This window comes from Sebastes umbrosus, chromosome 24 (genome assembly GCF_015220745.1).
Source record: "Sebastes umbrosus isolate fSebUmb1 chromosome 24, fSebUmb1.pri, whole genome shotgun sequence".
NCBI classification, from domain to species: Eukaryota; Metazoa; Chordata; class Actinopteri; order Perciformes; family Sebastidae; genus Sebastes; species Sebastes umbrosus.
In genome coordinates this window covers 12,635,262-12,707,350 of record NC_051292.1, presented here as the reverse complement: position 1 = coordinate 12,707,350, position 72,089 = coordinate 12,635,262, and the positions used below count along the sequence as shown (strand labels likewise).

Genomic DNA, 72,089 nt, shown 5'->3' with positions numbered 1-72,089 from the left:
AGCGGCGAAGGTCACATACCGAGGAGGTCGGGGTGGTCGAAAAATACCGGACTTTCACCCAGGAGACCGGCGTTAGTGTCCCGTGTGACACCAGAAGTCAACGTTAATGTATTCATCACGTGACTTCTGTACTTAAAGGCAGGGTTGACGATGTTATCCAGTAGACACTATTTGTTATATTGGTTGAAATGGTCTTTACACCCCGACAGCGATCCATTACTAATGAGCCCTGAGAAAGGACTGGAAAAGAGCAGTCAGCTGTAGCTGCTGTTATCCTGTAAAAACATCTACCAATCACTGCCTCGCGGTCCGCTTGGAAAGAACCAATCAGATGCCTCCCTGCTCATACTCTACCCTTGGCTACCCTTAACCCTAACCCTAACCCCCAACCTTAAACCGACCCTATCTTTAAGTAACGCCACTTCCGGTGTTACTTAACCTAACTACGTAGTTTTGTTGCCTAAACCTAAGCAAGTTGTTTCCTGTGAAGATGGATGTTTATTTTGAAAAGACTGTATGCATGTAACAAGCGGAAATTGACATGTGTTGCTGGACATTTGTAGGAAAAGGAACAAAAAAGGAGAACTTTTTCGTAAGATATTGTCTGAACCTTTGTATAAGGATACGTTGCACATAGATGCCCCTAGATAAAACATTATAAAGTGCCCTTCCAGTGGAGAAAACAAGATGCAGTGCCATAAAGGCTGCCCTACATACTAGAAAACTTTCTGCACGCCGGTGCCCTTTGTATTTTTTCACCCCTGCCCCTCAGACAGTCTGAGTCCGCCACTGCACCATGGGCTCCTGATGGAGCGAAAATAATGAACCATTAAAGTCAGGGGGAAACCATATCATTGTTGTCGGTGCACATTTCTGTGTTTGCATGTGATTAATTTGAATAAGAGGGTCTGTTCTTTCATCGTTCTTGGGAGGATAGTTTCCCCAAGTTAAAAAAAAAAAGAACATGCTGCTTTAACTTCAAGCAGAACTAAATATGTACCACCTTGGGAATTTAAGACTCATTTCCTACTGAGATGCTTGATAAATATGAGTGCATTGATCATCTTCACACCACACCTGTGAGTCATTATCTCTTTCACTGTAGGATGTATGGTGTGTTATTGAGCTGCTTTCCTCGGCTGTGTGTTTAAAAAAGCAAAGCAGGAGGAGAGAAAAGGAGTCGGGAGGGAGAGAAAGAGAGGCAGCGGTAATTCCTTCACAGCATCCAGCCTCTCTGCCACGGATGACCCCCCGAGTATTGGTCCTGGCAGCCAGCTACAATTATCATTCAGCAGGAGTGAAGGACTCTGTTTGATATCTGCCAAGGTAATTTAGTGGGAAAGATTGAACAGAGCTTTTCCTTTTTTCCCCTTAGATTGTGACTGACCCCTCTGCATATGGAGTGCGGATGCCTCCAGGAGGAGCAGCAGCATCCCACTTTGTCCTGGCTACACAATACATTCAAAAGAAGAGAGAAAAAATCTCTGACAACTATTTACCCGACTGTTACTTTGGCATGAAAACAACAACACCTTTTTTTGGCAGTGTCGTCGTGATATAACGGTTTGCTATGTGCTGCTTCCGTTAAAGGTTTTTATAAACAGAGACATATCATTTGGGTTTGGGGAAATAATTTCCTGGGCGCATCTCTATCATGCTAATCATCCGCCGCCTGTGATCAGCACCCATAGTGCTACTGTTGCACCTTCTACTGATGCACATTAATCATTTCCGCATCACTCGCTCTGACCGCCGCTGCCTCTGAAAATGACAGTGGAGAGCCCCACATTGCAGAGATGCAACTAAATTCTCCTTCAACGTCTGTTGCACCTAAATGATATTTCATGAGCTATGAATAATTCAGTCGCAATTATGCCTTTTTTAAAGAAGTTGTGTAGAAATCAAGCACGTCCTCTGTAAACAAATCGGAGAGACTTTGCATCACAGGAGCATTAGCAAGTTAGCGAGTCCACGCTATTCTTTTGACAGTATTTTGTAAAAAAAAAAAAAGCCTAATCTTTGCACAAAAGCTTGTGGTCCTTTAAAGATTATAGCATCCTCTGCTCAAGAATTAACTATGAAGTTTTAGACATGTTTAAAAGATTTGGGCTGAAATGCTGCAAATTAACTAATTCACACCCCGGGCTTTTATGAATATTGTGGATGAAATCTCTTTTATCTTCCTCAGTTTCCACAATGAAGAAAAATAACTGTGTCTACGTTCGGTGGCTTATTAAAACAAAACAAAAAATTGCTTTTGCACACTGTGAAAGGGTGTTGTGAATGGACTGGTGTGTAAAGTGAGAAGTGCTGACCAGAAGAACTCTTTAGGCTTGCTGGGAAAAAAAGAAAAAAAAAACCCAAGGAGAGCCGGCGATAACAAGGTCAGCCATCATGCCAGGGGCAGCGCGCTGTGAAAGAGGCCTAATATTGTGTTTGCCGCACTCAGTACGGCTAAATCACTTCAGAGCGAGCCGGAATTGGTTGTCAGTGCCACTTTTTTTACCCAGTAATGTCATTATTTAGTGGTATTATTAGATAACATTAACCAGTGGGCTGTAACCCGGCACAGCAGCGAGACCCCGGGGCTGGAGGTAAACTAGATCTCTCTAACAGGAGTTCACACACACCAGCGTTATCTCTACATGTCGAGACATATTCAAACTTAATTTATTTATTTTGTATCGGCAGCTAAAGATAGTAAAGGAATCTCTGGACACTCAAAGTATGACAAAATACTATGAAATAAGTCAAATATATTGAGCAAAATGACAATTAGGGTTGCAGCTGTATACCGGTTGCACAGCATGGTAAATGAAATTTGATGGTTGCATGTAAATTTGCTCATCTATTCTACGGTATTGAAAAAAAAACCTGATATCACCAATCTCCATCATCCTCCGCCAAAAAATAAATTAAAAACAGCAGCGTGAGATTCCTTTGGATCAGGGTAAGGCCCACCAGGCCTAAGCATCAGGGATATTTGTTTCTTTTAAATGTATTTTTAAGATGTTTTGAAACTAAAATGTGTAATACTACTACCGTAGATCGTGTGCATAACGAGAGAGAGAGAGAGAGAGAGACGGCGTGTGTGCAACATTACAGCTGAACGTAGCAGTGCAGTTTATTGCTACAACTCCTCAGACCGGAGCCAAGTTCCTGTGTCTTGCTTGCCACCTGCTGGTTAAAGTGAAGGGGGTTAGCTCCAAAGTTAGCGACAACCTTTAACCTTGTTGTAATGCACAGTATGTTCCAAACTCGTATATATGTTCACCAGAATATGTCTACATGCACAATAGTGTTCAGATGAACTGTTTGTGTGGGACAAAGACTTATTTAAAGGTCCCATATCGTGCTCATTTTCAGGTTCATACTTGTATTTGTGTTTCTTGTAGAACATGTTTACATGCTTTAATGTTTAAAAAAAACTTTATTTTCCTCATAATGACAGCTTGGATATACCTGTATTCACCCTCTCCGACTGAAACGCTCCGTTTTAGTGCATTTCAATGGAATTGATACAGAATTGCGTTGCTAGGCAACAGCTTGGGTCCATGTTTACTTCCTGTCAGCTTATTCCATTCACATACACTGCAATGGGAAATAAACCGGGACCCATTTGGAATGTTTACGTTTTAAACCGTGAAATGGTCTAAATATTGTAGATTTGTGACATCACAAATGGACAGAAATCCCGACGGCTTGTTTTAAATGCACAATTTCTGAATACAAGCTGTGTGTGTTTATCCGTGGATTAAGCGTTTCGATACTTTCACACTATTTAAATAGAACTTAAACCTGCTTTATAATATAAAAGCCATGAAAATGTAACTTTTTACAATATGAGACCTTTTAAAGTTGCATTTAGTGCTCTCATTTGCGTGAAATCGAGGTACTTTATTTCACTTTGATTCTGTGCGTAGAAACATTATTGATGAATCTGTTTAGCTCTTACATAAATCATTAAAGAAATATAAGTGAGTTTATCATTCTGACATGTTGCTGTATCTACTGTTACATGGACTCTATATGTACATACATCATATACTGTACATGCAGGGGATCTGACATCCATCCAAACACCTCTTCCTGCCTGGGCTGTGCCAACGTGTTTAAGAGCAACAGTCGACATGCATAATCAGATAATGCCGCATGCATAATCATCCATTTATACATATCAAGAGAGGTGTCTGTTGCTGCGGGATCATTGCAAAGCGTCAGGCTAATTCTCTGTGGCAAACGGGGTGAAGATTTATGTACACACTCGCCTACTCTTATGGTGTGACAAGGAGAGGGATGACCCAATGCATATCTGCTTCACTTTTAGTGCTTGATAGATGGAGCCGTCCGAACATGACGGTACCCAGCTTAATCCTCGGCAAAGTCTCTGTGAACTTTATATACCTTCTCTATTGACAGTGGTGACTTATTGGAAATGTCGATAATGTCTCCGTCCCCTCTTGAGCGCCCGGTGCTGCTCAGCAGAGGTTCACAATGACCTTTGGCTGTTGCTCGATCAGGTGCGGAAGATTTACGAGGCTGGGGATGTCATTCACATTCTCAAGATTTATAGATATATGTCACATCTGTGGCTCATTTGTTTCTTTTAAAGGCGGGTAGTATTAGCTGTAATTGCATTCAATAAAGCGATAACTTAGATCATGTCTAAAGATCATCCAGTAAAATGATATTGATATGCTTTCTGCTGGGCTGTCCCCGGGGTAATACACATGTCAGACTCATTGCTCACATTTCACGCTGCGTACAGAGCATGAGCCTCTCGCCTTACTCCTACACAAGTCCCTCCAAAATATGATATCACACGTGTGCTGGAATTACCTTTGCCCTTCAATTGACCCTTTTAAAAATAGATCTACATGTCGTTCCAATGGGGCAACAAACACAAGCAGTCAAACAGGTTGTAAACAGTGTCCATTGTAGAAATCCACCACAGTTTACAGACTGACCTTGTGGTTCAACTTTGAACTAACTTTTCTATAGCCTACATCATTCAGAGCATTAATATACTCTAGCAGCAAACAACTATCGTCTACGTAAAGAAGATTAGATATAGATTATTGTCTATATAGAGTAGTAATGTCTACCTGAGTCTATGACATCCGCTTTAATATATCACCATCAACTAATATCAACATTTAATGGGCAGATTACCTTTAAATTTACTGAGCACATACACTGATCAGCCATCACATTAAGACCACTGACAGGTGAAGTAAATAACATTGATTATCTCGTTACCATGGCACCTGGCGGTGGGGGGGATATATTAGACAGCAAGTGAACATTTTGAACTTTGTGTTGGAAGCAGGAAAAAATGGGCCAGCGTAAGAATGTGAGTGACTTTGACGAGGGCCAAATAGTGCTAACTAGACGACCGGGTCAGAGCATCTCCAGAACTGCAGCTCTTGTGGGATGTTCCCGGTCTGCAGTGGTCAGGACCTACCAGATGTGCTCCAAGGAAGGTGAACCGGCGACAGGGTCAGACCTACCTCATTGATGCACATGAGGGAGCGAAGGCTGGCCCGTGTTGTCCGATCCAATAGAAGAGCTACTGGAGCTGAGATTGCTGAAAAAGTTAACGCTGGTTTCGATAGAAAGGTGTCAGAACATACAGTGCATCTCGGTTTGTTGCATATGAGGCTGCGTAGCCGCAGACCGGTCAGGGTGCCCGGGCTGACCCGCGTCCACCACCAAAAAGCGCCGACAATGGGCATCAGAACTGGACCACAGAGCGATGGAAGAAGGTGGCCCGGTCTGATGAATTCTTTTACATCATGTTGACGGCAACGAGTTGGTGTCGACTCGGCCTCCAAATTCTCCAGATCTCAATCCAATGGAGCATCTGTGGGATGTGCCGGACGAACAAGTCCAATCCACGGAGGCCCCACCTCACAATTTATACAGAACTTAAAGGATCTGCTACTGACGGCTTGGTGCCAGATACTACAGCAGACCTTCAGAGATCTAGTGGAGTCCATGCTTCAACGGGTCAGGGTTGTTTTGGTGGCAAAAAGGGGGACCTACTCAATATTAGGCAGGTGGTCATAATGTTATGGCTGATCAGAGTACATGCTCCTAGTGGATGAGCCTTGTACATTTTGGAAAGAAGTAAAACTGACATCCCTGCTCTCCAGGAGATGAACCCTTTTAATTTGGATGACCTTCACTCCACCTTCAGGACAAACTGTATTCTAGCTCAACTACTGGTGAAACTCTAAGAATAGCAAAACGGTCAGGTGGGTGACATGAGCATTACGAATACTGCAACCTATATATTGAAATTTTGGTGGATATGTTCCCCTTCATTTGAAGGAGAGTGGCCCATCTGCCCCTTTCACCTGAGCAGTGATGTTCTCACAATGGTATTTAAAAAGAAAAACCATGCATTGCACAGCTGGTCCACGTGCTAAGCAGTGCTTAGCGAACTCCGTTACATCCGGTGCCGCCGCCTTCCCCAACTGTTTAATTAGAACAGCAGATGTGATGTGATCCCCCGTGGACTGACAGCTATCAGCCTATGGGAGCGTATGCTGACCGCTGTCTGCTCAGGCCCATCTAGATTAGAATTTCATTTCTCTGGAGCTCATCACCTCAGGCGTAGTTTAAGATAGGAGCTTTCACACATATTAAAGGCTGACAGAAAACAGGAAATTACTAAATAAGACCTTGAATTATGTTAATTAAAGTGATTGTCCTCCATTCGTCCTCGTTTAAAACTTTTGTAAAGGCAGTAAAGTGAATCTTGGAACTATTAAATCAAATATTACGTAATGATTCTGTACATCAAGTAGAGGTGTAGATAGGTTGTTGTAATTTACTTCATCCTTACAAAATCATGCCTCTGTTAAACAATCGGAGCCAGAGAATGGCACTTAAATTTCTGCAAGACAAACATACCTTCAGTGGCAACGTTATTACCTTTTTTTTGTGGTGTAAATCGAATGCAGCTTAGCCTGAGTGATGGACCGCGGCAAGACAAATCTTCGTCCTTTGAAAAGTGCTGACTTTAAGGTAAAAAATGGTAATAGATTCTCAAAGTGAGGGGGACCATTACTGGGGCAGCATGCAAATGATGGGTGAAGAAATAATCTACAAGGTGTTATTGAGCCCTTGGTTTTAAGGAGGAAGAGAAGGCCTCTCCCCCCATTCCCCTGTCGGAGCACCGTAATGTGCGGCTTGTAATTAGATATTGATTTGCTTTGTCGACGAGTATTTCAAACCCGTGTCCTCCTCCCGGAGAGAAGGGGATGCATAAAAGTCTGAATGCATCTTGTTAGGACCAAAATGTAATATCTTCATACAGGTGTGAGATTGCTACAGCGCCGAGAGAATAATTACTTATCTCTAATGGAAATAAAGAGCAACTGGTAATTTTGTCGCAGTGAAGTAATAATTTCAGTGTCCTTGGGAGATACATTCAAATGCATTCAATGCTGTTGTTGGACATATTTCCTAACATTTTAAAACTAAATGTCTTCACCCTTCAGGCTCTGGTTCCTTCAAGAATAGATTTATAATTCATAACCAATCATTGGTAGATTAAAAGTAGATTGGATGGATTGCATTAAAAATATGACACATTGTGCTGGATGACTGGGTATGACAGGTGTAATTCTAATTACTTTGATTGCTTGATGATGTACACGAGTGTTTCCAAAACTTTTTTTTTCTTCTGGGGACCCACTTTTTAAAAGTGACAAACCATCGTGACCCAATTCCCAATCGGAATTATGTATAAATCGTGAGAAGAGCAAATTTAAATGATAGTCCCTGACCATTTTACTACCATTTCCGCATCACCTTATCTTGAATAGCTAAATCAGCCATTCCTGCAGAATGGGGCAATGTTGCTTAAAGGTACTATATGTAACATTCAGAAAATCCTTGTTAATAGTGACACTCGTGGCCGTTAAGTGAACTGCAGTTGGCATCCTGTTAATTGTGTACGCACTCTGTAGGCGTGAGCGATTATCCCGGGCATCGGCCAAAACAGTGACCGTCACCGTTACTATCTGTAATGTCCAATCTCCATGATGCCAACTAGCTCACCATTTGCAAACTACTTCATCAGCTAACATTAGTCCTTCACATAGAAATCAGTTTTTACGTAAAATTTCAATCTGTTCACACAGTGACAATATAAATAAATGAATACATGTAAATTGTTACATATAGTAACTTTAAATATGAGGGATTACCTCTGTAGACAGGTGAATTAGGTAGTTGGAAAATCCCCGTATATGGATGTATTTCTGCGGATGGAAATGTCAGTCGGTCCATCAATTTTTTAATGAAATCTCAACAAATACTGTTTGGATTGTCTTGGAAGTAGTGAACAGACATTTGTAGTCCCCAGAGAATGAATCCCAAAGACTTTGGAGATCTCCTGACTTTTCATTTAGAGCCACCGTGAGGCTGACATATTTGTTTTTTAGTGAAATTACTGGATCAAATATAATATATAATATAATTAAAGTTAAAAACAAGATAAATCTACTAGATGGATTGGCACAAACTTTGGTACGCCCATTAATGTTTTTTTAGACATTACATCCTGATGACTTTGGTGATCCCCTAATATTACATTGAGCTCCACCAGCATGTTGATGGTTCCGAGCGATAGCTATTGAACGGATTCCCATTAAATTTGCTTGTACCCAGTGGGAAATATGCTTTTGACACCATTTACTATATGCACCACCTTGACTCTACAGAGGGTAAATTGTCTTTCTAATAAAGGAGTGGAAAGTCCCGTTTGGAAAAGGGGTGGAGAGATCCAAAGCCTCTGAGTACATAGAAGACGTTCTTGGGAGTTCACATGATACAGGATAAAGCTCTTTGCCAGCACAGCAGAGACCTGGGATTCAGTTACTGGTAGCAATAATTGGTCATACGTTCCAATAAAACACAATTGGTTGTGTTCGTGGGTTAGGAGCTGGCGGGGGTCAACTGGTCCAAGGTCTATTGTTTGGGGATCAGGGGCTTTATGGAGGTCAAGGGTAAAAGTGCTCATCTACCATTGTAGAGACTTGAGTTCAGTCACTTGCATTGATGCTTCCGAAGCACGTAGCGCATCAAACACAGTTGACAGTGTTGGTGAAAGGGAAGACGGTGAGAGATCACGTCCTTGTCGCTGCCGTAGTAATTGGTCGGGGTTCTTGTGTAGATGGGATGTAATTCACACAACATCCTTGTAGTTTGATCTCTTCCCAGACACTGCAACACCATCAGAGGAGACGCATGGCTGTCTACACCCTCTGCAGGCCAGCAGTAGGACAAAAACTGCATTTGAAATTGGGAGAACAAGAGAATACATAACTGCATATCTTCCTTGTAAATATATATCAGTTTTCCTTTTTATTTCTTCCTTTAGTGCTACATCTTGTTCTATTTTATTGTCTGCTGTATTGTTTTATTGTATTTGAGCAATCGTATTTGCAATCCTAAATTAAACAATTTATTGTGAAATTACAATAAAGCTGAATTAAATTAACCTACTTGGATATGCAGTATATCAATGTATACGAGCGTATTTTTGCAGGGTATATACAACACATAAAAACAGCTTAGCAATGGAAGATTTGTCTGATTCTTTGATGGTTTCATGCTAAAATAAACCCCAAAAAAGTGTTTTAAAATGACAATATGTTTAAACAGACACATAATTACAATACAATTTCAACAGTATACCATGAGACTGGCTGTGTTTGTTGGCGCTCCTTTAAATAAAAGGTTTTGTGTCACAGTAAATGTACTCAAGATGTGTTTTGAACAGGCTTTTGTTGAGGCTGTGCTTGGGGTTAGGGTAAGTGTTACTAAATCAATTGAAATCATAAACTGCAGGATCTGAGCAGTAGTTTCTTTCCCTCATTGTGTATTGGAGTTTGATGTTGTTATTCAATGTGAATAAGAGATAATTAACGTGAAAAAAAAACAAATGTCTGAAAGAGATGAATCATTCTAAACGGCACTATTATCTGCTTTGTCCCCGCTGATCTGTGTGAACAAGTTTTGCAGATAAAGTTTTGGGGGATAAATAATCCGACGCCAATATGAAAGAGATGAATATTAAATCTCGGGCTGATCTGGCAGCTCGTGATCAGGCCCCCTCCCCCTCGTCACACTGCAGTCAGTGCTTGGCTGCTTGTGCTCGTCTGTCAGTTAGTTTGATTGGTCTCTACCTTCTTAAACTGATGTATCTGTCCTAGGAAACGAAACAGACGGCCAGGCTTTACCTGGGTGATTTAGGCAGGCGTTGACTCAGCAACCTGTCCATTCTAATGACTCTCGGCTATAGTGAATGGCTTAAACTAAAGGATTAGAGCCTGACTTCTCTCCATCTTAGCAAATCCAATACACTTCTTTTCAAAATAGCATAGGTAATATGATATTAGAAGTATTTGCTATCTAAGATCTGAGTATGATATTAGCATCTCAGTGTGTAGCTCAAGATGTTTTAAAGGTCCCATATCGTGCTCATTTTCAGGTTCATACTTCCTTGTTTGTGTTTCTACTAGAACATGTTACATGCTGTTATGTTAAAAAAAAACTTAATTTTCCTCAAACTGTCGGCCTGAATATGCCTGTATTTACCCTCTGTCTGAAACGCTCCGTTTTAGCACATCTCGATGGAATTGCAACAGAATTGCGTTGCTAGGCAACAGCTTGGGTCCATGTGTACTTCCTGTCAGCTGATGACATTCACATACACTGCAACCAGGAATAAACTGGGACACATTTAGAATGTTTGTTTAAATCTGCGTAAAGGGTCTAAATATTGTGTATTTGTGACATCACAAATGGACAGAAATCCTGAGAGCTTGTTTCAAATGCAGAGTTTCTGAATACGGGCTGTATGTATTTCCCTGTGGATTGAGCGTTTCTATACTTTCACAGTATTTTTTGTGAAATAAACAGATGCAGATCATAGCCATGCACCTCTAGAAGATGTAGAGAAGTGTATGTAGCACAAGGTAACATCTAGCTGGGCCCAAGCTAGATGGGATGAGATGTTAGCCAAAAAGAAATTTAATTAAGCTTCTAAACACTCAGAAACCCAATTCACTCAGCAGCTTTTAAATGAATATTATTGGATGATAAACTGCTCTGCATGGCTAGCTCAGGCTACCTTGTCCGACCTGCAAATAGTCCTTCGCCTCACTAGAATGAGTTAAAAAAAAAATGCCGTAGGCTACAGTAAATTTATTAAAAGGAGTTAAGCAAATGTGAACCACTTCCTGTGGCTGGTGCATTAGAGGTACTAATCTTCTTGCAGGTCCTTTCTGGTTGCTTGAGGTACTTTGAAGTATTACTTCCACCAAACCATCTATTCTTGTTCACCACCATGTTCTTCTTCTTGTGTCTAACCTTGCTTTTTGTAGCAACTCTCTCATCCTTCCCCACAGCACATCTTGTACTTCAGATCCTTCATCCCTCTTCTCCCTCCCTCCTTCATCTTCTCTGTCCCCCCCCCCCCCCCCCCCCCCCCCCCTCCACAAGCCAGGCTTTTACTTCTCTGTCACCCCTCCGCTCCGTCTGCATCAATACTAAGCCCTTTACGTGATCCTTGTTCTGGTTCAATAATGCTGTGTGCTCTTTGGGGCTGAGGCCCCTCCAGAGTCGCTTCTTGGCAAATAAGATATCGAGGGGACAAATTAAAACGGCACTGTGATTGTCTGTTGCAGTGGGTTCGGGAGGCAGTGATGTACTGCAGGGGGGAGGCTGTGAGACGGCGGCCATACGTGGAGGAAAAAGATCCACATGGAGAGATCTGCTTCCTGCTGCAAATGCCATTTAAGTGCATCATCAATTCCCCCTCATACTCTTAATACTGGACTATAAAGATACATCTTTATCAGCTAAATCATTGAGCTGTGCCATAACAGAAAAGGGCATCCCATCCCTGCCTCACTTGAGTTGTATATCGTATTTAACGGCCTAAATTACACACTGGAGTCTCAACGCAGGAAGTCAAATACGGTTGGGCAATTAACCAAAACTGGCGTTATGAACCTCTAACTGACCCGTGTTAGTACAGCACATTCTCATCCCAATTCGTGACATACCGTCGCTTTGTCATGCCCCTTGGCGTCACGCCCCTTGGCGGGCTTCATGCCCCTTGGCGGGCGTCATGCCCCTTGGCGGGCGTCATGCCTCTTGGCGGTCGTCATGCCCCTTGGCGTTGGCGGCGTCACGCCCCTTGACATTGGCGGCGTCACGCCCCTTGGCGTCATCACGCCCCATGGCGTCATCATGCCCCTTGGCCTTGGCGTCACGCCCCTGGGCTTTAGTGACGTCACTTCCCTCGGCGTTGGCGGCGTCACGACCCTTGGCGTCATCACGCCCCTTGGCCTTGGAGTCACGCCACTGGGCCTTAGTGGCGTCACTTCCCTTGGCGTTGGCGTCGACACGCCCCTTGGCGGCGTCACGGCCCTTGGCGTCATCACGCCCTTGGCGTCACGCCCCTGGGCCTAGGTGGCCCCGGGAAGCACCTTCGCCCCGATCCTTTCCAAGCCGACCTAGAGCCAGTCGCGGCACACCGCCTCGTATGCAGGACTCCCCAGCCTGCCGTGTTTCGCTCACACCCTCCAGCTGGCTGTTAACGAGGGTCTTTTGGCACAGAGAAGTACTCGTGTCGGTACTCGGTTTCGGCGAGTACTTGTACTTGTACTCGGTCTGAAAAAAGTGGTATCGGTGCATCCCGATTTATTAAAAGATAATTTTTTGGGTTAAAATAAGTATTAGTTACTTTGGTTTCACACGGGACACGAACACCAGTCTCCTGGTTGAAAGTTGCGGGCTTACGCAAACTTAATTAAACACATTTTTTGATACGTCAAATACAAACGTAATCCGGGAGAAAGTAAGTTCCTTCAAAACATAATTGACAATGCAGTTCGACGAGTCACACTATACTCTTTCTTTCTGTTTTTAACACTAGTTCTGTTTTCATTCACTGTATTAGTTCTTTCTCAGTTTTCCACTTGACTTCCTGCAGATTTTTCCAGAAAAATGTATAAACTGTATGTTTTAATTTAAATAGACCATCAAAGACATTTATTTGACAAGCACAAGCTTACAGGATTTCTGGGTAATGAAGTCTTCCAAATCCTAATTGTTAATTTTTTAAGGGTGCTGCCAATATGCAGAGTTATCCTCGCACAGTTTTAAATTAAAACGGCTTTACTTTGGCTCACACTGTCTCCATATTTCTCTGCTAATGGTGCTCAAGCTGTGTGGACTGGAGTGCAAGATGTTAATCACAAGCTGTGACAGGATGGTGTGCATCCCACAACACAAAGGTCACCTTTAACTTCTCTCGGGAGGATGTGGATTTGGAACAAATTCAAACCTGCTCGAGTCCTGCACATCATTTGAGTTATAGCCTCAGACTCGCATGTTAATTTCACGTCACATGTATGAAGAAGACGAAGATGAATGACTTTATTAATCCCCGGGGGGAAATTAAATTTTTTCACTCCATGTTAATTCACACACACACACACACACACACATGCAGTCTAGGGACCTGATGGGGCAGCCCATGGTCAGCTACCAGTCCACACTCGTAATTGGTCCATGCGGGACTTGAACCGGCCACCCTCCGTTTCCCAAGCCAAGTCCCCACAGACTGAGCTTCAACCGCCCACTCATTACAAGTTACCCACATTACTTTAAGGGATATCAGCAGGAAAGGAGACATTTGTGCAACATAGCATGTCACAATGGCAGAACTCAACTCAATAATTCAATCAGAATAAGTAGTAGTAGAAGTGCTATGGAGCAATATTTTTATGACTATCTCATGAATATCTCATTTTGTTTGTTTTTTTGTGCACGTGGGCGACACAATAATGCTGATCTAAAGGTGGCAGTGAAGAAACACGGATCTTTATCTGCTGCTATCTTGTTCTACTACTTCTGTAAAAGAGTTTCTATTTCAGTCAAACATCAAACATCTGTTTCAATAAAGTTACACTATTGTCTTAGGAGGGATGACCGGAGGCAGCGTTGGTGGCTGGGCCGGGCACTTCGACGACGTTTTTGCTCAGACTCCGGGTCACCATCATCACGGCGGAAGTGATCCCACCGCTGCTGGCGTCGAATCTAGGGAGTTGACCGGTATTGGCCAGGCAGTACGGAGGTTGCAGAACACCCTGTTCTGCGTGGCGTTCCACACCGGCAGTGAGGCACGATGGACGCTGGCGAGGTTCTTGAAGCTCGCTAGCTCATCTCCATCCGTGGAGATGAGCAGTCAGCGGGAAACTTGCCGATTGCTGAAGAGGAAAGGATGCCTGAACGCGAGAACGTAACCTTATATAGTGAGGGGTCTGCATGTATTCGGATCAGCACAACCTGATTGGCTGGCTACGTTTATGCAAAATCCAGTGGGCGAATGCATGCGTGTGATTGGAGGACAGTATTACCTCTAGTGCCCAGTAGAGGGCAGAGCCTGTGAGTTCTTTGGCTGCTAAATGCTCCACTATGTTCACCAGCTTGTCTCTAACTGTGTCGGTTTAAGGTGCTAAATGCAAGATCGGGAACATTTCTATTGATGCTTCCGCAACATGCAGCGTTATCAGCTGTAACTTCCGTATGAACGCAGTGCAGAGCGCCAGCCACGAGCTAGCCAGTGGGAAAGTGACTTCATTCTCTGCTCAGGTATACATTACTCCTCTATATCTTTACATAGTTGCTATATTAATGCTCTGAACATCATATAGACACCTTTTTAAATTCAAACATTGAGCTGAAAGAGTTCCAGAGCTGAGGGGAGCCGCAAATTGTGTCATTACCTTTCACATTACTCATGATTGATGATTGATTTGTGCGGCTTTATTAGTCCAGCAGTGTTGTTGAAAGTTAAAAGTCCATATCCTGGCATATTGTGCTATCAGCTGCATCTCCTGTTTTCCTCCCATCTATAGCGAAACAGCAGCAGAGAAAGGCTGCTGTTACAAGGACGACAAGTTTGGCATTTACCGCCGCTCTCGAGACGTGTTTATCAATACGCCACTTGTCCCCCAAAAATCATTGTGTCGTCCCACGTGATGTTCACATCTGCGTAAATTATGGATGTCTGGGCAGCAGGACCGGCCTCATTTGAGAGGCCTCAGAGATACTTTAAAACTGATGATGGCTCAATTTGGTGGCCCGGCCCAGGTCAAGACACACAGCTCAATATGTCAATAACGGTCCTGAACAGCATATGCATAGAAAACACACACACACACACACACTCCACAGCATGCATACCTTTCTATGCATCTACAGACTGATATTAGTGCAGTTGTTGGATATATAATATCATCAATTACAAAAGCATGCACTGCTGATATTTGTGTAAAAGTCCCTTTTAAAGAGACCAACTTTTAAGTCACATAAGACGGGTACACAAATGTGAGTAATATACCTGCAAGATCACATAATCTGAACCCGATACTGAACAGATATGCAGCTTACTCTGTAATACAATCCAACAGCCGCAGATGCTACAACAGAGCTGAATCACTGCCTCTCTGACACACTCTCAACAAACACAGGACGGTCAAAGCCTCACAAAGGACATGTTTGTGGATTGTATTATACAATTGTGGCCTGCGAGGTCACATTTCAAATGCGCTCGCCCACCTGTCGAGCTCAGAACGCCGATTAAGGAAAGTGACGCACTAGACAAAGTAAGGGTTTATGAGAAGACTACAACACCGGGGATGCTTCAGTAGCTGCGGTGGATTTTTCACCCAGCAAATCTTTTGATTCCTGTAGGTCCCATTTTAAGTATTCCTTTTGATGACTTATTTTTTTTTATCTTCCTTCATTACATTCCCTCTCATATAAGCTTTTTAAATCTCCAGTGGGCACGTAATTATCCGTGAATCCACGGGGGGAAATAGCCTCAGTGCAATATGGGCATCTTAAGTGTTGTGAATATTTGTCTCATCCATTTTCTAATTCAAAGAGTCAGAGGCCCCTTTGGAATTCCCACCTCTCATCTCTTATGCTTTTACATGCTCTTTGCACAGGTTTTTTTTTTCTATTTTCTGCTATTTAGTTTACAGCCGGCTGTGTTGCTGGCTATGTTTTTTTCTACGGAGGATGAGAGGAGGGAAATCAGAGGGGACTGTCACAACAGATCTCAAAGTGCAGAAATGAAGATTAATGATTTTTTAACCCCGGCGGTGTCTGACTTCAGGGTTGAAACAGTAAAAAAATGTCTTTCAAAGTACAAAGAGCTCCAGAGAGATTTTGTCCAAATTCACTCAGGCGGCCGTTTGCAAATATTTGGTTTTAAGTTTGGAGATAATGTATCCGGCGTTCACCTGCGGGAGATTAATTTTGCAACATGATTAATTATGTAAACAGTGTTATCAGTGAGAGATGCTGGATCGCTACAGTCGGACATTTGGATTCCGTCAGCATCACTTTGTTTACCCTCATTACTGAAGAGCCGGCGTCCAGCAACAACGCTGCTGATGGGATGAGCTGCACGGGCAGCACAGCAGGCGTCCTCATACATACATACATATACTCCTCATTTTGCCATTACACACGAGTTACAATCATGATATGAAAGAGAAAACCTATCCTGAGTGAATGAGAATGAACCAGCGTCACCTGAGAGAAGGATATGTCCAGTTGAGATAAGAAAAAAAAACACTTTGACCACATAGCAGCGTGATGGACCTTTCATACACTCCACGTCGGGTGCGGCATCGCCCTGAAGGGGTTTATTTCACAACAATGACCTGCTAGCTGTACATTATCCTGCTTATTACACGGCTACTTACTGAAGAAATCAATAATTTGACACAAAAACGGTCCTCCAGAGTCCAACATCAGAGCTGCGCCCATAGCAACGGTCTGTTATACATAGCAACGGTCTGTTATACATAGCAACGGTCTGTTATACGTAGCAACGGTCTGCTATAGGTAGAAAAGCGTGAAAGTTGTCGTCAGTCAAACTCCGGTGCGGACCGAACCTGTTCAGCATTATTTATGACAGATGAGGTTCAGTTACATTCTGGACTAATAATGCTCATAATTAGTTATTTGTTGGTGAGCTGTCGGTGCCACTAGAGAACATAAATAATTACATCAGGTTCAGTGAAGTCAGCATGACCTGCTGTCAGTCAGCAGAATTACATTTCCCTCTGTGGGTCCGTGTAGTGATGATGATGCAGGATGATGCCCCACACTCACCATCATCTCTATATATATAACATTACGGTAAAACATTCTAAAGTAAGACTTTGTTCAGGTTTAGGCTGTTTTAACTTTAGATAGTAAGTCTCAAGACAAGTTTCAAGTCTTGTAAAGTCAAGTCTTAAGTCCTAAAATGCCCCTGCTCTTGCATGATGCAAACTCAACTCTGATATCTTCAGACAGCCTGATGAGTGATCAGAAGCACAATGATTCATCCGTCCACTCAGTCACTGTTCAACTGAGGGAAGAGGCCACGCAACCGTGACAACCGCAATAACCATCATCACACGGTTCATATCTAACACACCCTGCCACTCATCTGCGGCGATCATTTGTCAGATGTCAGCAGCGCAGCAGTCGGAGCTTCACGGGACGGGAAGCGCTCTGCGCTGCACCGATGACTGCGGCGCCGCGGGCGACACTACGCGGCATTAATAACACGTCAACTCAACAAGCAAATGCTGATAATGAGTGAGTTGTTTTAAAATGACTTACTGCCAAGTCTGCTACTGTCAACACGTTCTCTCTCCCGACTTGTCCAATACAGCAGCCCCCATGTCAGTTTATTGTTACATGTCTTTTCAAAATAAACTTCTCGGTTAAAGTAGTTTTTAGGTTTACTTACGCAACGAAGCTACTTGGTTAGGTTTATGAAAGGAAATGGTTTGGGTTGAATTAACTGCATTTGTTATGTAACTGGCATTAGTAAAGTATAAAAGTTATGTAAAAAAAAGTTACTTCTAATAAATCAATGTTGACTTCACACGGGACACCGACAGCGGTATTCCTGGGTGAAAGCCCTGTGTTTGTTTGACCCGTCCATCCTCCATGCAGATTGTCTGACTCTTAATACTACGTCAGTTGCTCTGACTGTCTAATAATGATGCAGATGGGTTTATATTGGAGTCAGTTGATACAGATGCTAAAGGGTGCCTCTTTGCATCTGTATCAGACACCAAATGGTGGTTGACAAGTTGGAAGTGAGAACGGGTTGTTATCCCAGCAAACATGTGACGTCAGGAAGACGTTCAGATCATGTCTGTATAACGTCCGTCAGTCCAGACCCCACTTTCGTACGTCTGGTGGACGTGCAAGTTGGGTTCAATATTTGAACGTCTGGTTAGGGGCCATTGCAGATGCAGGTTTCTTCTCAATATATTTAGCTCTATATGTACCAAATTTGGCACTTTTATCACAAAATGAACAATACGTTTGCTATGCAGCCCCACTAGCAGGTTGTGTTGTCTGCAGCTTGAGGAAATAGTGCATTTCTCAGGGACTATTTTCAACAGCGGATTAATCCACATTTGGCAAAGAAGTATAAGAAGAACGAAGTATAAATTAACAAAGTATAATAAGAAAATAAACTACAACTACTACTATACTTGTTAGGATACATTCAGTGATGCTTTTGGTCTCCTAAATGTCTTGACTTTTTTTATGAAATAGCAGATATTTCTAACGCTATTGACCATCTTTTCTACTAAAAATTCAGAGTTTGTCTGTGAGCCGCCTAAAATTGTTTTTGGAGAACGGTCAGGACTTTTACTCCTGGATTCCTCGAGGCGCCAAAATAACTTCTCTCTGAGCAATTCCCAACAGACTTAGAGGCTGTCTAAACAACTTTATCCTCCACTATGATCAAAACAAGTTGGAAACAGACACATCAGTACTTTCTTCTTCTCTTCCACTTGATGTTAAAGTCCCCATTTTTAATTTCTAACCTCTCTAAAACGGTACGACACCAGCACAAGCCACCACAAAGGAGACATTAGCTGCTTGGTCTCGTCACAATAAAAGATGAGAAATGCTGCTACATCTTGGTCTTCAACGTCTCTTATTACTGTATGTGTTCTGTTCTTTTTATAATTATATCATTTGCAAAACAAAACCTGATGAATAGCTGGTCCCTTAATCTCCTACACACTCAATAAATTAATTAATTCCTTTAAAAGAAAATCTATTTCTTGTGTGACTTATTTGTCAGAGCTATTTCAAGCCTGCATTTTTATTTATTCAACAAAATCATTTCAACTGCAGATTATGCTGTGCCTTCTTTGTGAAACAATTATAGTAATATAACTCTTAATACCTCTTTAAGTGTGTCTGAAAATATTCCATTAGGTACACAGTAATTGCCCTAAAATCCGAGATGTCTTTGGTTTTTTTTCTGATTGCTGTATAATGGTGCTACTTGTTAAGGTTTTTATAAAATATGATAATGCATTGAAATAGCTGAGGATCATAACACCATTAAAATACAGTGCTTTTGTTTTTCCTTTCATGCCACAATAAGTTGATCTGAATAGATGTCAGTCTTTTCAAGTGGCAGATAACGTGTTCGGAAAAGAAAAGAGAAGAGAGACATAAAGCTGGAGGCAGTGTATGATTGTTGGATATCACTCTCTACCAAGCAATTGTAAATGTGTTGTGAACTAAAGTGTGCTGCGGATCATTGGTCGGAGGCAGTGGCAGTAATGGGGTCCTGGGTGCTGGGCTCAGTTGTTTGTGTTGGTTCAGGGGGCTCACTGGACCTCCTAGTGGCCGTAGCCAAAAATGCATGTATAGATTTAAAGGGATAGTTTGGGTGTTTCTCAGTGGGGTTGTATGAGGTACTTATCCGTAGTAGGTGTAGTACTTACAGTAGATGATGGTCGGCACGCCCCCAGCATAGAGAAACAGACAAGAGCACCAAAACCGGAGCAAAGCAATACAGTGCTGTGGACGGGGGACGGCAGAAAAACACATTTTAGCCACCTAAAAGAAAGGCTTACCTAAAAAAATCAATATCCATTTTGTGTGTAATTAAGTGTATGCTTTATTTCGAACCTATTTTGAACCTAAAGGAAACCAAAATAGAACTCATTAATTGACCTTACTTGCTGAAAACATTAAAAACAGCACGCCTGCTCCTCGTGATTCTGATCATTGAAAGTGTATGCAATATCGGTATACAAAAATATACCTGGCCCAGTATCCAGGTAGTTAACGAGTGCCTCGGTTCTAAATCACAAAAGCCTCAACAAGGATTAACATGTATTAACATAACAACGAGAGACCATGGATGTATTTAGAGAACTGGATACAGCGTTGGAGGCGGGGTCCTGTTCAATCCTATGAAAGTTGCTCATTGGCGCATGAAGCCTAAATGGCTCGACTGCCGTCTGGAAAAGTAACCGGATCTTGGGCAAATGGGACATGGAACATGTTGGGTCACGGGGTCCCAACGTCACGCTGTCGTTGCGGCTTGCACTCCAGCCTCGGTCTGGGTCTCATTCACATGAACGGAGGAAGGGAAATAACTCTGGATTCAGCTTTTAGTGCGTTTTACAACTTTAAAAACGTAATTTTTTAAATACGGGTTATTAGAGTGTTCATACTTGGGAGTTGATTCACCTCAAAAAAAAGTAGTCCGCTGAGTTACAGACGTCTCTTTCCCAATGTAAGTCTATGGGGAACAGTATTTTCGGGCCCAATGGCATCATGTGACGAACGCGGAAGTTGCAGTACCGCTGTTTGACCACTACGAAAGTTAGGATCGACGATCGGCACCTTTTCTGGGGGCTTGCGAGAGACTCGTTCTTTCCCACTCTTCGTACTACTTCGTATCACCATCGAGTCCTGGTGAACCGTAACTTTCATTTTTTAGATGAAACAGGAAGAAGTAATAGCAATCTAGTATGTAGTTTATCTCCATGCTGACATGTCGGTGTGGGCTGACAGGTCCAAACAAAATGAGTCAGTTCAGTATCAGGAAAAGAAACAGAAAACTGCAGGGTTCTTTTTTTTTGGCAATGGAGGAATAAAAGAAGAGAAGAAGAAGTATAAGTTTGTATCTGTGTGAAGCCTGATGATAAATCAGGATGTGCTACTTTCCTCTCCTCTCTTTCCCTCCCCTCTGCTTTGCAGAGCATCAAAGTGATGCTGATGATGAAAGGTTGGAAGCAGTGAATCATCACCGTCGAGTATGTGAAGCATTCACTGTAAACCTTGATCTCTGTGTGCGGCCCACCTCCACCGGCAGAGACAACACATCCAAACAGCTGAAGGACCTTAAGGATAAACTTAGAATATGACTTGTGTCTATTGTTGAATCCCATGAGGTTTTCACAGGCTAGAATATCGGATCGCAAGGTCAAAGGAACTCTTCAGTCAACCTTTATTTCCCATGGTTTGAATCAAATATTAATACTGTTTTGTTTGATCTTATTCACAAGACTACATTGTTGTCAATGGTTTCACAATACTCCACTGGTCTATGGCTGTAACGCACCTACAAACACAGCAATGTGCCAGCAAAGGCAGGGAGGAAGAAGACTGCAACAGTAGCAAGTGAACATGGATGTAAATTTCAACTTCTTAAAAAAATGAGTTATGCGGAATGAAATACACTCAACATGTTAGACTTCAAGGATGCACACATTGAGTCTCATGCAAGAACATTCTCATATTGTTATCCCAAAACGCTCTTACTTACTTACTACGCAAGTTACAGAGCACAGAAACTGCCATCAGTGGCCGGGCATCACTGGAGCTGCACTAGACTGGTTTTCCTCATATTTATCCAATAGGATTTTTTTTTGAACAGTTGGGGAATTTACCTCTAAAACTGCACAGACCAATCATGGTATTCCTCAAGGATCAATCCTGGGACCTGTTCTTTTTTACCCTTTAATTTACATGTTGCATAGGACACATAGTCCGTCGTCACAACATCTCTTTCCATAGCTACGCAGATGATACACAGCTTTACCTGTCATTTAATTTTATAAAATTAAAAAAATATTTGTTGTGTAGAATATTTTCTAAACAATTAGAAAGTATTAATAGCACAGCTGCCAACGATGTGTACATTACGTTTGCATAAAATACTTTTTCTAATTCTGATGTACTTTACTCGGCGCACACATCTATGTGAACGTTGGCAATGGGCGTACATTAAGATGTAATTCCTAGTTTTAAAGTCTGATAGTGAAGTCTGCTGATTCAGTTGTATGATGTCTGTGTGTTCAGATTTGACTGCGTTATGACTCCTGGGTGCCAGTTTTGATGCAAATTGTGTCAATCAGGTGAACGGTCAACTTAGTGGGAAAACAAAATATTTCTGCTGCAGAGTGCAGTACATGTTCATATCTGTATCTTGTGTATTTCCCCTCGACAACTTGTTGTTGGAAACCTTTTCGCATTTCACAGCTCACATCTGACTCACACTGATTCCCACTCTCTAGACTGTGACCCTGTAATAACTCACACTTTCAATTTCAAGTCACTGAGTCTTAAACGAAGTTAGGTCATGTGAAAAATGCAGAAGATGTAACAATCACTGTCTGCACATTAGATTCCAGCTCTGGACAAAAGGGGCCTCTGATGGCAATAATGGATTCATTTTGTGCTGCAGCGAGTTGAGGATTGGAGACTGTGCTTTGTCGTCTATTGGAGCAATCACCTGAATGGCGACATCATTCAGTTCTGCGGCCTCCGTGAGCTCCGTTGTTTGCTGGATAGTTCACTGAATTGAGCCCATCAGACGGAGGGGCGGCAGGAGAGAGGGCAAACACCATCAGGACTAAAGCAGGCTGCTGTCATTTACTGTTAGCTCCACAATACCCAGCACAGAGCTGATGTTAAACTGTGTAACACTTAGGACACACACTGCTCGCATGCATGCCATCACTCCCTTTTAATAGCCTCAACCATGCACATTTATTCTATCTATTTGTCACTACACTGATAACTCTTCTTAGTCCAGTGTATTTCAGATTTTACTCAGCCTGGTAAAAAAATGTTTCTCTCCAGACAGCAAAGATTGACCCCACGTTGGCGGTTCCATCTAAATGTTTCAACACTCTTCCCTGGACCTGGCTTTGTTAGCCTCCTCCCATCCTGGATTGAACACAGGTCTGACATTATGTCAGTGTCCTCCACTAGTTCGGTCTTTGTCAGCACTAGTTGGACATTTGATCACACTAGTTGGCCATTTTTTCTTACTAGTTCAAGAAAAACTCTTACTGTCAAAATGTTTGGTTGATATTTTCATATATAATGTGTCATTTTTTGATATAAATGTCACAGAAATGGTGTAATAACAGTTTCATAATTGAGCATTAATATTTCCCAAAACAGCGTCCTGATTGTGAGCATGTCTGCAGCTCTGATTGACTCTGATCGTGATTATAAAATAGGACGGATTTAACAAAGATTTGCACATTTATAGCACAACTAATTAAACGCAATCAAAACCGTTTTTCTCATTAGGCTGCTCTGAGTCGTAAACATTTGGCAAAATTTTGAGGCTGTCCCAGATACCATCTTTCAAAAGCTCTGCCAGAGTCTCCTCTCCCTTCAGCACGGGGAGGTCAGAGGACACACACTGGGCTCAGAGCAGCAGCCTGGAGGGACTCGGAGGATTGGTGATTGACACGGCCACACGGTGGACGTCTGCTGACAGCAGACTGTCTCCACATACCGGGGACGCATTTGGCACACTTGGACTGTAAGTGTATTATCATCCTCTTTAAGACATAAGCAGCAGATAAACTTTACTTCACAAGTGACCAACACATACTTGAGTTTTAGAGACAGTGCTTAGCAGTTGACTTGCACCATGCCACACATGCTGCTATGCAGAAAGTATATGTTTGCCTACACTGACATCACCTAATGAGTTATTACTGTATTCTGATCAGTTTGAGCTTGATTCATTCACTAAAAGACTACTACACCATCTGACTGTCCAACCACCAGAATCCACATCCGAGTTGCCTTCACTTATTACCGTGTGCTCACAGCATTTCAGCTTTACAAGCAGTATAGTGGGCAATTAGCGTTTGCTTATTGTCCAGGATTGTTTCCTCTCGGGCGACAAACAAGCTGCCCTTCCTTCTATAGGTGGAGGAATGCAGCTTCTGAGGAAGACTGCAGCTGAAAAAACTGCTTTCATTGGAGAAGACTTGGCAACACTGAGCTGGGGTTTATATGTTGGATCATTTTAAAAATCTATCCTACTCTCGCTGGTGTCTCCAATGTCACCGACCCCAGCTTTAAGGTAAAACAAAATACTTATACACAGATAATTATCAGAGAGAAAGATGCTCTTTGTAGAAAAGACATAAACAAAACACTTTATTTGAGTTTAAAGGTTCATTACTGGAGGCAGTAGTTAGAATTTGATAAAGCAGCAATTTGTTTTTGTTTTCTTTTTTTTATGTACGGAAAGCATGGTAAACATCTAAACATTTATAATTTGCTAGACGCTTCTATAAATGAAGAAAAATAACATTTATATACTTGTGTTTTTTCGCTGATGAACCTCTGACTTCATTGTGTCTCTAAAGTTCCAAACAAAAAGCCTCAACAAGTACCATTAAATGCAAAGATGATTTGAGTTTTGCATTTGCAACATAAAGCAAAGACAAAGAAAGCGACTGTAGACAGAACAAGTATATATAAACATATCCTCGAGCTCACAGGAAGGACGGCTGTCCACAGGTAGACAACTATGACTTAGACCTACAGAGGCCCAATTAAAGCCTCACTGAACCCAACATGGCAGCAGGAGGTAGCCTATAATTAAATTCCTGAGAGTTTGAAGGATTTACTCAGACTTCCTGTGAGTTAAGTGTTAGAGGTTCAGTTCTCATCAGTAGTATGTTTCTGCCAGACAGTGCACTCAAACGCTTGCGATTCTGGAGACACTTTTGGAGTTCTGTGGGTTTTCATTTGTCATTGTCATGAATGAAGAAAAAACGGTGCTGCAGAGCTTTGGCAAAGAAAGGTTTCTTAGTTAGTGGACGTGGAAGGCGTTTTCTCTGGTCTAAGATCAGACATGTGAGTAAGAATGATTAACAACATGACTAACAGTTTGAAACACGTCTTTGCTCCCATGAGGACAAATAGATTATTAATTATTCATCAGACAATTATTTCCAGTCTGTCGGAGCACAGAATGGTTTCACCGTGGAGGAAGTGTTTTCTGGGTCCACTAAAGAAACATACACACACAAAGAAAATCCCGGTAAAATACCTGTGATGCCAAACTAAAGACTTAGACCCCCCCGTATTAAGCCAGTTGAGCTCTGAGAGCAGAGGTACTCTTTTTTTATTAAAGGTCAACATGTGAATTTTACTTAAACTCAGATTTACTTAAGACCAGATCAATGACGGCTAAACCCACCAACACACTGATCCAGGTGGTGACGGGTCAGGCAGCTTTGGCATGAAAAGACAGGTTTAGTTCTGGAGAGAATGAATGTTTTTCTCTCTATTATTTGAATTCTCTTCTCTTAAACTTACCTTTCTTTTTTGCAAACTTTGAGAACAACATCTTGTATGTAAGGCTGGTTTAAATGTGTCGCTCTGGCTGCTGTCCGTGGTGCTGATCTGCGGCTGGTTTAAATGTGGCGCTCCGGCTGCTGTCCGTGGTGCTGATCTGAGGCTGGATTCAATCGGGACAAGTAGCAACACTTTTGCCTTTACACTGAGATGTTCCTAAGTGTTGTTCCTCGAGTAGTCTAAAAGTAAGAATACACTCAGAAAACAGTCAACATTTAGTTCAATTTATTAATCAATTTATCCCTTTTCACACAGCACTAAAGCTGAAAACACACTACCGCCACCACGCAGCAGCTAGCACCAATAGGAAGTGTTGTGCTGCTGCACCTCTACAGTTTTTTTTACAGTGTTATTACTACTTTTACCACTTCTTCCACCACTGCATTAGCTTGAAAATCATGTGTGGACACCCACTACTTAAACTTGATTTCTCACCTAAAGATCTCCAGAGCTGTGGCTCACCAGGCAATATCTTTTTTTGCCTTTGTGGGTCGTATAGGTCGGGATATTTCTCAACAACTAGTCTCTCCTCATCCTGTCATCGACACACACGAGAGAGAGAGCGACGAGAGAGGGAGCCGGGATGTAGCAAGTAGGGAGAAAAAATGTGTTTTTACAGTGGTGGCAGTGGCTGCTGTTTTGACGTGCATTGTTCTGCGATCTCCAGGATGCCTCAAGATGTTGTCCTCTGAAATAGTTAACTCCACTTTTTACCCCAATACTTCCTTCTGATCTGCCCCTAAACAGCTATTTGTATTGAAGGTGTTATTCAGGGCAACTTAATGAGAGGCATCCAGTGACAACAATCCTAATTTCTTTTATAATACACTATATTGAATAACATTAGGATATAAACATCTACTTCCCAGCCCTCTGCAGCAGTTTTATTGCTGAGCAGATAGTTGACAGGGGACAGAAAGAGCCCAAAATCCAAACTACTGCAAGCATGACTGAGATTTCTAATGCTAATTTTATGGTAATGAAATTCCCCACAAGCTGACTATGTGAACTAGTGAGGTAGTCGGCTCCACTGCTTCTCGAACTAGCAGCTTTTCACAATAAATGCAAAACCAAACTGAAGCCCTGTGTGCAGAATAAATAGCAGCCGAATTGCAGTTAACAGGGAATACTTAGTCCCTCTGCTCCTCATCTATCATGCAAAATGTGCTGACCGTTCGCTTCTTAGATACAGGGTCTTCTGCACAGTCCTCCATTCATCCCTCCCTCCATCCTCGGGGAAATAAACTGACGATAAAAAAAAAATCAGGTTGAGCTTGGGAAGTGGCCAGGCCCATCCAAAGACTCATAAATAAATGACTGGCCCCGTAAACTCTCACCATTTTGACTGAGCAGGACACACTGTCTGTGGTCTCCGCATCACTATCTGCGGCCGGTATTATGTTTCACACCGGTAGCGAGCTGCTATTACCTCTGTGTCGTGCCACTTTGCTTTGTTTGAAGTGTAATGTGCTCCCCTGAGGATGACTCGATTGTGACTCCACGGAAATCTGCTCTAATGACTCACTGAGACCACGTGAGCGGAGGTAAACGGCCATGAAATGGTGGCATTAAAGCTGGGAGGTGAGAGTGAGCTGAGGTCATCATGAGAGGAAGACAATTTGGCTAGAACACACATGCCATGCACATTTTCACAGATCTTATCTTATCTTAAACACACCGAATGGTCAGTTTGTACAGATGAAGCTACAGTAGAGTGGAGGTGTTCATTACATCAGGCCATATACCAACCATAACGCTCTGTCAACCCTACAGTTTGCTCATCAACATGATGATTGGTGACTTCTCATCGCATACTTCTCTCTCTTGTGGGGTGCCACAGGGTTCTATTCTAGGACCTATCCTCTTTTCATTATATACGCTGCCTCTAGGGTCACTTATAGCCAAGCACAATCTGTCTTTTCGTTGTTATGCAGATGATTTACAACTCTATCTACCCATGAAGCCTAATGGAAGTGATGCACTGAACTCTCTGTTGAACTGTATTAGTGACATAAAGCAGTGGCTGTCACAACATTTCCTTTATTTAAATGAAGGTAAAACTGAATGTTTGGTTCTTCGTGCATGACTAATGTTGCAGTCCCAAGCTTTTTGTGCTCTGGCTTCCTATTTCAAACCAACTGTAAAAAGTGACATTTGACGGCTGTTTGAAGTTTGATAAACAGATGTTGTTCAAATTATCTTTTTCCAACTTCGTCTTCTTGCTAAAGTAAAGCCTTTCCTCAATTGGAACGATCTTGAGAAGGCAATTCACGCCTTTATTAGCTAGATACTTGATTGTTGTACCGCACTGTATGTTGGTCTCAACCAGTCTTCACTCGCTCGCCTCCAACTTGTGCAAAATGCCGCTGCTGGATTTTTAACTAACACTTCCAAACACTAACACATTAGCCGCCGTACTCGCTCCATTGGCTTCCAGTTGGCTTTAGAATCAATTTTAAGCTCTTGATGTTTGTTTTTAAAGCCATTAAAGGCCTCGCCCCGCTTTATTTGTCAGAGATTTTAACTCTCCGAGGGCATAACTGGGCTTTGCAGTCATCTGGTCAAGTCCCGAGGTCGAGGTATAAGCTGTGGGGGTGATCGTGCTTTTGCTGTCGCTGCTCCTAAACTATGGAACAAGTTAACCCCCGATATACGCACTGACCTAGTACTTTTTAAATCTAAGCTCAAGACTTTTTTATTTATATTGGCTTTTAATACCTAGTAGCGCTGTGACATTTTCCCTATGCTTTTTATGTACCTTTTTATGATTTATTGGTTATGTGTTTTTTTTTCTTGATGTTAATGCAAAGCACTTTGGGTACCTTTTGGTTGTTATAAAGGGCTATACAAATAATGTTGATTGATTGATTGATTGAGTGTGTAGCTCTTTTTAGCTATGCTAGCAGTGTGTTTTAAGGGATGGCACTGGTTGGATTATCATGTTCCCCTCAGGCTGAACTTTAATAACTTTGGTAATCCTCCGACTCTTCATCTAGCGATTAATAAATAATAGCTAGAGTTCTGTCAGTTAAATGCTATAATACCAGTTATCTTTTTAAGCCCTGTCTGCAGGTGGAGGACGATGTCCTTCAGTACGCCGCCTGCTCCGTGTCCTTAACCCGCCCCGCTGTAAAACGTTAATCATGCTTTTACTGCCTTCACATTAAAACCGAGCTGGAGAATACACACAGATGAGGAGACGCCTTATTCCTGGTGCAAAGACAAAGGGCACATTGCCTGCTGTCATTCTCCCAGCACAACCATAAAGATTTTCATTATGGAAATGAACTTATTATGGGATTCTGCTTGTGTTGTGTTGAGAGAAGGGCAGGAAAATAGAGTTATTATGACTTGGTTGTCATACTGGTAACCCAAGGTAAGGCAGAGGATTGTTGTGAACCCCTTATAGTGAAAAAAGCTGGAGCTCCCTGCACCTCCTCCACATGTCTCCAGGTGATATTATGCTGCAGTCGGAGGGCAGATGTCAGAGATAAGAATTGTGTCTGATAGCGGTGATACTGCCCATGATTGCCACCTTACCATGAGCCCATTAGTGCTCTGGCATGCCTGTCGGTATTTGGCTGTATCTGCTTGTTTACAGCAGTGAGCACTGATTGCCAGAACAGGTGCTGCAACGCTTTCTGCTGGCTCGTGGCCATCGGAAGCAACAGAAAATGTGCTGAGAAGTGTGTGAGTTTGGGCTGAGCAGATGTCCCCTCATTCCTGAGCACAGTCGCTGGATCTTTGTGTGGTGGAACTGTCCCAGAAAATATACACAAATGTATTTATGTTCCTTTCATTCGAACGGTTTTCTAACAATCGTGCATGATTCAAAGCCCGGTCTCTGGGAGTCGGTGGAGAGAGGAGAGGCGGCGTGTGATGTATTTTAAGTATTCACCAAAAACATGATTACATCATTATTCTATACAAACATAGATAAATATATTCCCTCAGCCCCATGTTCCCTTAACTTTATGTTCCCTCAACACTATGTTTCCTCAACCCTATATTCCCTTAGCTTTATGTTCCCTCAACCCTATGTTCCCTCAACCCTTTGTTTCCTCAACCCTACAGTATGTTCCCTTAGCTTTGTTCCCTCCACACTATGTTTCCTCAACCCTATATTCACTTAGCGTTATGTTCCCTCAACCCTATGTTTCCTCAACCCTATATTCCCTTAGCTTTATGTTCCCTCCACACTATGTTTCCTCAACCCTATATTCACTTAGCGTTATGTTCCCTCAACCCTATGTTTCCCTCAACACTATATTCCCTTAGCTTTATGTTCCCACAACCCTATGTTTCCTCAACCCTATATTCCCTTAGCTTTATGTTCCCACAACCCTATGTTTCCTCAACCCTATATTCCCTTAGCTTTATGTTCCCTCAACCTTATGTTTCCTCAACCCTATATTCCCTAAGCTTTATGCTCCCTCAGCCCTATTTTCCCTCAGCCAAATGTTCCCTCAGCCTAATGTTCCCTCAACCCTATGTTCCCTCAGCCCTATGCTCCCTAAACCTCAGCCCTATGTTCCCTCAGAATAATGTTCCCTCAACCCTATGTTCCCTAAACCTCAGCCCTATGTTCACTCAGCCTAATGTTCCCTCAGCCCTATGTTCCCTCAGCCCTATGTTCCCTCAGGCATTTGTTCCCTCAACCCAATGTTCCCTTATGTTTTCGCCTCTGTCCGCCTTTCTTGTTATTGGATGTTGTTAAAGCAATATTTCAAAAAGTTATAGACAGATTTTAACACGGGCTTAGGGAACATACGGAAACTGAATTCCTTCTCAGTCAGTCCCGTAATCCTTTGTCGTTTTTTTATCAGTCTTTCATTGAGAGGCTCCTTTGTTTTTCCTTTATCTGTTGGTTTCACAGCCTCTCAGTTAAAGACAGAGACAGTCTCAACAGTACTGTTAAAATCTGTTCTAAGATTATTGGTGTGAAACAGAGAGACCTGAATTCCTTTTGTAACCAGCAGGTCCTCCGTAAAGGCTGAATGTATTTTAGCATCTTCTGGTCATGTGCTTTCTAGTCAATCTCTTAGCTGTTGGGACGTTGTTACGGTTTACCGGTTTGTAAAACTAACCGCTATTCTAAATCATTTATCCCCTCTGCAATCAGATTATTAAATGCTCCTTACGGACTTTTATCCTTTTAACATCACAGATCCTTTTATCCTTTATTAGACTGATCCTCTCTATTGTTCTTATTCAGTCTGTTTATTTATTAGTTAGTCTAATTTACATCAGTAATCGCTTTAGGTCCTGTTTGATATTTTTAGCTTACATATATTGTTGTTGTTATGTGTCACTGTGTTTTATCTCTGTTTTTATGTACGAGCTGCTCCAAACCAATTGCCCCTAGAGGGATTAATAAAGTTGTTTGAATTGAATTGAATAGGGCCTAATTCGGGATGGACAAAATGTTACGATCAGTGTAGTTTTGGACCCAAACGCAGACACAGACGATGGCGGAAGTTGAACAAAAAGGCTTTATGGCCAAAAATCATGAATGGTGGCAGAATGAATGGATGATCAGGCTGGAATGAGCAAGGTAGGTAGGCAAGCAAGCGGACATCCTAGGCACAGGACAACACAAGGCTAGAAAAAAACACGAACGAGATCAAAACTATGAACAAGATTCAACAAGATTTCACAGTCAAACATATTGCACATTTGTTTGTGACTTGCCAATCACCGTCCCTGCAATATGAACAATCTTGGAGAGTTTGTTTTTTGCTCTTTGCACTCCATTGTTGTTCTATGTTGTTACGTTAAATGTTAAAATGGTTTTAACCAGGCTCCTATCTGCCATTTCAATTATGTTCTAACGCCAAAGCTCCTCAGCTTCCTGATGAACAACAATCACTCTTAAAATGCTCATTAAAAGCTAGGGTCTGATCAATAATTGTGCCCAAATACTTCTACTTTTTCTTTTGTTTTCGCCATATTCATTTCCAGTTGGATTACCTGACGCCAGTACCTGAAGTACAGTGGCCTGTATGTATGGCATCGTCTTTCAGGAGAAGACCGACAAGGGGATATGATCATGTTTGAACAGCTTGCAGTCATTTCATTTGTGTAAATGGAAAACAGCGGTGGTGACAGCACACAGCCTTGTGGTGCCCCAGTGTTTAAAACCAGCTCATCTGAGTAGACCTTGTTCATTAAAAACTCTCAGAGGGGGGGTCGGTAAGAGAGCTTCTAATTCAATGAAAGAGACCACCGTTCACGTTCATCTTAAAACTCATTCTAAAGAGTGTCGATTTGCATCGTGTGGCAGGCATTTTGTTGGCAGGACTTATGTGGCTTTACTCCACTTCGTCCATTTGACCTGTCGCCTGTTTTTCTGATTGTTTTTAGCCTCATTTCAATAGTTTTGGAACACACCTTTTTAAAACCGTAGTGTGGATACTGTGAGCCGTGTATTTGCGTCAGCAACGGAGGGCCTCATTAGCTGGTATTCCGAAGATCCTCCACACTCTTTCAGTTTCAGCACATACTGTTGACAATTACCAGAAATACACAACACAAGCACACATTGTGTTTACAAAGAGCGTGAAATATATGTGATAATTCTCCCCTGTATTGAATATATTCATGATGCACTAGTCCTGGTTTTTCCTTCTCTTCTCGCATCTCCAGCTTGGCCTCTCGGGCTCGCGTAAAACGGCAACAGTGAGTTTATTTATGGGCCTGAATATTAAGCATGAGGTCTCTCTTTTTCCTGTGAGCCGGTGTGCTCAGCATTTCACTGACAGATTTACACCGCGAAAGGCGTAAAGATGGCTGCGTGTGAGGTGAGAACTGTATTTCAAACCCCTGCGGAGGAGGATGCTGACACAAACTACGACACAGAGCTAATGTTCTGATCTAACACCCCAATCTGAAAGACAACGTTGTCATTACAGTTACATATAGCTGTGTATTTTGTGCTTAAACAGCTGATTATTGTGGGGTGCGCTGGTAGCGTAGAGGTATAAGATGCTGATTGCAACATCCCTGGTTCAAGTCTCCATTTCAGTCTCTCGTCTCATTTCTTGTCACATCCCTTCTGTCTACTTATTAGGAAACTGTAAACGTATGTCTTTGACAATGACCTCATGACAAAGGTTCATTCAACGCATTCTCACTCCCAACTTGTCATATACCGCCGCTTGGTCAGCGCCCCCTTGGCTTCAGAGACCGACACACTGCAGGGCACCCCTCTTGCGTTACTTTTGGACGGACCGGCGTGTCGATATACGCTTGTTACATGCATAGTGTCCTTTCAAAACAAGGCAAAAGTGAGCATGGCTCACATACCCCCGTTTAACCCCTACTAAAGTAGAAGCCAAAGGTTTTGCCCTTTTGGAAAAATTAAAAAAATGTTGGCCACCCTGGACTTCTAACCCCCAAAAGGCACAACAAGACCACACTGTCAAACATCATACCAAATTTGAAGTTCCTAAGTTAAATAGTTTCCGAGTTGTGCTCCGGAAATGAAAGTGTGACACGCGGACGGACGGACGGAAGCACGGACACACAAAGCGCTATATACCCGTTGTCGCGGGGATATAAGAAACTACCACGGTCGTGGCTGACGTTAACTTCACCGACTGGCGACTCCACCGACCGTCGAATAACGCCGTCGGGGGGGTTACATCGGAGTTAGCCGGTTTGTCACATACTGTTGTTAAGGGCGCCGACCAAACAGCGGTATTTGACGAGTTGGGAGCGAGACCTGGTCGGTTCATTTAGTAGATGTTCTGGTGCTTTTGATCACAACCGAAGGATCTTCCTCAGCAGATGGGAGTTGTGTGGATGATTTCCAATTTTTTTCGGAGAGAGCACTTTAAGGCCCTCTCTTCCACGTAAACACCGTAACCATGGTGACGTTAAGGGGTTTGAACAAACAACTGATGCTGTTGTTTTTTTCTGTTGAGAACATTGTTGACTCACCTCCTCCCCCATCAGCCCATTGTGTATTTAGTATCAGGTTGATAAATCAGCTTCTTTCACAATAGAGCAAATATTTATTATCCCATCAACGTGACATTCTCTTCACATATATGCAGCACCGATGACAGCACTACTGTGTGTACCTGCCCTGCATGCACATAACTCCAGAATCACATCTAATGCATATTCATGATTTAATACATGAATCTGATTATTCCTGGCGAGTGGGGAGAGAGGTTATATCTGTGTGTCAGCACATTATTTTACCCCTCACAGAGAAACATGTCCCCAGTTAACATGATGCCACTGCAAGGTCACATGCAAGAGCAACGCCCCCCATTAATTACAAGGCCCGTGCATTAACACACACTAAATAGATTGTAACTTGGAGCAGCCCAGTGTTTACAGAAACAGCTCCGCTCCCTGTGTAGGTCATATTTTAAAGATGCTATTAATCTTCTTTTTAATTATGGATATAATGCCATTGTATAAAGCCCGGATTAGATGCACAGATTGATCTTTTTCTTTCCTCCGGTATATATCTGCTGGCAGTGTGTGGGCTTGTATAATTATGAGGAAGCAGAGGAGGAGGAGGAGGTGAATGTGTAAACAGGCACACATCCCGAAGCTGCTTCACACAAGGCTGATGTCTTCATCGGAGCTGATGGACGAGGCTGCGTGAGTCTGGAAGCAGAAAGCCTCAAACACACGTCCAACTCACTTCAGTTAATCACTCATTTTTCTATAGATAATATGTTTTTACATAGTGTAGGTGGCTTACAGCAACACCTTTGAATATAATAATAAACCAAGGGTGTATGTTTGCATATGGATGTATAATATTATAATATAGTGGTAGTAGTAAAATCCGTAGAAAAATAGATAATGTCCTGACAGAAAATTGCCAACCTTTACATTCTGGAGGGAAAACAGACGCTAACGCTACAATTTGTACCCACCTATCGGTTTCTGCGGACAACCTGAGGCTAAAACTGGGGCTTACTCTACCTGACGTCCACGGAAATCTAAATTATAAACATTGGTAAAACAGAAATTACAATACCAAACTTGTTTTAGTCTCAAAATGAGTCAGCAAAATATTAACGTTACCAGATACGGTAACGTTAACGGTTGACAACAGCTGAACTAAACAACAAAACAGCTTTCCAACTAAGAGGATACTGAGCTGACGTTAAGACATTCACATAAATCATTCTGGTTGGACATTAATTGTTGATTTTTTTTACCACAGAAGTGAGAGAAAGGTTTTTCTCCACATTCAAACTAAACTTTTCAGTGTGTGATGGTCTCTGCCTCTTCCAACTTTCGCGCTAGCGGAGGTTCTTGTTCCCACAATGCAAAGTGTATTTAAAAATAAGGGAAAAACTCGATACAGAAAATTCCTTCCATATTTTTACAGACTTTTTTTAGAGTGTATATTATATATACTACAATATTTTGGGAGGACAGAATTGTCCCTACCAATATTTTGGCGAACCAGTTCGTATTATCTTTTGGAGTAAAGTCATGGTGAGATTTATGCCGGATCAGTGTTTTTCTGTTTTCTGTTTAAATGATTTATAGCACGCTATAATATAGATATAAGCAGATATTTGTACATTAAAGAGTTTAATGTACAGTATTTGCCTACTTAATGAAGACATCTTAGTATTTTATCAATAAGGTTGTAAATGTTAGAGCAAACCTCTTACTTTACCCAAATCCATCTATCTTTAATCCGTTTGTCCAGTGTCCATAAATGATATTGCAGCCTTGTTAGCACAAATGAAACCCTCCTCGAGCCCACTAGATGTCTGTTTTTAAAGGATTTTAACGTCATCCATCCTTTCATAGTCTATATTTTAAACAACTCTTTTGTCAGAGTGTGTCCCCAGTTATTTTAAGCAGGCAATTGTTCAACCTTTGTTGAAGAAACCAGACCTGAACCAATCCCTGCCAGAAAAACAACAGGCCTATTTCTAAACTCCCTTTCTTTTCCAAAATTACATAAAAGATACTGGAACTGCTTGTTTGATGGATTTCATTCTGGTTTCCATAATACTCCACTGAAACAGCTCTCCTTGAGGTCTCAAATTATATTTTAAAGGCTGCAGTTCAGTTTTGGTTTTATTGGACCTTCGTTCAGCTTCTGATACTGTCGACTATTATGGGTTTCCACAGGAAGAGTTATCAAGATAAGATAAGCGTTTGTTGTTAATAAATAAGCAGGTTATTATGGAATTTTTGCCAACATTCTGAAAATAAGAAAACATGTGACTTCTTATTTTGCACAAGTTGTGTTCATTTTGTGAATGGTAGTGTAGGAATGAAGGCGATGCCCTTCCTTTAAATACACGCTAGTTATTTCTAACTAAGTTATTCCTAACATGACTGAGATACCTGACAAAAAAACAGGCTCACAGAGAACAACAGCTTGTTGCCATGGAGACTGAAGAGCACGCGCTGTCAAACCTTTGAACTGTAATGTGTGCACAGTTTTATTGTTCATTTCAAGGTTTCTGTCAAGTATCATTTGTTTTTGTGGAGAACTCCTAACATGTCGACATTATTATTTCGACTGTCAGTCAACAGAGAGACGGACTGAAATCTGAATGAGCAGCAGTCACTGTGAGACAGCTCTGTATACTGCTATTTATAGATAGCATCAGGAGTTTATTCCACCACTGCTGCTTGGGTTTTACACTGAATTGTATTTGTAAAAAGGTTATTTGCGTTATGAAATGAATTTGTCATTCATGGATTATAACAAATACATAGACAACTTTTTCAAGGTAGAACAAATTCCTAATGCATAATTCGTTCAAATGAATTCCACAGAAACTCATAGAGCGTAATGCATACACAACTACTTTTCCAATGAGGAAAAGATCTACTTGGTTAGGTTTAGGAAAAGATTGTGGTTTGGGTTAAAATAGCACTGGATGTGGCGTAACTTAAGTACGGAAGTTACGTAACAAAAAGTACTTAATTAAGTTGGAAATTATCGTAAATGAATCTGGAAGTATGTAACTTAAGTGACAAATAAATGAACATTGACTTGTGGTTTCACACGGAACATGTACAGCAGTATCCTGGGTGAAAGTGTGGTGTTTTTCAACCCACCCATCCACCTCGACATCCTCCCTATGTGCTGTTTGTCGCTCTTTATACTTCCCAATTACGTGGATTACATACAAATTGACGTTGTGGGATATATACGAATTACAGTGCATTCTTTTTTAGTAGGATATAAAGCTACGAACGGCATATGAGACCGCCTGCTCAACATGATATCCACAGATCCTGTGCGGATCCTCTGCCAGCCTCTCCAGCTCCATCGAAACTTCCTGACTCGCAGCTCTTTTCTCTCAATAAAGCAACAAAAGAGTGGAAGTGATGATAATTAGCGACCTCCAGCTCTCGCCCCAGAGATGAATGCATACATTAATTGTTTTAAATGTGCTGATAATGATCTTTGTAAACTGCAATGCAGCAGAATGGAACTGTGTGACCAAGGGAGGGGGGTGGGGGGGGTGTTAAGAGGGTTTCAGCACAAACTGTTCCAGGGTCAGGTCCTACATTATAGATGCAGGTGCCTCACGGCTTTGATGTGCTTCTCGGCTAAGATTAGAAAAGTCCGACGTAGAGCGCAGAGCGTAGTCGTTTATCTTTTCACTACACAGAAACACTGTGAGTGAGTTAAACGTTAACAACAGGATTTATCACAGCTTGGCTAGATTTGATGCCCTCGGTTGAGTCCATTTTAGCAGGTTTTGAAGTGCAGGAATCAGAGGCGCTGTTGAGCACAACAAGTGTTGAGTGGCTCTTTAAACTGGTCTTAAAATGACAAGAACACATTGAACTGATTTGAGTTCTGATGTGGTTCTTTGTGGTCTGAAAGTGAGCAGACAATCTGCAGGATTTTACGATAGCAGATATGTGATTTTAAAAGAAACTACTTGTAAATGTATCTGATTGTTGAACTGTTCAGGAAGCTTTCAGATGAATTTGTCCATGTAAATGCACCTATACCATTGTACAATATTGTTAACATTCTTTGTGTAAAGAACATCTAATATAACACAAAGCTGTTTAAAGGCTAAATCTGCAGCGTGTCTACCTATCTCCAACCAAAACCGACCATCTCCGTACCTGTACTCTGTGTAATGACAATACAGATGAATCTAATCTAATCTAATTAGTTGATTTGTGAGAGCTAATTACTCATTTCTGTGCATGAGTTAGAAAACAATTACACAGCCAGGCTCCACACAAACGATGTTTAAAGGTTTAACTCTTACCGTAGCCTTTATACGCAGATGTGTTTACATTGTTGTCAGTAAAGGACACACGGATATCCAGAAAGGCGTACTTATTGCACATTAGACGCCTTGCACATTATCAAGGCATTTATACGCCTTTTCATGCGAGCGGGCTCGGGGAGCCCAGCCACTTGTATAAACATTCTCATTCTTTTGGTCACTAACCAAAGCTCCATCTTCACTATGATGGTCTGGTACAGGGGTCAGCAACCTTTACTATCAAAAGAGCCATTTTAGGCAAAAAAAATAATAATAATCTGTCTTGAGCTGCAAAACATTTGAGCATTGTGATGAAGTTAATAAGTTGATAGTCTAAGTATATAGTATATACTGTAAGTCTAATGCAGTGAGGGCCAAAGTGCAAATGTACTACAGATTATTAGGGCCACATTGAGGGAAAAAACATCTGAGAATTCCAGAATAAAGTCGTAATATTACGAGAATAAAGTCAGATTATTACGAGAAAAATGTTGTATCATTACTAGAATAAAGTTGTAATATTACGAGAATAAAGTCGTAACTTTAGGAGAAAAAAAGCCGTAATATTGCGGGAATAAAGTCGTAACTTTACGAGAAAAAAAGTCTTAATATTACGAGAATAAAGTCATAATTTAAGGAGAAAAAAGTCGTAATATTATGAGAATAAATTCATAACTTTCTAAGATCTCAGATTAATTTTTTTCCCTCAATGTGGCCATAATACATCCTCCTACCATAGACCTACAACAATGATAAATAAAAATGAAAATGTAAACAAAAAACAGTTATTCATTTCCATTTTTAAAAATCCACAGGGGGCCACTGTAGAGGGGCTACAAAGCCACCTGTGGCTCCGGAGCCGCAGGTTGCAGACCCCTTTGTCTGGTATAACGCTGTCTGATACAACGCTGGTGAACATAGCGGAGCATTTAGCAGCTGAAGAGCCAGATTATTCCCTCAGGGGTTGGTGGAGACCAAACACAGAGCTAAAAGAGAGAGAACACTAGACCTACATTCATAAGGTGACACAAAAACACGACTCCAGATGAAAGAGCGCGTTGCTGGATGTGGAAATAAGCAGGTCATCATATCAGTTTAAAATGTGATATGTCAGTGTTGTGTTCACAACTTGCAGCAACAAGCAAGTTTGGTTGATTTCAAAATTGTGGCCTGCACACACGGAGCCCCGAGCTGCAGCCTTCGACAAACCTTTAGCATCGTCTGTGCCAGGTTGCAACATACCCTCACACTACAGCGTGACATCACAGGTGTCAAAGTTACCACATTCACTCCGGCATGACAGATCTGTGTAACAACACAACGTTCAACCTGACACCTTTGTATATCGCAGTCGTCTTCAGCTCGACACATGACAACGAGGAAGGTCTCGCTTTCGAAATATTGAAGCAGGGAGGGACTTCATCTGCACCAAGTCTCGAACGACGAGGCGTCACACGATGTCATCCTCGTCTCCGTCTTGACACATCAATCGTCAGCCGGCGGTGCTAAATACTCCCGAGTAGGAGTCAGCCGTCGTCTCCGGTCCTTGACGAGGCTCCGGGTAAGCGTCCTCCCAGCATGCATCAAGGGGCCAATGAATAGCAATCTGGCCTTGCCCCGTTTTCTACGCTTTGTGAGTCTGTTGTGCATAATGCATTGCAGCAGCAGGACAGGGGTAATTACCACAATCAGAGGAGAGGATCATCAATCTCAGGTGAACCGCGGGGAGTAAATGAAGCAGAGAGGAGGAGAAGAAGGAGAGAGAGATGAGTCTCTGCATGTGAAGAGAGACAGAGGGAGCGGGAAAGGGAGGGGGGTGAGCTCGCTTGTTGGTTCCCCCAAAACTCCAAGGTTTCATGTCAGAAAATTGCCATCAGCATAATTAATCACAGTGAGAAAATCTATTTATCTACCCTCTTTCTTTCTCCTTCTTTCCATCCTTTTGTTCTCACACAACCTGTTTTTCCATTTTCTTCAGACTCGATTCTTCACTCATTTCCAATCTGAGCTGTCATCGCCTTTTATTCTTTTCTTTTAATCCTATTATATATTGTGTCTTTCTGTGAATGTGCATGTGTGCGAGTTGTCTGTATGTATGCATATAGATGTGTGCCAGGACGAGGAGAACCATCGGGCAGGTGATTGATCTCCTGTTTACTGAGTTAAGGAGGTTAGTTATTGTATGTTGTCAGGTTAGATTGGTTGAGCTTCGATTTGTTTTGGTTTTGTTTTGTTGGCCTCGTCACACCCTGAATGTTAATCCCAATCTGTGAATAAAACTAAAAAACGTTTCACATTCAGTGATCTGTCTCTGTGTCCGCTTGGAAAATGGGTGTTTAATTCATGTTGTGTCTCGGTCACCCTGAGACGGGGAATAACAACCCTATTCCCTGAAGGATGGATGATCTAAAACTGGACATGATATGATTGTTAGTTTGTTGTTTTGGAGTTAACTGAATAATCAAATGCGAGAGTGACAGTTACAGATAAAGTGTGTAGTAGATTTGTTTCTGTAAACTCTTCTGCTAATCTCAGTTAAAAGATGGTAATACAGCTGAAGTAGTGAAATAGTTGACATTGAGGACGGTATTTTTTAATTTCTGGTTGTTAATTAATAGTCAGATCTGTGGCGGGCGCTGTCCGTGGTGCTGAAGTGATGTTGATGTCGTCGCCGTTTGGCAGAGTGGATTACTGCCGTGGTTTAACTCTAGTATCTCTGTGGTAGTAAAGGACAGTAACACCGGGCTGGGTGTGGTGATCCCGATGTGGGTGTTTTTCATGAATATTGTGCAGAATCTGTTCAGCTGTAGACTGCAGCAGTGACTGGCAGACATACGGTATCTCTCTCCCAATACCTGGAGAAACTCTGGACAGGACTGCCAGGCCGTATCATAAAATATTATACTTTACTGAGAAAAAATACAATGAAAGCACTGTTGAGTAGCAACAGAAGAACATACTTTATTATTATACGATACGATATAATGTTGGGTATGCCACAAGGTGTAAATACAACACAACAGAATAATATGATAATATTTTAAAGGTCCCTTATTGTGCTCATTTTCAGGGTCATACTTGTATTTTGTGTTTCTACTAGAACATGTTTACATGCTGTAATGCTCTAAAAAAACTTTATTTTCTTCGTACTGTCTGCCTGAATATACCTGTATTCACCCTCTGTCTGAAACGCTCCGTTTTAGCGAGTTTCAATTGAATTGCAACGGAATCGCATTGCTAGGCAACAGCTTGGGTCCATGTTTACTTCCTGTCAGCTGATGTTATTCACATACACTGCAACAGGAAATAAACTGGAACACATTTAGAATGTTTAAAAACATGTAATGGTCTAAATATTGTATATTTGTGACATCACAAATGGACAGAAATCTGAACGGCTTGTTTCAAATGCCCAGTTTCTAGTTTATATATCACTTAAACCTGCTTTATAATATAAAAGACATGAAATTTCACTTTTTACACTATGGGACCTTTAAAGTAATGTGGTATTTGAGGTAATTTACATCGACAATTAATTCATCAATCAATAAATACATCTGTTAAAATACCATCTGTGTGTTTCTTTAACCCTGTTACCAATCTGTATAAATACGTGCATTCAATAAACCATTTCTGCATTGTAATTATAGTTATAATTATATCTACTATAATTAACATCCAGTAATAGCGAGCCGTCATTACAAAGACAAACAAAGACAGACTCAAGTGTTGGCTGAGACTGAGGTCATCACGGCAGTCGGTATTGTACAGCCGGATGACTGCTGGTTTGAAGCGCTCCCTTCGAACGCCTCGGAAGGATGAGACTGTTGCTGAAGGAGCTTCTTAACCCCTTCATCTCCTCATAGAGAGGATGAGGTTCTCCAGTACGTTCTTCATCTTAGACCTCATCCTCCCCTCAGCCACCTCCTCCATGCCGCCTCCCCAACACACAACTGCAAAAAAAAAAAAAAACTGCAGTATCTACAGGCAAAGCGTCCCTCATGACAAACTGTATCAATAAGTATTATTCATCAGAGACACCTCTATCAGCTCACAAACACATGATCCCAGATTAAGTGTTCCAGTGATCACAGAGCCTGACGCACGTTGTCAGTATTCATTAAACAGCTCTAAACATAACGGAGTTGTCTTATATCAAACGAGCCGCTTCTTCCTCAGCCGTTTCTATGCAACACTATCCACTAGACGCTAATACTGTCGGTAGTTAAGCACTGTTAGCTATAACAGGGATGTTTCATTCTTGTGATATTCAACTTTTGTGATTTGTGCAGTTTAAGGCACAAAAAACAACATGCTGATTTCCTCATTTTTGATGTGTTATCTATACGCCCACATCGTCTCGTGATGATGTCGTATTGAAACCTGCAGAGTCAACAGCCTGTTGGACAGTTTCCTTAAAGTTCAAAGCTGGTGGCGCCCTGTGAGACTACTACCTCCTGTAGCTCCCTGTGCCTAAAGACCGCCCTGTCTGACACAGCCGGAGATCAAACATATGCATGGGAGGTGACGGAGACAGCGTTCATCTTTCTGAGGGAGTAAATGATGTGTGTGTGTGTGTGTGTGTGTGTGTGCAGTCCTCTTCGGCCTGCGGACACATAACTCTTGTGGCCATCCGCTTGAACAAATTTGCTGACGAAGCAGCCGGGAAGTTACCGAGCTCCTGATGTCTCCCCCCCCACCCCTCCACCTCCACCTCCACCTCTGAACACACAAAACCTTCATCAGCCGGCTCTTCAAAGATTCTGCTATTGCAGGTTCTGATCAGATCATCCTGAAAAACAAATAATTTAAAAATAGTATTTTTTTGTATCCCCTCTGAGGAGCAAGCAGATATTGAGAGGCTAAAAGGGTCTGTTTTTCTGGACTCTGCCTCCCAAATACTATAAAATGAGCATCCGTGGGGAGTGTAGGGAGTTGTCCGCTGGAATAGAGGCTGAAAAAAAAAGAGAGAAAAGGCAGAAACCATCACCCAAAGCCTAATGCACCAGCAGCACCCCAGGGAGCTGCAGGCAGGTTTATATGGGCCACTTACTCTATTATGGTGAGCAGGGAAGGGAGGAGAGAAAGTGAAGGAAATAAGAGAAAAGTGGGTAAGAGGGGAGTAACAGGCATGGAGGGGAGAGGGGAAAAGAGGGAAAGCAGAGAACAGAAATGAGAAAGAGAGGATATAAAACAAGACAGGAAAAGAAAATAAGAATGTCTGCTGTAATGTTTGATTGAATTAATACAAACCCCTCATTTTATTCTATGCAGCTGTCTACAGCGGCTCTGTTCACCGTGTGACACTTCCAACACGTTCTCATACCGACTCGTCACACGCCGCCGCTTTGTCACGCTCCTCGGCGTCAACTTTATTTTCGGCATCAAAAACTTTATGTTTGAGAAAAATGTGCTCCGGGCCGATGGGCGGTGCTTGGTGTTTCCTCAACAAACGTTCTCATTTTACAGCTAAACAGCACACTACGAGATGATTCTGAGAACATCTGAGGAGAGAAATAGACATTAACGTAACAGAATATTGATTCATATTTGATCAGCGCTGCCTAGTTTGATCGTTTCGTCGGAGTTTGCGAGTTATTGATAGCTGCTCAGAGACGGCAGACTCCAGATCGGCTCTTACTGCTTGTTTTCTTCCGGTCTGTGAAATCTTGCAGATGCCATTAAGCGCACCGGAAGACACAGAGGCACATGATTTGTTTTCAGATTACCTGTCTCATGCACTACTAGGATACACTAGGATATAGTGTCTTATTTTTTGTAAGCATATTTGCTCCATTTCTACTAACTGCAGCTTTAAGTCACGCCACTTCCAGAGTTATTTTAAGCCAAACCGCAATCTTTTCCGAAACCTATAAGTCGTTTTGTTGCTTAATCCTAACCAAGTCGATGTTTTCCTGAACCTATCTAAATAGTTTTGTTGCCTAAACCCAAGGAAGTTATTTCCTGTGAAGATGGACATTTATTTTGAAAAGACTATGCATGTAGCGAGCTGAGATTGATATGTGTTGCTGGACATTTATAGGAATGATAAAGGAGGAATAACTTTACAGTCAGATATCATACAAACCAATATGTTGACACGGGATACAAACAGCGGTCTCCTGGATGAAAGCCCTATGTTTGTTGGAGCCATCCACCTCCCCCATGTGTGTCTTTTCGCTCTTTTAAACGATGTCACCACACTTTCTCTGAGCGTTTAATATTGTTGCGGATGGGTTTTCATTATACTCAATTGAAAGTCGCTAAAGGTGCCTTGTGACAAAGCCTTGGTATGTTTCGCCCCAGAAGAAAGGGGGATGAAACCAGGAAGGGAGAGAAGAAGAGGGGATCAGAAGAAATAAGGGTGGAAAGGAAAGAAAAGGGGAGAAATGAGAAGGGGGGAGGATGTTAAAAACTAGCAGAGGGAGAGAAAAGAAGGGAAAATGGAACAGCAGACAAACACAAAATATCATGGTTGATATATCTTCATATAAAAGCAATGCTGAGGAAACACCATTCTGTCTTGTTTTTACACACACACACACACACATCTCTATCAGCTGCATGTCGGTTACATAAACCCATCGGGAAGCTATTTTTTCTTTCTCCCAGTAATGTATAATTGTGCACCGGTGCTCCTATTTCAAGTGTTCTTCTATTTGTCATAATGAGGAATTCATAATGGCTGCACACCTGCTCGGCCTTGAATTATGAGACAGAGGCTGCTGTCAACATATTTCATAAAGTCCTTCATCCACACAGTCTACAGTCTACGGCCGACAATTTTTTATATTTTTATCATCTGGCCTCAATCAATATTTAGAAAGATCAAAGCCCAGACTGGAGCACAGAAAAGTGGACATTATAGGCAACTAGTTATAGAGAGAGGTAGGAGCTGTAGTGTAATGCACACCTCACCAGAACCTGTTCTCTCTAGTTATTACACTGTAGAGTTCAACCAATTACTTAATCAACTTTAATTAACAAACCAAATGAAAATTTAAAGAAGTACTTGAATAAAATCATAGCTTTACGAGAAAAAAAGTCGTCATATTGTGACGGCCCCTCTGTGTTTGGATCTTGTACTGTGTTTGCTTTCTCTCATCAGGGCTGCAGACCTGATGAAGGTTAATCAGCAGCATTAGACACACCTGGGCCCGGTGTGCTACCTGCATATAAGCCAGAGCATGCAGTAGTCTGAGGCTGGCAGACCTTCTTGCACATTTTACCTTTGTTACATGGTTTTGGTTCTTTGTCTTTGTTTTTACAGCACAACATCCACGCAGGACATTTTCACACATCCACTCCCTACACTACTGACTCCACAGATTCCTCACATACATTCCTTTTGACTTTTTACATAGTTTTTGGTTGATAAATCACTTTATTTATCCAGTATACCCGTATGACTTTTTCTCGTAAAGTTATGGCTTTATTGCTGTAATATTACGACTTTTTTTCTCGTAAAGTTATGACTTTATTCCTGTAATATTACGACTTTTTTTCTTGTAAAGTTATGGCTTTATTCCCGTAATATTACGACTTTTTTTCTCGTAAAGTTACGACTTTATTCCCGTAATATTACGACTTTTTTCCTCGTAAAGTTATGACTTTATTCTCATAATTTTACGAGCCCTGGTCCCTGATGTGAAAGCACCCGAACTGGCCGAGGAGTCACTTAGCAGTTACTGTACCATCACAAAGAGTCCACGTTTTCAGGAAATGACGGAGTCAATGGAAGTTCATTTTTCGGTGCATAATAAATGAATATATTGTAATTTTACTTGTTTATTGTTTTACTTCTTAATTTTATATTATGTCTGAGGAAAATGTTGATATTCCCAACAGCCTCATCTTTCTCCTCTGTCATTATGCCTTTTGCATTTCCTGCATTATGTCACCCATTCGCTAGCTTGCTAAATTGTCAGCCTCCGTGGCTTCTAGACGCCGACAGTAACGTTAATACCGTTGCTTAGCAGCCATGTTCTTCACGACTTAACCACTTGAACGCCACACATATCGCGACTTCCCATCTCGTAAACACGGTAAATACATCCCAATTTGAAGGCACCATTGGATATTTCCAGGCTTTTATTAAGCCTTAAGTCTTCTCTGCTTATTCACACTTTAAGATAGACATGTCATTCAAACCCTATAATGTTCCACATATTTTATACATTATTGGTATAATTCAACTTTTTAATGAAATTCATATAAATTAAATCCATTCCCACTTTTCCTACTCCGACTACTTCCTCGCATTTAAACCAACAATTGAGTGTAGTTCAGCATTCAGACTATAATTTCTTCAGAGATTGCCTTCTCTAGTTTGGAATGAAATGACCAAAGCCATACAGACAAATTGGGATATTTTTTTTAACAACATGATGAGCAGATTTATTCCTGCAGAGTTGTTTCTGCCACCTACCAAATAATTTTTTTCGCTGCTTCTGCTCCACTGTTGGTCTCGCAGATGATGTCCAATAACAATTTAATCTGCTTTGCTTCTGTGCTCGATGGAATGCTCTGTTCCGTTATACACCAAATGCATTCTGATTGGCCTGCCGATATCTCCTGAACATATTGAATAGCAGACAAGAGTGCAGGGCTAGATAGCTGTAAATGGGTTTCTGTGTTATGCAGCCAACAGGCTGGCTAAAGATGGCAGCTGTCACCTTTATTTATTGGGTTTATTCTAAACACGGCATTATTTCTCAGACACTGGAAGCTAGCTGGGGCCATAAAGCTAAATGCTCTCTCATTAATCAATAAATCAGACATTAAGAACTCTGCCTAAATGTTGACTTTAGTTTATTGATTTGTGTATAAAAGTCCCTCAACTGTGAAGAAAGAAAATGGCCTTTGACTCCAGTTAAAATCTGTCACTGTTACATCTGTCCTCTGAGCATTTCAAGGGGATCTTTCATTTTATATTAATTGAAATGTCTGAGGAGTGTTCCTCTAAGGGACCGTGAATGTTTAAGCACAAAAGGGATTTCTGGCACAACCTCAGCTTGACTGTTTATACAAAATAAAACAGCAATCCATCCAAAATTTGTTAAAGGTCCCATATCATGCTAATTTTCAGGTTCATACTTGTATTTTGTGTTTCTACTAGAACATGTTTACATGCTGTAATGTTTAAAAAAAAAACTTTATTTTCCTCGTACTGTCTGCCTGAATATGCTTGTATTTACCCTGTGTCTGAAACGCTCCATTTAAGCGCATTTCAACTGAACTGCAATGGAATTGCGTTGCTAGGCAACAGCTTGGGTCCATGTTTACTTCCTGTCAGCTGATGTCATTCACATACACCGCAACAGGAAATAAACTGGGACACATTTAGAATGTTTAAAACTGTGAAATGGTCTATATATATATATATTGTACATTTGTACAAAATTTCTACAATACTCGTTTTAGCATATTTAGGGAAATTATTTTTCATTTTGTCAAAATGACAGACATCCTGACAGCTTGTTTTCAAAGGCACAGTTTCTAAATACGGGCTGTGTGTATTTCTCCATGGATTGAGCGTTTCGATACTTTCACAGTATTTATATAGCACTTAAACCTGCTTTATAATATACAAGACAAGAAAATCTCACTTTTTACAAAATGGGACCTTTAAGATTTATAGTCTGGACAAAAGTGGTGGATTGACCAAGTCAACTACCGACATTGCCGTCCTTTGACGGAAAACATATATATACATATATATATGCCTTTCTGCAGGTGAGTTAAATAAAGAACTACTTGGTAATGTGCAGATCATTTTGCAGGTTGTACATTGAGTTTAAGAAACAGTACCTTGATTTTCCGGTGTTAATTATTCCATCCTGTCTCCACTGAAATGGATTGTTTTGAAGATAAAAAAAGGAAGAAAAAAAAATGTTTCTTTCATATCTTATCCGGCTTTGTAGGAGAAAGAACGAGCAAAAAAAAAAAACAGCGCAACAGAGAGCAATGAGGGAGAGAGGAAGCCGAGCAATGAATAATAATCAAAAGGAACATGAGACGGCGCAGGAGCCTGAGTGACCTCTGCTTCACTTTCAGACATATTTTAGATATACGTGGGCACAAACTAATTAGTGCTGATCAGAACTGCACGTCTTAGAAGAGTTTTTCGAGGACTGCAATCACTGCAGGGGCAACTTTCGCACGGCTCCCAGCGGAGCATCCATTTGGATAAAGGTGCCTTGCAACCAGAATAGCGTCAGAGTTATTGGCCTCTCACTGTGTTTTGTGGCTCTCTGATGAGCCAGCACTTTGAAAAGTTGTGTCTGTAATAGATGATGGAAGGCGTCAGGACACCTATATGTGTAGGAGGTTAACCCACAGACAGTGTAGAAAAGTATAGTGGCTGTGGAAGTCCACTGACATCTATCTTCCTTTTGTAGGAAGATTATATTCAATAGGGATTTTAGGCCACTAAGCATCACTGCGATAAGGCCTGTTTAAACCTTTTCAGCCTCAGGCCTAAGTGAGATACTTATTAGACATTCAGCTTTTCAGTTTGGCCTTGGGCTTAAAGATTCAAGGAATGAATTATATCCCTGTTGCCTAGGGACTCATGGAAACATACTTTCTTATGGTTTTCCAAAAATAGACTGCTGACCCATTTTAGGACCCAACCAGCGAGTTTGGGACTGGCTGATTGAAAGTGACTGCTGTACATGGTGACTTGTCTGTTCCATTCCCGCCCGTCTGCGGCACCCACTGTACCACCTTGTCGCCCACGGGGACCCTCCGTACTCTCCAGCTCTCTCTTGTTGTCCTCGTCTTGCCCAGTAGCTACCGCCGGACGGAGACGGCGGCTCTATTTCAGGCCGGGCACATGCACAAGTGAGTGAGCGAGGTTAAGACCAGTGATTGTGACAACGGGGGTGGGGAGGGGGGAGCTAGGCAAACAAAAGCTGACTGGTGCAGCTGACGGAGATGTGCCTTGAAGGGAAGCACATGCCGCCGCTTGAGGCGAAGTGCTGAGTGCTTCTGCCTTTGAAAACCACAACAGCAGCAACAGCACAGTGCAGGCAGACCCAGTTTGAGTGGAGCTGCTGTCTGAGATATATCTATCTCTGATGGGGACTGAGCCAGGCCAGCTGGAGTAGAGAAGCTAAAATGTAGTTTGGTTTGAGAGCCAGTCATTCCACCGAAATACTCCTAATGGAGCAAATCAAATCTAGGCTTGATAAAGGAGTAGTTATTTTTATCTCCATTTTGTCTCCATATTTATCTAACACGATGCAGTTAAAGTTAATGATGTACTGTTTGGCATACATCCGACCGGCACATACGGGTACTTTGCTAAAAAGTCAAGGCCACGCCCTTTTTTGGGGGCTAGAAAACCGAAGATCCCATCGACTTCAATTCACGTGTGTTTGGATTGTAATTCTGACAAGTTTGTATGCATTAAACAAATGTTTGTTTCATACACACGTCTAATAATTATATTGTGCCTGAACCTGAGCATTGGCGATGGCGATACCTTAATAAATGAAGGTTGATCGCTGTCAGCGAGTTTCTTTCCACCAAAAGGGAGCGCAACCTCAGAGATGCCGCTATGTTGGTCGGGGTCAATAGCTTGGAGCCATAAAGCCCCTCTATTGGATCTTTTTTAGGACGAACAAATCGGAGATCAGCGTCTTTGGATTTATTGTTGGTGCAACCAACTACACAGTAACTCTTCAGCATAGCGTTATTCCTATCAGCGGTTTGTTTAAAGTAGAAGTTTGGAGACAACTTCTTCTGTTTACTCTGTTACCGTCTACGAGGGACACGGGATTGGTTTCCCCCAAAAGGGGGCGTGGTCATGAAAGCCTACTCTGGATGACGTATTGCCGGTGTGATGTACAGCCTTAGTCGAGGTAGTGCAACATGTTCTCATCCCAACTCGTCGTATACTGACGCTCTGTCAGACCCCTCGGCGTAATGAAACACGCGTAATGTTGTGAAGTAAACAGAAACACGTAGATTCAGACAATTAAACCACTATAGTTAGGTTTAGGAAAAAAACATGTTTGGGCTTAATGGAAGCCCAAACAATGGAAAGCTTGGTGCGTCGGTATCTAACGCCGACAGCCGTGACAAAGCGTCGCTATTTGATGCCCTGAGAACGGGCTGGGTAGTGACCACGTGGGTTTAATCACGGAGTATCAGTAGTCCATTTAGGGTTTATTACTTTTAAAGTAAAAGCTGCTTCCTCTCTCGCCACCTGGGTGTCACCCAGCATTAAACGCCTGCACAGAAATCCTGCCAGCCTCCTCAGCGATGGCCTCATTTGTCTTCTGTAATTATACTAATGTCTCAAAATGAATATGGCAATAATTTATTGATGATGAATGCTAAAAGTAGCTGCTCAAAAATGACCTTGACTTATTGAATTCGCAGGAGTCTTGGCAGGAGATCTGAGCTGCGGTCCAGGAAGGTTGAGACTGACATCAATGACAGGAGAGCCTCCTCTGGGCTAACGGGCTCGGGAAATGATCCATCTCTTTTTACGGCATGTGAAGGAAAGCAATATGCAAATCTCTCAGCACTAATGGGCGCTATGGCCGCATTACTTAGGCTTTAATTATCACATTTCTCCAACTCCCTGGTTGTCTGTGCCCCGGCCATCCAAACACCGGGCAAGTGGCAATTCTCACTTATTTGTGCCCCCCCCTCTATACCCGAACCACCCAGCGGACCATGAAATGAGTTCATTTCACCACAGTGAGATGCAAATGACTGGTGCTACAATAATATCACACCCTGTCATAATCAGTTATGCATTCTGAAAAGGGAGGAAACGCGTTGTTCTGTTACTTTCTCCGTGTTGTCTTCCGTTTTTCAAAGACTCCCGATACAAACGCCTGAAAAGGTTGTGCGGCGTAAACACACATTGTACTCGGTTCTTCCTCGCTGACTTTACAAGGATTTCCATTTTGCTGTTATGGAGCTCTTGTGTAACGGCGCTCGTTCCACTCATTTCCTCTTTTCTAAGCCGTTCCATATGATGAGCTCCTCATTTCGTCTGCGTAAAAACCTCAATGACCCTCCTATCAGGCAGCCCATCGTTTTAAAGGCGGCCAGTGATCATTGGGCCAATTAATCTAGAGATAATGCTTACATGTTTCCATATGCCAGAATGATCTATTCACTGCCAGACTGTTGGATGACCTGAGGACCTGAGTGGTACACGCCACATCTCACATCTGGTCTGAGACGCTACGGCATCTGGTGACGTGGTAGCTGCAGGATTTAAAATCTAATAAATGTTATAAATTCCTGGATATGTGACAGTATCCTTTTACAGAGTGCATTTGTATATTACCTTCACAGCACTGAAAAGCACTTTAATGTAATATCAGTCTTAGGCAAACAGTAAGAGACAAAACTCGTAAGATACCTTGAATTAAAGCTGCGAACAGCAATGAACGTTGAAATGATTTTGATGAAATTTCAAGTTGATCTGATTAAATCTGTAGGAGGAGTTTGTTAAAGTACGCGGCCTATAAAATGCAAAAAATGGCTGACTTCCTGTTGAGTTTTGGGCATACCTCCAATAGGCTTCTTTGTGCGTCTCCACAAGTTACATCTGTCCGCCAAATTTCATACATGTAGGTGAAACTGGAGTGAGGGGCTCAATTTTTCCAATTTTCTAGGGGGCGCTAGCGAGCCATTTTGCAACACCCAAGCCCAAGACCCTTAAAATATAATTTTTTTCACCGCGTCTGATAAGTGTGCCAAGTTTAACAACTTTTTGAGCATGTTAAAGCCGTCAAAAAGGCGATTCATTTTAAGAAAAAGAAAAAGAAGAATTCCTACAGTTTCAATAGGGCCTTCACTGGCGAGACGTTGTCGTGCTCGGGCCCTAATTAATTGATTTAAAAAGGAAAAACAAATGTGACGAAAACGTGCATTAGTAGTGACCAGTTATTGCTAAGAAAAACTGACTTAGAAATACGCTCACATCATCCTGTATCTCTCATTTAAGTTGTTCTTTGTCGCTCAGAACTGGACTCTATAGCTCACTTAGAACCCTATAATTAGTTCATGTTAGCCTCTGTGAGTTAATTGCAGAGCTATTATGTAAGAAATGATGCATTTGGGGATATAAAAAGGAGTGCATTGAATCCTTTATAACATGGCCACTCTGGTGACATTATGCAAAATGCACTTTTTCATGTCTTGTCAACATAAGTATGAGTCCCAGATGTGCCTAGACCCCCAAAGTGTGAGGAAAGCAGGTCAGATTTGATCCTGGATCTGAAGTCAGATGGGGTTTTTTATGCCATATAAAGGTTCCCAGGTGGAACAGTAGTACAAGTGTTTCAGTTGCATCTTTGAAGTACTGCAGTACTTTTGTTTTAGGGTGTTTGTAACATAATGCCATTACATTATAATGTCCTGCTTTTTTGTTTCTTGTGTATAATTATTTGAGAGTTTCTTCCTGCGATCTTGGCAAACTTAATTTTACTGAAATAGTTGTAGTCCCATTGGACCGAAAAGCCCATTTGTCCTCATACGGGAGATGAACAGTGGTCTCCTGGGTGAAAGTCCTGTGTTTGTTGGACCCGTCCATCCACACCGACCTCCTCCCTTCGCAGACTTTCTTCATACTACATTCACCTGACTTCCTGCTTTGCTCCCATCATAATTACTACAGCCACTAGATGTCGCATAAATATGGGTTGTAATTAGTTGCTTACAAAGACAACCTATGTGGGGTGTTTTTCTTTGGAGGAGGACGGTGTCAGACTTGGCCTGATGGCCTTGTCCCTCAGCTTTTGTGTCGGTAGCGAAGCTTACAATGAACAAGCTCTCTTAATGATCCTCGGTGAGGTCCTATGCTCTGTTTTTGGGCAGTAAAATGACAATCATACTTATGAAAGAAATGTCAGACACAAGTTATTAGGCTGCCAAGCTATAAATAGAAGATGGCCCATATTATCGTTTGCCAACAGATGCATCGAGGGAGAGAGGAAAACGCACTAAAACAGTCCATTTAGTGGCGAGGGATAAAATGGTATTTGTTTTAATCATTAAACAAGAGGGGGGTAGGGGGGGAGTTATTGAAGTGAAATATGTGTGGCGATGATGCTAAATAGCCCGGCAGCACGGTGATGAATTTCAAACAGCCAGGGGTCACGCAGAGTCCAATAACAATGGATGTGTGGATATGCATGGAAAATCTGTGGGGGTGGAAAATGAATGCACGCTCATTATCGCTCCCTTGTTTTTCTGCATTTTCATCTCTGAAGTCGAGGGAGGACCGGACTCAAACACAAGTGGAGCAGATGAAGCGGCTCTCTGATTGGCCCGCCGGTGTCTCTCTGAGCTGCAGCGGTATCTTGGAAGCAGAAACAGCTTGTCGGAGGTAAAAGAAACTTCATTAAGGTGACTGCAGGCCGACCTTCTATTAGGTGATATTCCACTATTACTGCTGGGTTAGTTCTCTATATAGTAGAAATGACAGCAGCTACAAATTCTATACTGTAACACCAGGGCCATAAAAAGCCAATATTATATTCTATAATAAAAGTATTGCACCTCATTGTGGTTGAATGGTCTGTTACGCATGCAGATCTGTTTTACACAGCATTCCAGTGGTTGAAAGTACATTTAGTGTCAATTTTAAGGTACTTGTGATTGCCACAGTACTTTATATTTCTATTTGATCTATTTCACTACATATCAGAGGGGAATTCTGTAGTTTTTACTGGACTACTACATTTATCTGACAACTATAGATACTTTTAAGATGAAGATTTTAGAGAAAAACATACAATAACTTCATAAAAAATGCATTGCATTGGCTTGTTTTTGGCTTGTGAGCCCTTACAAAAATCTATGTGTAGTTGTTATGACTTTATTCTCGTAATGTTATGACTTTATTCTGTAAATCTCAGATGTTTTTTTCCCTCAGTGTGACCCTAATTGTCATGATTCCACTCATGACCTCAGCCTTCCTAGTGTGTCTCTTTCCCCTTTTTCCCTTTGTGCCCAGTTCCCTGTCTGTCTTGTGTGGGTGTGTGAGTTTTCTTGCTGGCAGTCTCTCTCTCTCTCTCTCTCTCTCTCTCTCTTGCACTGATGTAATCAACGCACCTGATCAACCTGCGCAGCTGCAGCTCATCCAATCAATCAATCCAAACTACACTGATCATAACACTAATACTCCGTAGTACATTTGCTCTTTGGCCCTCACTGCATTAGACTTACAGCATATACTATATACTTAGACTATAAACTGTGTTACCTTCATCACAATGCTCAAATGTTTTGTGGCTCCAGACAGATTTGTATTTATTTTTTTGCAAAACACTGTCTCTGGTCAGAGTTTTCTTCTAAAGAAGTTTACATTCAGAGTTTCCCATCAAAATGAGAGAATCCTCGAGGCCTAACAAACATTTCTAATTAATTTCCTTCCTCATTAAACATAAACTTTGCTGCATGGTGCAACAGAAACTCCACAAAAAATAAACTGTCACCCTGCTGCTGGTATATTTTCTCTAAACTTTGGGGATTTTCTTTTACTTTGAATAATTTACTTTTTGGGGGGAAATTATAAAGAAAGCCTAAATGGCATTAAAATGATGAATTCATTATTATAAATGATCGTAAGCTTTGTAAAGGTGAAATGCGGCAGAGCTAATGTACTGGGTTGCGTTGTATTGGTGTACCTAATAAAGCCTTTTTACTGAAAAAAGATGGTCCTCTCTCTAGGTTTATGGTGGAGAGGACGTCGTGTTGCTCGGGCTCTATCCATCTTGACGTGGAGAAGAGGTTGTGTTGCTCGGGCTCTAGCTATCATGACTTGGAGAAGAGGTTGTGTTGCTCTGTCTCTAACGATCTGGCGTGGAGAGGAGGTTGTGTTGCTCTGGTTATACCTATATGGCATGGAGAGGAGGTTGTGTTGCTAAGGTTCTATCTGGTTGGCGTGGAGAGGAGGTCGTATTGCCCTGGCTCTACCGGTTTGACGTCAAGAGGAGGTTGTGTTACTCTGGCTCTATCGATCTGGCGTGGAGAGGAGGTCGTGTTGCTCTGGTTCTACCTATATGGCGTGGAGAAGAGGTCGTTTTGCTAAGGCTCTATCTGGTTGGCGTGGAGAGGAGGTCGTGTTGCTCTGGTTCTACCTATAAGGCGTGGAGAGGAGGTTCTGTTGCTAAGGCTCTATCTGGTTGGCGTGGAGAGGAGGTCGTGTTGCCCTGGCTCTACCGTTTTGGCGTGGAGAGGAGGTCGTGTTGCTCTGGCTCTATCTGTTTGCCCCCCTGAGCCAAATTTGTGATTTTGGGCTCTACAAATAAAATTTACTTGACTTGACTTGACTAAGACATATAGTCCTTAAATAAAGAGCATTAAACCCACTAATTGTGAGTATTAACTGAAGAAGCAGAATTCAAATCACATCCTTGTTTCTCCATAATGGAAACAAGCCTTTCTGCTGCTGTCAGGTATCACAGCATGTAAGGAAATATTGCATATAAGTAATGTATCTGTCAACAGAGCTGTAAACACTAAAACCAGCTTCATTCTATAGTACTGCTCTCTGAAACACTGCAGCTTCACTCCTGAACACACTCTGCACCTTTTCACCAGTTTGTTGTGTCAGACAACAGCACCTGCTGCACAGCAGGGAGGATGGAGGCACAGTGTCAGGTGTCTTTAATAGCTTTTAATCAAAGAAGTAGCAGAGGTGAAGTTAGATGCATTCATTTAGAGAAGTCTACCAGACGGGGGGAAAAGAGTGTTTGGGCCAGGCCTGGACTGCCTGCGTGCTGTTTTGTGTTGGGTGAACGCCTTTTGGAGCGCTGCCATGGACTCCGACTCGATTGTGTGTTATCTTTAGCTGCACTGCGCATCACGTCAGTCTCAAAGTAGCCCTCGAGACGGACTCTATCTACAAGGAGCCATCGGGCGAGATGATAACGCTCTGTGCTGCTCTGTTCTCCCAGGTAGGAACTTCTTCTTCTGCAGGGAGCAGAAACATTTCTCCTGACTAACTTATTAGTACTGCAGAGCAACAGAAAGCATTTCTTTGAATCCATCTGTGAACAATATTTTACCAATACGTCACATAACTATTTGTAACCATCAAAGTATGTGATGAATTATCACCAACCCTATAGTTCCCCTCAGCTCTACAGTTTTTTTTCTAGGACTTACATTTATCATGTTTATCAGGTGGACTCAAACACAACTCCAACCAAATGCTAATGTTGCTGTGTGTCTGCTGCAGGTGTAAATAGGAATTTCTTTTCGAACACGTTCACCATAACAATATCATAAGATGATAATAGGACAGCCCAATCACCAGGAAAAAAAAATGATGGCATTGTATCTTCTTTTGTAAACCACGGATGAACTGAATGTGGAAGTTTTTGCATTCGGTCAGAGCAAGTGACGTAGAACAAGGCGCAACCGTTAGTTACGTTACATAACAACGAGTACAATAAGCCAGAAAGTCCACTAGGGGCAAGTGCGATTGATGATGGGTCAACGCAGAACGTTCACCCAGTTTGCGTAACCAAAAATCAACGTTGAATAAGAAAGTTCGCTAAGGGGCGGTTGATATTTATCTACGCTAGTTATGTTATTATTTTAACACGTACCAGGATCTTCTTTCTAACCATAACCAAGCAGTTTTGTTGCGGAAACCTAACCAACCGTTTCACAACGTTAACCACTCGGCATTGTGGGTTTCTGCAAGCGTGATACGAGGCTGATGTCGAACGTATTCATGAACGACCTGATCTCAATTCAGTTTTCTGGCTGTCTGTGTCCGTGGAGAAGTCCCGGTGAGAAGATGTCAGCAACGGTCTTCCGTGAACCATACTGGACACCGATGAGATACTGTCGTCATCGTTCTCTGCAGACGAAGCACGGATGACCGGAGACAGCGGCGAAGCATCGTAGCGAAGCATCGTAGGGAAGCATAGTAGCAAAGCATCGTAGCAAAGCATCGTAGCAAAGCATCGTAGCAAAGCATCGTAGCGGAGCATCGTAGGGAAGCATCATAGGGAAGCATCGTAGCGAGGCATCGTAGGGAAGCATCGTAGCTGGTCCTCCTTAGTGGCCCCATCATCATCATCGTGTCACTCCGTCCTGCTGACTGTGTAAAAAGCCACTCAGTAACATGACTGGAAACAGGAGACGCAGCAGAGTCTGCTGTCTGCCTCACACTCAACCAAATCATACCTAATGAAGAGCAAGATATCTTCTTTAATGAGCAAACACACGATATGATTTGTTCCATATTCCCCCAGCTGCTGTGATGAAAGTGAGAATAACATAGTTATGAATAATAATGCAATGAGTTTCATTATTAAACATGACTATACAGCAGATTAGATGGTAAAAACCAGAGCTGGCAGGCAGCTCGTTCTCTGTTTCTCTGTGTCTTTCTCTGTGTGTTTCTGTGTGTGTGTGTCCACAGTGTGCTGCTGCCAACTTATGGAGTCATGAGCTGGGGAGCGGTGGTGGAAGTCAGGCTGAAATGGCCTCCATCCCTTCTCCAGGCCCCTCCTGTCAAAGGCAGGAGTTTAAAAAGTATTTTGAATAACATGAAGGCCAACAGCCGTGACTGTGTGGGAGACGGTGAATACGAGCAGAGCTGCGGTGTGTGATGCATTGTCCGCTGTCTGCACAGGAATGTTTACTGTCATCATAAAACCTGCTTCATTTAAAGTGGTGCCTATTTTTATAGGTACACTGCAGATGCATTCATACAAGTTTTGGAAAAGTTCATATACATGTACAGGTTGTCTGTGCATATTACGCCCCATATTTATGTTTGTTGTAAAGCAGCGACCTCTAGTGGCTGTAGTAATTGTGACGGGAGCAAAGGAGGAAGTCAGGTGAGAAAAAATATATATATCTGTTTAGGGAGGAGGTCAGGGTGGATGGATGAGTCACACAAACACAGGACTCACCTGGAGTCCGCTGTTCGTGTCCTGTGTGAAACCAAAAGTCAACAGTTATTTGTAGTTACGCATGTAACTTCATTATGTTAGTATCGTGGACTACGTCACATACTTATTTTGAACCCAAACCATGATTTTTTTCTGAACATAACCAAGTTGATCTGTTTCACGACGTTAAATAGAATGGTGTTATATATTGTTTTGGGAGTCATTGGCAAACAACCTATTCTGTCATTTCGGTTTGAGGACGTGTTGGAAAAATATGTAAGGGATAATGTACGGCGAGCCGGTCATTGTTCTGAAAGAATCCCCGACAGGGCGATGATGCTCTCATCACCCTGAAGGGGATTCTTTCACAACAATGATCGGCTAGCTGTACATTATCCCGCTTATTACACGGCTACCTACTGAAGAAATCAATATTTTGACACAAAAACGGTCCGCCAGAGTCTGACATCAGAGCTGCGCCCATAGCAATGGTCTGTTATACAAAGCAACGGTCTGTTATACATAGCAACAGTCTGCTATACGTAGCAATGGTCTGCTATACGTAGCAACAGTCTGTTATACGTAGCAACGGTCTGTTATACATAGCAACGGTCCGTTATACATAGTAACGGTCTGCTATACATAGCAACGGTCTGTTATACATAGCAACGGTCTGTTATACATAGCAACGGTCTGCTATACAGAAATTACAGACAGCAGAACGCTGTGATTGACCAATCAGAATCGAGTATTCAAAACAATAAATTTTTTTAAAAGGGACAGTGTGTAGGATTTGGTGACATCTAGTGGTGTGGTTGCAGATTGCAACCAACTGAGTACCCTTGCGCTCACTCCCCCCTTTCCAAGACTGCGGTAACGAGAGCTAATTTAAACTGTTGTAACGCCATTGGCCTCGCTCAGAGGCTATCTATACCATCATAACACTATACTTTAGGATCAACAGAAGTCTGACGATGGCTGGCGGTATCACGGTTTAGCACTCTACGACTCACGTTATCGCAGTTTCATAAGTGTGTCAGAGAACTACGGTGGCCTTCAGGTAACGTAAAAACGTGAAAGAGCCAGTGTTTGGTTTAAAACCCCTTCCTGACCTGCAGTAGCATATTTGGGCCTATTTCCACCACATACCTCTACTCAATGGTTAATAATGTCTCATGTAAACATCACAGCAGCATGGTAAATGATTTAAATTGTGGACCGACAGCCCATATGAATCTTTAAAGTTTTGATTTTATCTCCGGATCTTCTTCACAAGTGTACCGAACTTCAGATGTGCAGAAGTACTAAAGTCCAAAAGACCTCTCCGAAATGTATCCAAACCTCTCCAAACAAAATGAAGCATTCGTAGCAGATGTCTTTGTTTGTTTGGGGCGAGAACTATTTACGCCATCTGCCTGGCAGAACTCAAACTGAGGTCCTGAAAGGAAGAAACACTCAATCCATCAGCTCAGAAATAAGGACATTAGTCTCCCTCGCCACCGACGTGCATGTTTAGTTTACGGCAGTTTATGTAACAAATATCTTTATTGTTTGCATGGACAAAGCAATCAGTGTGAATATGAATGTGCTATTATATTTCTCTGTCATGAAAGCAACAGGGGATGTGTTATATTATTGAACACGGCGGCATTAAAAATGTAGGCCTGTGAGGATGGAGTAAAACCAACACGCAGGCTCTATTCTGAGCTCTATTTCAACTTGTCTATAATATTCTTATAGAGACATATCTGCAGCTTTAGTGACTCCCAGTGGGGTCAACATGTGATTTATAACATCAGTATAATACTTCTGATATTACTCTGCCATCAGAGTCAATGTTTTTAACTTTGAAACGGTGCTATTGCAGTTTTTTAAGTAAAGAAACAAAATAGTTCACCGCTCTCAGGGGCAATATTATAAAACTACAGTATTCATTCTGCTGCAGAGTGGATCGATTTCAAAGCTGTCCCAAAAGGAAATGTATTGCTTAAATGTCTTAATTAATTTTATTGCTTAAGAGCTATATGTAATTTAATATATCCCTACACCCTCAGAAAGCAATAAAGCACAAGGAAGAAAACTGAAAATTACAGAACAATACTGTGATTTAAAAGGAGATACAACATTTAGTTTCCAAGTAGCGACCCCTGTCATTCAGGTTATTGTTTTTTGAATGTAACAGTATGCAATTGCATAAATGTACTGTTAATAATGTGAGTCTCCTGTGAGGAAGAGGATTAAAGTGAAGGAATGGTGATGTGCTCCCAGCCCCGGACCATCACAAAGCATCTTCCACCGCATCGGGGCAAATGACTCACCGCTTAATTTCCTGACTCCGACCGGCCGATGGACCAGAATCAATCTTTATGCTAAGTTTCCCTGTACTGATCCTGGAAATGACAGCCATTAACCAGATTTACATTTTATCTCTCTGCTAAAATAATGACAATAAATCATCGGGGGGGTGTCACGGCTGTCGATAATTACAGAGCGAACGGCCAAGCCGAGGAGTTTGTCTGGGGATCGGCCTGTGATCTGCTAACAGCCGAGTGAGGAGGAGAGGGTGACAGTGAGAAATGAGTCTGCTTCACATACATGGATGAGCAGACGGTGCATGCGTCATAAATAAGTGATTTTTGTTTGCTCGTGCACTAATGTGTGTCCTCACTCACTAAACAAAGTGTTTTACGCCATGCGGAGGTGCATTTTCTTGTTTCCGGTGTCACCCTGTGTACCTCGTGTTGCCCATTTTGAACCATTTGTGGTGACATTTTTGAAACTACAAATTATGATAATTGGAGTTAATAGTAGTTATTTTCCCAATTGTTACTCCGGCTTTGGATTAAAAATTGGTATCTAACTATAAAGCAAAGAATCTCTAACTGTCTGTTCATAAGAGGTGGACGTAGTCACCGTGACCTCACCCATTGGTTTGTGGCTTGCCGTTTTGAAGACTCGAGTTTGGCATTTTGCCCGTCGCCATCTTGGTTTTTTGGAACCAGAAGTGACACGAAAAGGTGGAGCTAAATACAACCAAACTCTGAATGAAAATGTTTTAGCAACCTGTCAATCACAAGGTAGCCCCGCCCTAAAGTCTACCCTTCTTTATGGTCTATTTGACTCTAAATGGGACCATAATTTACTAAATGAACATCAAGCTGTATTGAAGAAGACTTGCGATTGAGACCATAAACTAATGTTTACAATGTTTACTGAGGTAATAAATCAAGAGAGAAGTAGGCTCATTTTCTCATAGACTTCTATACAACCAGAGGAGTCGCCCCCAGCTGGATATTAGAAAGAATGTAGGTCTAAGGCTCTTCAGTGTTGACTTCATTTTCAGACCCAGAGCCCAACTCTTCTTCACTTCCCTGGAGTCAACAAGCGATGAGCGGTTCTCGACAACGCTGTAAGCAGCACTGCTGTCACACAGTGGATGAAACAGGGATGGTGTATGAGTTTCTTTGGCACAAAATTTCCCTCAGGATGAATCTTATCATAGATTAGCACAACATTATACTACAACTTCAGGCAACTACTTAATATCTGCTTTGAAACTGATGCAGCCCCCCAGAAAACCCATTTCGAAGTTGCCATTTTAAAAAATCCACAATGGGCAAAATCTGACCACATCTGGAAGAATGGCTACGTCTCCTTGCGGATCAATCGCCCGACGAGTTTCCAAACACGTCGGTGTTTGCAACTCTCAACAGCTGCACGAGGAACTTAAAATTGTATATGCAGAAACTAGGAGGACTAAAATGCTTTACATTAAAATGTGCCGGCATCTGATTTTATCTTCTCTTTGTAGAACGGTGTGTGATAGCACACAAACACTCCCTAAATAGGATCAAGGTAGGAACATCAAACATGTTCCCGCCATCTGACAGGCTCAAGTGGAAACACACTCCTTGATGCGTTTGGCTCCCTTTGGGGTTGAAGCAGCAGAATAAAGGCAAAGACACTTTACGTACCCATGCTGTATTTTTTCAATTTGACAGGAGGACATATAGAGAGGGAATGTGTCTTGACCCGTACGTATACTGTAGGTGTGTTACCTGTCAGCCTTCCATTAGATGCCCCACAGCCTTTGGATCAACAAGCTATCGGGTGAAAATTGCTTTTTCTTCTAGTAGCAGAATGCAACCTCTCTGCTAGATGTCGCTAAATCCTACACACTGTTCCCTTAAGCTTATCTATAGAAAAATAGTAAAAACTACAAAATGATTGGCTATGATAAATGACTATCGCCCAGCTGTTGTTTCAGAATACTATGTGTGTGCTGTCCATGGTGCTGAAACAAAGCAGAGACCGATAGACAGAGAGAAACAGTTTCTTATGGTACGTGTTTTTTTTATGTTATTATCTTTGCGAGGGTTCACTGTTAATTGTTTTCAGCTATTTTCTAGATTTTATGAATCATACCTTGTTCTTTTTCTTCATAATCTCAGTATTACGTGGAGATTTGGCATCATAGTCCTTGTAACATTCCTGCCAATAATGCCAATGTTGACCAGACGCTGCTCTGATGGATAGTGCAACCTAGTCTGCATGGTGATTTATTCATGCACACTAAGGAGATTGATTGAAAGCACATCAGTTTTGTTTTCAAATTTGTATTACCAGTATTATTAATAGGCTGATATGTATACCAAAATAGGCTATAAATCATGATGTATGGATCTTTCTGTACTGGCTTTGTGTAGGAGGATGCTGTCATGTTGAAACAGGAATGGGACAAACAAAGGTAGGAGCACATCCTCATTACTGTGATATAATGTACAGTAAATTACCACTCATAATCTGAACAATAACCAGCATAAGTCTGGTGTCAATCTATAGTTTTCTTATTGCATCGGGATGACTGCATATGGCCCGCTTTACCCATTTTGCCATTTTAAATCTGCAAGTTTGACACACAAAATCCTGTCTTGTGTGATTTCAGTTGATGAAACATAGTACACGCCACATTATTCTGTCATCGTCCGCAGTGATCCACGCTCTCCCTCCGTCCCGCAGATATGACTCACGTCGGCCTCACGGTGCAGCACATCTCTCCACGAGCAGCTCTCCAGTAAATGCATTAAGTACATTTATTCAAGTGCTGTCCTCGGGCTACGCTGTCGAGGAGTATGCATGCTCACTTATAACGAGGAGTCTCATTTAATGCAACTCATAGAAGTTGTTTCCTGTGCAAAAATGATCTCACATCTCCTGTGGATACAAGAGTGAAAAGGTCAGAGGCCTCCAGGTCATGAAAATACTATGAAAAAAACCCAATACAGGGAATGCATCTTAAGCACTTTTAACTTCAGATAGAAAGCTCATATTGCAACAGATACTTACAGAGGGACTCCCTTCATTTATTAACTTTAGTTATGATAACAATAAAAGGATACAACATGAATTCAAATCTGGTGATGAGCATGTCACACTTGCATAATTTGTATAAAGAAAATAAAGAACTATTAGATCTCGGAGCAATGGCATGGGACCCTTAATGTAAACTATGCTGCAGCTCTGGGTATGAGTGGGACTATAGATGCACTCACAAATGATAGCTATGAATGTTTATCATATTAATATAATATACATTTATAATATAATATTGAAGTATTATTTAATATTATATTATTATAATTTATATGTTATATATAAAATAATATATATAATAATATGATAATGATGATAATAATAATAATAATAACAATAATAATAATAATAATAATATAATCATATAATTATAATATATTAATATAATATAATAATTATAATATAATTATATTATCAGATGAAAATCATATGTAAAGGAAAAAATGGTTAATTTTGCAATTATTTGGGATGACATGGCTGTGTCCCCTGAAGCAACAAAGAAACCAGAAAGAAAAGAAAAGTAACAACATAATAACTTTCTCATAATGGACTGGCTCCCTCCCCAGATGATCTGGGGTCAGCCCAATATGAGAAAGGATGACCCGCAGTGGGCCAGCTCACTGCTTAAGGTCTGCGGGCGGCCCCGAGGCAATGACACCCACGAGAGAAAGAAAAGAAAACTAAAAACCATGAAGATACAACACACTTTCATACATTCACACAAGCACACAAGCACTTACAATACTAACAAATATGCTTCATACCAGCCCGTTCTCTTTCCCAGGGGCGTCAGATACTGAGGCTTTTTTACGGCCGTAGGCGTTCGGTACTGTCGCGACATTAAACGTGTGTTTAGTGCGACGGGAAAAGTGACGCTGAGGGGTCTGACAGAGCATCGGTATGTGACAAGTCGGGATGAGAACGTGTTGATCATACGTCTCGTGTTGATATCTCTATGTTTCGTTACACCTACTCTCAGGCCGGAACCTGATCTTGTGGTCAACCTCTCAGAAGTTCATCGCAGAGTTAACTGTGCCATGGGAGGCAGCAGTTGATGTAGCATATGAACACAAAACGTCTGCAGAAATAGTGGCCGAGGCAGAACAACGCGGCCGGCAGGGGCTCATGGTAGAGGTAGGGTGTCGAGGGTTTGTAGCCATGTCGACAACCAGGCTTCTGAAGGGGGATGGGAGTACGAGGACGGGTCTGTAATACGTCCTACCAAGCTCACCTCAATTGTCTGAACGTGAAAATATAAAACAATTCATCAAATAACAAACACCAAATACTGGAGGGACATTTTTTATTAAGGCAAAGACACAGACTTATCAGTTAAATCATAGCTGTGGCTAAAAGAATATAAACTAAGTATCTTCTTTTTTATTCTGAAAATGCAGCTGTGAAACAAAGACCGTTAAAACCCACTCCACCCTCTCTACAAAAATGAAAGTTAATTTTGGTATTATGCTAAACAGTGCCCTTAAAATCCCCAAATGTCCTTCCAAGTTGCAATTCTGAACCTGCTGAAAGCTGAAAAGAGTGTTTTATAACCAGTCGATGACTTTGAGAAGCAGAGTAGATCTCGTTCACACAGGAGCTCCTTCATCTCGCACATTTACCCATGATGCCTTTTTTTTTTTTTTTTAAAAGAGTGACTAATTCTCAGGAGAGCAGCTGCCAAGGTCAAACCTCCAGCCTGCTCCATCCATTGCCTGCCATGCTTCCACACACACACACACACACACACACACACACACACATCTCCCAGGTGAGTGTCAGACCCTGCTAGCATGTCATGAGAAGCGACATGAATCAGCTCGGCCTCATATCTCATCAGTCCTTGGTCTAGATTAACAGGTGCAGCCACGCAAGCAGATTCTGCTCTGAGTCGGGGGGGAGGCTAGAAGAGTTTCAAACTAGTGAAAATAGGACAGTGTTTAACACCAGTTACCTGGTGGATTTACAACACAGAACAAGATGAAATAATAGCTTATCTTAACAGCAGTTTAACAGAACCAGGATCAGTAGTGAAAAGAGGTTTAACTATGCCTGGGAAGGGCGAAGATTGGACTGTGGTGGAGGCCAATAATGGTCCTGACCAGGGTCTGAAATTAGCACCCGCCACCTGCCAAATGTGGGTAAATTGTTGGCAGTGGCGGGTGAAATCATCAGGACATCTGCCGCTTTGGCAGGCAGGGAAAACGCTAGAGATGGAAATAGAGAACCGTAGTTGTTCGCTTTCTTGGCGTCTCATGCCTCCGTGACCATCGATTATTGATGCTTTCCCACAGTTACGCATGCACAATGACGCATGCACAATGACGCATGCACAAAGACGCATACGCACGCCGTATCAGATTTCGGTTTGTTTGGGACTGGAGATACGGCGAAAAGAAAAAAAAAGCGCTCAAAAGTGTGGCGCTACTAAACCTGAGGGGGTGCACCCTGTTTATACCTGATAACGAGACACTGTGAACAACAAATCTGTGTTGAAATCAGCAGGAGGAGAGTTAGTAACGTTAGCTGTTAGCAGCACAGTCCTGGTTGGATAATTAGCGGAGCTACGAATGTTAACAGAGGTGCCATTGAGTTATTATTATTAGGTGTTCATGCTCTGCTCAGTAAAATGACCATTGGGTGAATTACAATGTCATCATGATGTGTTCAAATGTAATCTCGTAAAAGTTTTGGCGAGAAACTTGAATAACTCCAGTTGTTTGAAGGAGATGTTTCCACATCAATATAAAATAGATATTAGAGAGAGAATTATGACCTGTTTAACTTCCTAACAACTTATCAAGATTTTGTGGCAGTGGCAGGGAGTGAAGAATTTCAGACCCTGGACGCGACATACAAATTGGTCAAATAGGATCCAGGGTCTTAACACTAATTATGTAGGTAGTTCCCTCCGATAGGTGGCGCTCAGAGACAGAAACTGACTACAGTTCTTGAAGCAGAAACAATCTTAACCAAATCTCAAAAATTAAATAAAAAAAAGCCTGTTGAAGAAGCTGGAAAAAGAATGAGACCTATCTGCTGTGGCATGTTTGGTAGTTAGAACTGGTTGTAGCAGGAGTCTGGGACATGTGTTGGTCCATGTAGACAGTAGGATATTGGCTCAAGCAATCAAGGAGAAGTGCAGGAGTATCAGGTCCATAGCGGGAGGAGTTGCGAGAGTTTGGCATGTAGGAAGCCTCCTGCGGTGAGTATGGAAGCCAAGTACACCGGCCCAGGTGATGCTGCTGAAGGTGCAGATACTGGTGGTAGTGCCAAATATTCAACTTTGAGGGTCGAAGGGGAGAACTGATAAGCAACCCGCCTTCATTTATCACACATTGTATGCCACTTTTTGGAAGGTGGAGGGGGGTTAGGTAGGGTTGCCAGTGATTGCGACTTTTGGACGTGCGCCCGGCCTCTTGGCAGATCTCCAAAGCTACGGCGCACACTGGGCTGCAATTGAACGAGGTCACATTGGTTCACTTGGGCTGGCGCTTAGCAGCTGACTTAGTTCTGGTGCAGATGTGTACCAGAGTAGCAGAGAAACTCCGATCAGCCTGAAGCTGCTGTGGTTTTTGGTCGGTGTTCACAGAGTTTGCTGGTAAAGACAGGAGAGGTGGACTGGAGCACCCAATTTGCTTGTTATCAGGCTATTGAATAGGCGTTATCAACACACATCTGTCCTAAATGTGTAGGCTAGTAGGGCCCTACCAATCTAATAGTAGGTTCAAGAGGGTGTTATCACCTATTTATTATAGTGAGACAATGCTTGTGGAGCCTGGAGCCCAGTAGTCACAGAAGGCCTGCTAATAGGCATGTGCTTAGAAGTCAACTTTTTTTTCCCCAAAACAGATTAGAATGAATTTAGTTCAATGACAGAGTGATATCAAGCTCAGCCATGCATTTTAGACAGAACTGATTGTTTACAACAACACATAAGTGGTCATAGAACTAGATAGAAATCCAAGTCTTTCATTAGTAAGGGTGGACTCACATTTCTCTCATAGCTTTCTCATTAATAGTAATTAAACTACAGTCTCATTTTTAGTTTTGCAAATGTATACCTTACCCTTAGGTGCAGCCATGGTCAACGTGAAAGATAGCCTAAAGAACAATGAAAACTGAGATACCATTTCAGTCCACTTCAGCATTGTGTCAAACATTATCACGCATGCAAAACATGGCGTATCATCTACGCCGATGATACGCCTTGTTTTGCATGCGTGATACAACTTTTCATATTTAAACAGCTGACAGGTAAATGTTATTTCGCACAATATAGCTAATAAAAGACGTACCTAGTTGTTAGCGCATGTCAATAGCATATAGTTAACATGTTAAAACACTTTCCGGTAAGCTAGGTTACATACAGCAACATTACGTTGCAAAATACAGCGTATCGTCTAACGTTACACGTTGACGATACGGTTTAATTTTTGTTAGCGGGCATCACGTGACCCGACTGCTCACTAAAATAAATAGGAGATAACACCCTCTTGAACATACTATTAGGTTGGTAGGGCCCTACTGGCCTACTCATTTAGGACAGATGTGTGTTGATAACGCCTATTCAACAACCTGATAACGGTCAAATCGGTTTACTGGAGTCGTATACGACATATGGTATCAAGTAACCAAAGACTAGCAGCTACTAATAATAGTAGTAGCATTATGATTTGATATCATTTCCCATTTGAACTGTATTCCAGCAGATAAGCACATCACTACTGGAGCATTCCACTGTGATGTCAGTGTGAATCATTGTGAAGCATCACGTTAACGGTGCTGACACTGACGGACAGAGATGGGCTTCATCTCTCTGTCAGTCACCTGCACCGCTGCGTACAGGGGGTTGGAACAGGCCTTCTTCTGATTGGCTTAGTGTCAACATCACCTGTACCCGCTGCCTGCAGACGTGTTTAACCTTATACCACTACGTGCTGTGTTATTGATATGACCCAGACTCTGTCACTGAAAACTGCCAGCTCAAAAACACTATGGGAGTATACAGTGATGAGCGGCTGTGACTCAGGAGGGAGAGCGGGTCATCCACTAATTGGAAGGTTGGCAGTTCGATCCTCGGCTCCTCCAGTCACATGTCAAAGTGTCCTCGGGAGAGATACTGAACCCTAAATTGCTCCCGAAGGCTGTACATTGGAATGAGTATTTAGATGGGCAGTTTGGCACCTTGCGTGAGAATGGGAAAACAACAGAATATAGTCCCTATTATCTCAGAAACACAGTACATTTCACATAATGCAACCAATATTTGTTTCACTATTCCTGCCCGGTAAATGCTCATGTCTAACTGCTCCACTTTCAGCCTGGTCTCCTAAAAATGAAACTGAAATGCCAATTATTTTTTCAAGGGAAAGGTATTTCTGAAGGTTTTTAATCAAAGTCCGAGGACGTCCGTGTAGGTAGGAGGTCGGGGTGGTGGTGGACGGGTCAAACAAACAAAGGACTTTCACCCAGGAGACTTGTGATTGTCTCCCGTGTGAAACCATAAGTCAACGTTGACTTATTACGTAAATGAATTATATTACGTAACAAAAGTACTTATTTTAAGCCTTTTTTTTAAGATATTTTCCTAAACATAGCCAAGTGTTGTGTTTTTGTTTCAATTCAAAATGTTAGCCACTTGTTTACCGTAATCCTCGAAGAAATATGTTTCAATAATCCCTCCAAAATACCACATTAAGACACCAAGACCTTGAGGAACACCATAGAAAAAGCCATGCTATGAATTGAGGATCAAAAACGTTTGACATTTGGAGATTTTCTAATTGGATGGCAAGCACTCCGGTTGTGTAAAACTGCAGTTTCATGAGGCTGTGATTATCCTTCAGGTCACCGCAGGTCATTTTCAAAAAATGGTCTCGCTACAATGAAATGGCTCCTAGGGGGGACTAACATCATCACACAACATGAATACAGTTGGGCTCATTGGATCCACAAGAGTCTCAGTTTTACAGATACCCAATTTACGTAATTCCAAGTCTATTTAGGGGCATTTCTGCATCGGTTATGAGCGAGCTCTTTAGGGGAAAGGAACATAAAACCAGATGGACTTTGTAAAATAAAGTTAAATTGTTTGGCACTTAGATTTACAAATGGCTGAAAATGAAAGAGACAAGCTACAAAGGAAGATAGCCTCAAATCAAATAAATAAATATATCCAATGGGACTCCTAAATCACAGCTTTTCCAAATCCAAACTCTAACTAAAAGAAACAATTTACCTATCCAAATACCATTAAAACAGCAGCACTGCTCTTAGTGTCTTAGTGTGTATCTAATGTATGTGTGCTTTCACTAATCAGAGATATACCTGGCCTAGGCCCCAGGGAGTTTTTACCCACACAACAGAGGTCTGAACCATCAGACACAATCAAACGGAGAAGCGCAGCGTCATGCTGTTCACATTGAATCACAGCCACCTCCACTGACAAGCTGCATGGCCGAGTAGAACTCGTCCCCCGAATTGCTCTCCCCCAGATTGGAGAGCTGGACCAGGTGTCTCTTCAATCAGCATCTTGTGGATGCCAGTCCGCAGTCTTCGGCCGTAACAGCATCAGTTTGTTGTATTAAAGGTCCCATATCATGCTCATTTTCAGGTTCATACTTGTATTTTGTGTTTCTATTAGAACATGTTTACATGCTTTAATGTTTAAACAACCCTTTATTTATCTCATACTGTCTGCTTGGATATAGCTGTATTTACCCTCTGACTGAATAAATCTGTTTTAGTACATTTCAATGGAATTGCAACAGAATTGTGTTGCTAGGCAATAGCTTGGGTCCATGTTTACTTCCTGTCAGCTGATGTCATTCACATAGCAGGTTTCATTGCTTTATAAATACTGTTAAACTATCAAAACGCTCAATATACGGAGAAATACACACAAGTATTCAGAAATTGTGCGTTTGAAACAAGCCGTTTGTGATGTCACAAATATACAATATTTAGACCATTACACGGTTTTAAACGTAAATGTACTAAATATGTCCCAGTTTCAGTGTATGTGAATGACATCAGCTGACAGGATGTAAACATGGACCCAAGCTGTTGCTTAGCAACGAAATTCCACTGCCATTCCGTTGAAATGCGCTAAAACAGAGCGTTTCAGACGGAGCATGAATACAGGTATATTCAGACAGACAGTATGAGAAAAATAATGTGTCTTTTGAACATTAAAGCACGTAAACATGTTCTAGTAGAAACACAAAATAGAAGTATGAACTTGAAAATGAGCACGATATGGGACCTTTAAGTGATTTAAATGACTGAAGCACTCATGGCATCCATGTACCAGCTGCTTTCCCATTCTCAGCTTCCAGTGACCAGACGCTGCTAGCAGTCGCATGCCTCCTCTTCACCTCCCACAGATCACTTTCTAAAGGTGGCCGTCATCCAGACGGCTTATACGAGCCGTGCCCAGACACACACATCGTCGCAGCTCTGCTCATTAACAAAGCCCAAGGCCCACCCCCGGGGGCTCCGGGGCGCCGTGTTCATCCAGGGTGCAGCAACACAACAGCCATCTGGAGTGGGGAGCTCCCTGCACTACTGCACCCACTGATCCCCTCTGTCAGACTGGGAGAAACTAAACAAATGGTGAATTTTTAATTTTTCCAATTTCATACGCAGCTGTTTTGGAAGTCACTTCGGAGGAAAGTTGGGGGCTGATGTTTGTTTGCGAGTTGCTGAGGCGGCAGGATGGGCCGTCACCGTCAGCAGTTTGTGGATTGCCGATCTTTTGTGGAGTGCGAGGATAAAGCATAAATAGATTTTAAAACAAAGTTAAAGGAAATTGCTCTTACCATCTTCTCACATTTGCAGAGCTGTGGATTTATTGAATGGCTATAAGCATATAAGAAGCTTAGCGAGGCACATGCTTAATAATGTTGGACTCCTAATTTGACTTTTATCGCTGTTTTTCTCCAACACATCCAGAGTGTCTGTATGGAAATACACACTGCAGGCTGCAAACTGAGTTTTCAAAGTTAGAAATCTCAGCTCAGTTATTGAGACGCAGGTATTGATCAACAGCTCCCTCAGTTATGCAGAATGTATATTCTGATATTGAACTGCCTGACTGAATCAGAAATGAGATCACACAGTGAGTGGCCCTGTGCAATCTCACTAATGTAACTGTGAAATAATAGCAATCATTTCCAACTTTGAGAAGTCCAAATAAATGAAAACACATCTCTAGTCCAGTACATCACGCTTTATTCACCAACTGTTTTCATCTTCATCGCCGTGGTGTCTGAGTTTGTTTCTTTATACACAGTCAGCCCAGTCGTCAGGAAAGCATGTTGCCATTGGACGTTTAAAGGTCCCATATTATGCTCATTATCAGGTTCATACTTGTATTTTGTGTTCCTACTAGAACATGTTTACATGCTGTAATGTTAAAAAAAAACACGTTGTTTTCCTCATATTGTCTGCCTGAATATACCTGTATGTACCCTCTGACTGAAACGCTCCGTTTTAGCTAATTTCAACGGAATTGCAACGGAATTGCGTTGCTAGGCAACAGTTTGGGTCCATGTTTACTTCCTGTCAGCTGATGTCATTCACATCCACTGCAACTGGAAATAAACTGGGACACATTAAGAATGTTACGTTTAAAACCGTGTAATGGTCTAAATATTGTATATTTGTGACATCACAAATGGACAGAAATCCTGAAGGAAATCCACAATACCCACATTTATTGGAACTATGACAGATTGAAATAAACCAGAGTGACCTTTTAAAGGACTGGTGTGTAACAATTAGGGGGATCTATTGGCAGAAATGGAATATAATATTAATAAGTATGATTTCTTTAGTGTATTATCACCTGGAGATAAGAATGGTTGTGTTTTCGTTAGCTTAGAATGAGCCGTTTATATCTATATAGGGAGCGGGTCCTCTTCATGGAACGGACAAAACAAACACTGTTAACCTTTCCTGCCTAGGCCGGAGTCGATAACGTTACTCGCATGCCGTCGCCACCGCTCTTTCTCTCTCTTGCTTCACT

At 41.9% G+C, this 72,089-nt stretch overlaps 1 long non-coding RNA gene across 1 annotated transcript; it reads right to left on the bottom strand.

The window, feature by feature from the left end:
* Nucleotides 1-43,205: 43,205 nt before the first annotated feature.
* On the bottom strand, nucleotides 43,206-58,771 carry LOC119483872. Its single transcript, XR_005205831.1, has 3 exons — nucleotides 58,639-58,771; nucleotides 51,796-51,801; nucleotides 43,206-43,240 (listed from the first exon to the last, which is right to left on the bottom strand). It is a non-coding gene; the product is annotated as an uncharacterized LOC119483872 (long non-coding RNA).
* Nucleotides 58,772-72,089: the final 13,318 nt, after the last annotated feature.